The following is a 72,089-nucleotide window of genomic DNA, read 5'->3' on the forward strand; positions in this document are numbered from 1 at the left end:
ACCTAGATCCATGGTCAGGGAGCTTAAGTCCTACCGCACGTGGAAAATGGGCCACCAGAAGTGCTCCGTTGGACCGGAACAGTCCGTATTTAGATATAACCTAAGTATACCTTGGCCTTGGGGCCATTTCCATCAAACCTGGGCCTATATAAGGACCTTAAACCCTCTCTCTCTCTCACCTCATACGAATTTGAAAAAACCCTAGAAGAGAGAAGAGAAAAGAGAAAGGAAAAGACAGGAAGTGAGAGAGTGAGTTGGAAGTTCTTCCTGGGATTCGATCCCGTTACTCTACGCATTTAGCCACCCCCTCTGTATTACAAATCAGGCGATTCCGACAACGTACTTGGGTAAGAAAAATTAACCCTAATCTGTTTTAGGGTTTCAGATAGTGTAAGTTATGAAATAACTAACCTAATTTATGTTATAGGTTGCCAACCTGCCGTAGACAAAGACTTGACTTTAAAGCTGAGTTTGTTACGAGTCTACCGGCGAAAGGTGCGGACTATAAACGTATAGGTTATGGTTTTCAAGGCTTTCAATGTCGGTTAATGGTTTATTACTGATGTGGGTGTTATTTCACATGCCAAATGCGATGTTTGTTTCGCGTTTCAGATATGTATGAATTATGTGGAGTTTAGTGTATTCCATGTATTTCTAGAAAAGACCATATACGTATGGAATTTGAAACTACATTTACCATGATTAATTGTCGTGTGATTATGCTAGTTGCATGTGTAACAACTCCTTGATGAAAGGATTTGCCCTAATACGGCTATCACCAACATACGTCATGTATGTTGGAATATGTAGTCTAAGTGTTTGTAGAAATGTCTGAATGAACAAGTGCGTAATAAATTATACGTTATATAGGCGTTGAGAAGAGATTCTCAACTATCTTAACGATGTGTATGATTTCCTCCATGTAACTTACATTCTTTGTCTGTTTCACTTAAGAACTGCGTATGTGTGAATTCATGTTTTAGTTGAAATCCATCAAATGCTCACATGCTTGTATGATTGGAATTGTTGATCAATTACTGTTTTGATTAGCTTGTATAATTATCTGCTATAATTGAATGTGTCTGGGACTACGGAATAGTCCAGGCAATCGGTAACAGGCACTGAATAGGTGACTGAGGTTGTCTCGCCACATAGGGCATGTTCGATGAACTCGAGTCGTCCCTTGGTTGTCGGCAGTGGTTAGGCCACATGGAGTGCATACGCACTTCATGTCGGTCAATTCAACGTGCGCTCGTACTAGTAGAGCTCGTCAAGTAACCCGATTGACCCGATGTATGTTCACCATGTATGGACGCTACTGCTTGAATCTAGGGTACCAAATTCACCAGTGAAAATCCTCTAAAACCTTGGTACCTCGATCCGCTAAGACTCATGAGTCGGGCATAGTGGTATGGGACACCATGGTCGAGCTGTCGGCCTACGTTGGGGTGATGAGCCTCCCCGTAATGACCAGTGAGCAACCCAGACTCGTGAGCCGAATATGGTGGTATGGGACACTGTATTCGAGCTGTCGGCCTACACTGATAAGGTGACGAGCCCTTTGTAGTGACCTCGAGCGTACTCTGAGACCGCGTAGAGGTGACGAGCCCTTACGTAGCAACAAAGAGTACACTAGGCCTGCACTAATAAGGTGATGAGCCCTTTGTGGCGACCTAGAACCACAACATCGTATGAGAATTGCTAGGATTGACGACCCTAGAATGGATTATTGTTTAGGAATTGATATAAGAGAGGTACCTTAGCTTCCCAATCTTGCTGTATGAAAATGACTAATAAGAACTTAGTAATCACATTCATGCACCACATTGCATGTGTCGTTTGGCGATGTGTAGAGAGCACGAGGAAGTGATTGACATGCACGACCGTTAGATGAAGATCGCTGAGGGAGTGCAGGTGAGGGCATACATCATTTATTCATACCATCCTTCATTAATCAGAGTATCTAGAGATGTTCGATTGTATTGATTTATCATTACTGCTTGACTGAATTGATAACATGTTAACCTTTGCTTTATTGTTCCACTGAGTTGATCACTCACTCCCACGTTACAGGACGGTGTCTTGAACACCAACCAGACCCTGTTGTAGGTTCAGACGATGGCACAGCCTACGAGGTGAAACCGGACTTTAAGGATGATGAGGAGACATTCTCATATATGCACTATTCAGGCGGGTTTACATAGACCGCTCTGATCGGCGGGGGCTTCAGGGTTATACTTGTAGTGGAATGATACAATTTTGATATTTTACATTTTGAAACAATACATATAATTATTGACCTGGCAATGCACACATACTTTGAGGACTTATACTGATTTGTAATCTAATATATATTCGTTTCAGTCTTCCGCTTACGTATTACAACTGTCCCTGAATTATGTTTTGCTGATTTGGCTTAATCTTATTCATGTTTTATGCACTAATACAAACAACATTTAATCATCATTAAATATGTTGCATAAGTGATGCATTGGAACTTGGGAGTTGGACTTTTACTCGACCCCCGATTTTCAGGGCATTACAGTCGTGCGCAAATGTTGATTATAGGTCGCAGGCTGTCGGAATTCGATGGGAATGATCACGGGAATTGACGGAACAGTACGGACTAGAATACGGGCCTTACAATCCATGTTCTTAATGAACAATTGATAGTAAACACGGTCGAAGAGGTGTTACTTGCTGCGGTACAAGAAGATTTATATGCTCTTGACGACACAGATTGGTCGATGAACCTCAAAGAGGAGGATAAATGCGGTAATTTGTCAGATTACCTTAATGAGGAATACTTCCTAATGGATGAATAGTTAGTCAAAGAATTGCCATCGACCGCTGATGCATTGAAAATTACTTCGCATGTCGATATGTCGGCCGAGCTTGCGGCTGAAGAATATTATAGTCAAATCGAGAAAAGAGATTTTAAAACACTTGGGGCGTTGCCACCCATGACATTTCATTATGATATCATTTTTACATTACTGTCCATCTTTCAAGCCAGACCTACTCAGACAAACAGAATGGTCGATGACGTCAAAGAATATACTCCTCTGGTGATCATACAACACACCTATTTCCTATTTAAAAAAAGAGTGAGAAATGAGTCTAATGGTGACGAAGCACCACATGTCAACACGGTTACCGTAGCGGCCAAGAATATATCCAAAAGGGTGATTATCAACAAGCCCACCCATGACATGACACAACACCTCAAGTTGTTGTACATATCGGCTCATCTGGACAGATGCCCTGTTACTAAGATCCTGGTTGATAACGGGGCTGCAGCGAACTTGTTTCCATGGAGAATGATAGCCAAGCTAAGAAAAACCATGCCCAATTTGATTCCGTCAGAAGTGATTTTTAGTAATTTTGCTCGCCATGTCACAAACACACATGGTGTCTTGCCGGTCGACTTGACTATAGGCACCAAAACAGTCTTGGCACTATTTTTTTTTTTTTTTTTTGTGGACACTTCGTCAAGCTACAATGCACTATTAGGGAGAGATTGGATCCATTCATTTGCATGGATCTCATCCTCTCTACTCCAGTTTGTAATCTTTTGGAACTAGAACAAAGTCGAGCTAGTTCTAACCGACAATAAGCCCTTCATGGCCACCTTAAATGCCAATGAGGCTTACTACTATGGCAAGGAAGTGGGGCCTAGTAGATTCACTGGGAGAAATAAATATAGCCACCTACTGGAATTACAATAAAAAAGAACCCAGATAGTATTGTGCAGGCCATCCCGAAGATTACCCGAGCTAATGACACTTGGCCGAGGGACATTGTCCCATGTTGGCCAGTCCTGCATTGCACCAGAATGTCAAAGAAGAAAGTAAATCAGGCCAACCTCACGACTAGAATAAGAAGGCTTGAAGAAAGCCTGAGAGAAATGGACGATGGTTGTTTTGTGAATCTGGCTGAGATGGAGGAAATGGCTAAGGAAGACGGCGTTAGATTTGAAAAAGCATCAGAAAGGATGGAAGATTCTCGACCTAAATGCAGGATCCACTGGTTGAGGTTAATTTGGGAACAGATCTTGACCCAAAACCAACATACATCAACGAATTGTTAAAGCTGCCTGAGAGAGCGATTGGTGGAATTTTTATTTTTTATTTTTATTTTTTATGCGCACACACACACCCCCACACACTCACGTCGTAGTGGGATTTCACCACCTATGGATACTCGAACCCTTGACCGGGTGTTGAAACTCCTGAGAGTCTACCACCAGAGCAAAAGTAAGGATCCGCGATTGGTGGATTTACTTACTAAATTCACCTATTGTTTCACATGTTATCATGAAATGTCAGGGCCCGATCGGTCCCTAGTTGAGCACAGATTACCTACTAAAGAAGGTTATTGGCCGTACAAATAGCCACCCCAGCCGATGACAGCCGAAGTCACCCTCAAAATCAAAAAAGAAATAGAATGACTTTTGAAAGCCAGGTTTATTTGGCCGATTAAGTATACCGAATGGATCTCGAATGTGGTCCCGGTAATGAAAATGAATAGTAAGTTGAGGGTCTAGATCAATTTCAGAAATTTAAACTTCGCTACACCTAAGGATTAATATCCCATCATGGTGGTTGATCAAGTTATCAACCAGACTGCCGAACATGGAATTGTGTCCTTTATGGATAGGCATTCAGGGTACAATCTGATCTACATTGCATTGGACGATGTGCCCAAAACAGCATTCAAGTGCCCCAGGCCATTGAGTACTTACTGCTAGGTTGTGATGCCCTTTGGACTTAAAAACGCGGGAGCTACATACCAAAGAGCCATGAATGCCATCTTTCATGACATGATCAGTCATTTCATGAAAATTTATGTGGATGATGTGGTAGTTAAATCGATCGATGCGGATGAGCATATGACCCACCTGCGCAAGTCCTTTGAGCAGATGAGGGTCCACAAATTGAAAATAAACCCCTTGAAATGTGCTTTCGGGGTCTTAGCTAGTAATTTTTTTGGATTCCTCGTACACCAAAGAGAGATCAAAGTCAACCAGAATAAAGCTCGTGCCATAGTCAATGCTCGGCCGCTGAAAAACAAATCAAAATTGCAAAGGTTTTTAGGCCAAGTTAATTTTATGAGGAGATTTATCTGTAATTGTGTAAGTAAGACTAACAACTTTTCTCTATTGTAAAATTCCACCAAGAGCCACATGGGTGGAATTTTCATGAGATCCACCCCATCCATTAGGTGCGCCGCCTTTGTTCACCTTGACACCAAAAAATCATAACCATCCACGATTCAGATTAGTCACACCCTAAGAAAACGTTGGGACAGAACGCCCACCATTAGTTTTTTTTTTTCTAAGGCCCAACATGGTTTTTACATGCCATCCAATCAATTCGGCTTGCGTATTGGTATGAAAAAATTATATCTTAAAATCACAATTTTGCGAACTTTAGGTGGGCCATATGAAAGAATTATATCTGAAAATCACCATGTTCTGAAACTTAGGTGGGCCATATGAAAGAATTATATCTGAAAATCACAATGTTTCGAAACTTGGTGGGCCATACTACCTCAATTTAGAGACTTTCAGATATAAATTTATGGGGTGGCCTACCTGAGTGTTGGATCAGCCTAATTTCCGATCGAGGCTAAACAAGGGTGATATACCTGATGGACAGCGTGGCTTTCATGCACTTTAATTCATTCCTCTATGTTAGGGAAAGTGACCTCAGTGGGTACCAACGCAAGGCACGCAAGCATTTTCCTTAAAAATATTGTTATTTTTCTAACAAATTAACTGGAAAGCTAATCTAAAACTAACTTATCTGTTCGAATCTTAAGGTGTAATTATTTGAAAAAATGTAAAAGGTATATCCATTTCTCTTTGAAAATCTTCCCAAGGTCTCTTTTGTGGTTGCATAGAGTACATGTTCTCATTCGGGTCATGTCAAAGTAGTATTGTCATTTCTCTAAAACAAGGACCACTCCAATTTTAGTTTTTGCACCATTTAAAAATGGTAAAGACCCTGCAAATTTATACATGGGATAGTTGTATTACAATACAGACCATCCAAATCACTGAACCATGGATGAAACATAACTGAAAATTTGCACAGGTAAGTATTACCCATCTGATTTTCCCTTCAGATTTTTGGACCACTCACCATTTTATCTTTATTTGTGAACTTTATAACCATTAATTAGATGGTTACAATTGCTTGATCAGTGTGATTTAGAGATATGCTCCATCCACTGTGGAAACACAATTTGGATGATCTGGATAGCTGTTCATCAGTGCCACATGTGAGGATGATAAGTCATCACAATTTTAAATGACGTCAAACATACGTAGGAGTCTAGCACCCCCTCAAAAAGAAAAAAAAAAAAAAAAAAAAAAAGAAGAAGAAGAAGAAGAAAAAAGAAAGATTCGTCAATCTTCAGCTGAATACCTAATGAGAGAGTCTGAATTTTATTAAACAAAAGAAAAACAGCAACAACAACACAGAGATGCCAAGATGGCAACCCGATTACATCCCAAGAAACTCAAGATTACAACCCTTAAGCTTAGGAACACTAGAGGCCCATTCAACAAGAAGCAACCTAGCCCTTTGGGAAGTCCCCTCCACCAACTTGCTTTCATTCATGAAACATCTCGCATTTCTTTCTTCCTACAAAGCCCACCAGATTAATAACTTTAGATTATTTACTCAAAACTAAATCTAAACAAACAGACATTTAGCAAAACAATTTTCTACCAAGAAATTAACGACTCTTAAGTTAGGACAACTCACTGCCCGACCTAATCTGGAAACTGTCAATCATCAAATTGCATATGTACGGATAAACCCAAGTTTGTTGGGGTTTGGTGTGAATGAACGGTGTAGATCTGCTGCCGATCGTTGCAGGTTTGGTTTCGGAAAGTGAGGTTCTTGTTCATACTCACTACCGCCGTACCCATGGCCAACTAGAGAGTGGTACTATGTACGGATACGCATGTTAAGTTACATAGATATGTTGTACGGACAAGATTTCTCGATGAGTGGAGCCAGGACACGTAAGTTAATGCCGTGTACCACTTAAGTAACTGATGAAATAGCGATCATGCCTGAACAGTTGTAGGACGGGGCAAAAGGAGAAGCAAGCAAGACGTGGGAAGCAACCATAAGATAGTTATGGAAATGGTTATAACAACCGTCAAATTGCAGAAAGAATCCAGAATAGCTGGATCATAACTATAAATATGAGAAGAATTGAACAAAGAAATGATCTCACACCAACACAAACAAACCGAATCTATCCTTTGAATTATTTTATTGATTTATATTCTACAGTGTAATCATTTACTTTCTTTGTTAAGCGAATTACATTCATTAATATAATCTTTACTTTCCAAGCTTGTTGATTTACATTCCATAATGTAATTCGTAGCCATAATCAAGTAACTGATAATCTTTAGCTGTAATTCAAATCTACGCTCGCACGTTGGATTTAGTTCATCTATCATAAAAGCATTCTTCAGCTGTTTTTTGCAACCGATTGTAAGGATTTCTTTCCCATTTCATTTTATCTGAAAAGTCCTTTCGTATGGAAGGCAAATGTGTAACCTATTATCAGATGACAAACCCCACGCTCTGACTATTGCCTGATCCAACTTACACATTGAGCGAGTAGCTGAATAGGGGACCGATCTCTTAAGATCTTGGTCATACACTACGTGTCTGCCTATCTTGGCACTTGGGATCATTGTTGTTTGGTTCGAATTGGAGCCACAATCTCAATTCTGGCACGCCCGCACACCCAGTTTAGAAAACAATAACGAACAATTTTCTGACAAGCTCGGTGGGACACCGTCTCTAAATTACTGGTGTGATATTACCAATAATCCATAAAAGGAGCGCCCGTATTGCCGGGGTCGATCCCTCTACACCAACCACACCACCTCCAGTTGAGGACGTGCCAGTTCCTGAAGCCCCTGAGGCTGAGGCATTGAATCTGAATAATAATCCGACAACAACTACTGAAGATACAAGGGGTCATCCACGTCCCAAACTGTGCTTCCGAACGAGGTAGTTGTTGTGCTCTAGGATGTTCAGATGAGCATTCAGCTTGTGCAAGAATACAGAAGAGCCCAAAGGGAACAATTCCACATTTATGCTAAGAATATCAATCGGTACATGGTTAGCCAAACCGAGGGCATGCAACGATTGATAGCTATGATGACTGAACGAACACCATCGGTGACACAACACAATGCCAAGGGAAGTTTGATTGGCAATGTGGCTTCGTTGCCACCTATGCCGCCTCTGCAACGTAACCTACCTCTGGTTCCTGCCCTGGAGGTAAGAAATGCACCACCTCCTATGAAAGTTAGTCAACCGAAGCTAGAGGATAGAAATTTCATACCTGAAAATAGGAATCAAGGACTACTGGGAGGATTCAATCCACAACAATTCCTTATATTTCAAGATAATCTCAATTGGTTTGGTCCAGATCACCCGCCAACTTTAGAGCCTCAGCGGATGGATTGTAACCAGATAGTACAAATTGTCCAAGAAGTTGCTAGCCAAGTGCTCAACCGCAACACTATCCCCGTGTATCATAAGCCCTACCCCGAATGGATAGATCGGCAACATCCATTGTCGAGAAATTATCGACTGGATTTTTCTTTGTTCTCGGGTGAGCCTAGCCAGTTGACCATTGAGCATGTTGGCCGATTCACAATGTTGTGTGGGGAATTGGCCAATAACGATTATTAAAAGTTATGGTTATTTGATCACTCGTTGACTATAGAGGCCTTCACGTGGTACTCAAATTTGCTGCCAGACTCAATATATACTTCGCAGGCGATGGAAGAGAAATTCCACACTCAGTTTTTCTCCAAGAACAGAGAAATTGCTATGGCTGATCTCACGCAATTCGAACAATTGCCTGAGGAATCATGCAAGAATTATATTATGTGGTTCAAGCAAGCGAAGAGCTATTGTAAAGTTGTCATGACCGAGGCCGAATTTGTGCAACTCGCGCAAGATGGGCTTGAATATAAGCTTCATAAGAAATTCATAAGTATGGAGTTTGCTAATTTGTATGACATGATTAAAAAGGTTTCTCGTTACGAAGAACTCTTGCAAGGAGTCAGGCAAAAGAACTCGTCATTAGAGACTTATTATAACGACCCCGATTACGAAATTGTAATTGCTGAAGTAGTGGTGAAGAAGCCATTAGTATGTTCAGCATTGGTCAAAGCGGAATTGACCGCTTCAACCACATAAAAGGCTCAAAAGGTCTACACCTTTAATATCACCCGAGCCGATGAAATATTTGATATTTTATTGGCCGAAAAATTCATTAAAATTCCTATGAATCATAAGATACTTTTACCCGATAAACTATAGAAGACCGAGTACAATAAGTAGCGTGGAACTCGATCTCACTCAACTAACAAGTGTATCATGTTCAGGAACGTCATTTAGGACCACATCGACCGTGGACTATTGAAATTGTCGAAAAAAGGCGAGGCGGCAATGTTGATTGATACTGACCCGTTCCCGTCTGATATTAAAGTAAACATGGTCACTGCCAATTTGAGGAATCAACAGCCACAGAAGATCGCTCTCAGTCCAGGTGGTCAACAAGGAATGCCCGATCGATATACAGAAATGTCAATGGGCCCCCCATCCTAGAAATGATTGATCGAATACTGTCAGAAGAGCCCGTCAAGCCCCCTAACTCTACAACCGATGCGCTCAAGAGACTGTATCTCAGTCGGAAGATTCTCCTAAGCGAGGATGGCAGCGCCGTTATGCAACTATCCAGCTAAATAATGGCCCCGACCATCATCAGCTACCGCAGCTAGCCTTCAATTGCCTTCACAATGGAGTCCACCTTTAACAAGGATGGTCAAGTTCTCTACTGCATGTGAAGGGGTATGAAGATGAGTTACCGGAGGCATTGACGAGGACTCAGAAGCGTCAATGGCAGAGACAACGGGCTGCCACGAGGAGAGAAGAAGAGACGATACTTCCTTAACCAAAAACAGAGGTGCCCTAGCCTTTATGGATGATCCATGTTCCTGATGAACAATTGGCAATAAACACGGTCGAAGAGGTGTTACTTGCTGTGGTACCGGAAGATTTATATGCTCTTGACGACATGGATCGGTCAATGAACCTCAAAGAGGAAGAGAACTGCGGTAATTTGTCAGATTGCCTCAATGAGGAATGCTTCCTAATGGATGAATGGTTAGCCAAAGAATTGCCATCGACCACTGATGCATCGAAAATTACTTCGCATGTCGATATGTCGGCCGAGCTTGTAGCTAAAGAATATTATAGTCAAATCGAGAAAAGGGATTCTAAAACACTTTTTTTGTTGGGGGGGGGGGGGGGGGGCAACATTCGAGTCATGAAATTGTGCTCAGGATGTTGCCACTCGTGACATTTCACTATAATATGGTTTTTACATTACTGTCCATCTTTCAAGCCAGACATACTCAGCCAAACAGGATGGTTGATGACGTCGAAGAATATACTCCTCTGGTGATCATACAACACACCTATTTCCCGTTTGAAGAAAGAGTGAGAAATGAGTCTAACGGTGACAAAGCACCACATGTCAACACGATTACTGTAGTGTCCAGGAATGTATCCGAAAGGGTGATTATAGACAAGCCCACCCATGACATGACATGACACAACATCTCAAGCTGTTGTACATATCAGCTCATCTAGACAAATGCCCTATTACAAAGATCCCGGTTGATAACAGGGCTACAGTGAACTTGTTTCCATGGAGAATGATAGCCGAGCTAAGAAAAACCATGGCTGATTCGATTCCGTCAGAAGTGATTGTTAGCAATTTTGCTTGCCATGTCACAAACACACATGGTGTCTTGTCGGTCGACCTGACTATAGGCACCAAAACAGTCTTGGCACTTCTTTTTTTTTTTTGTGGACACTTCGTCAAGCTACAATGCACTATTAGGGAGAGATTGGATCCATTCATTTACATGCATCTCATCCTCTCTACACCAGTTTGTAATCTTTTGGAACTAGAACAAAGTCGAGCTAGTCCTGACCAACAAGAAACCCTTCATGGTCACCTTAAATGCCAATGAGGCTTACTACTATGGCAAGGAAGTGGGGCCTATTAGATTCACCGGGAGAAATAAATTTACCCGCCCTACTGGAATTACAATAAAAAAGAACTCAGTATTGTGCAGGCCATCTCGGAGATTACCCGAGCTAATGACACTCGACTGAGGGACATTGTCCCATGTTGGCCAGTTCTGCACTGCACCATTGAAGAGATCTCATGATCAAAATGTCAAAGAAGAAAGTAAATCGGGTCGACCTCACAGCCAGAATAAGAAGGCTTGAAGAAAGCCTGAGAGAAATGGACGATGGTTGTTTTGTGAATCTGGCTGAGATGGAGGAAGTGGCTGAGGAAGACGGCGTCAGATTTGAAAAAGCATCATAAAGGATGGAAGATTCTCAACCTAAATGTAGGATCCACTGGTTGAGGTTAATTTGGGAACAGATCTTGACCCAAAACCAACATACATCAGCGAATTGTTAAAGCTGCCTGAGAGAGCGATTGGAGGAATTTTTATTTTTTACACACACACACACCCCCACACACTCACGCCATACTGGGATTTCACCACCTATGGATACTCGAACCCTTGACCAGGTGTTGAAACTCCTGAGAGTCTACCACTGGAACAAGAGTAAGGATCCACGATTGGTGGAATTACTTACTGAATTCATCGATTGTTTCACGTGAGATTATCATGAAATGTCAGGGCTCGAGCGGTCCCTAGTTAAGCACAATTACCTACTAAAGAAGGTTATTGGTCGTACAAATAGCCGCCTCAGCGGATGACAGCCGAATTCACCCTCAAAATCAAAGAAGAAATAGAACGACTTCTGAAAGCTGGGTTTATTCGGCTGATTAAGTATACCGAAGGGATGTCGAATGTGATCCCAGTAATGAAAAAGAATGGTAAGCTGAGGGTCTACATCAATTTCAGAAATTTAAATTTCGCTACACTTAAGAATTAATATCCCATGACGGTGGTTGATCAAGTTATCAACCGGACTGTCGGACATGGAATTGTGCCCTATATGGAGGTACAATCAAATCTACATTGCATTGGACAATGTGCCCAAAACAGCATTCAAGCGCCCCAGGCCATTGAGAACTTACTGCTAGGTTGTGATGCCCTTTGGACTTAAAAACGTGAGACCTACATACCAAAGAGCCATGAATGCCATCTTTCATGACATGATCGGTCATTTCATGCAAATTTATGTGGATGATGTGGTAGTTAAATCGACCGATGCGGATGAGCATATGCCCACTTGCGTAAGTCCTTTGAGCAGATGAGAGTCCACAAATTGAAAATGAACCCCTTGAAATGTGCTTTCAGAGTCTCGACTGGTAATTTTTTTATATTCCCCATACACCAAAGAGGGATCGAAGTCGACCAGAATAAAGCTCGGGCCATAGTCAATGCTCGATCGCTGAAAAACAAATCGAAATTGCAAAGGTTTTTAGGCCAAGTTTTATGAGGAGATTTGTCTCTAATTGTGTAGGTAAGACTAACATCTTTTCTCTATTGTAAAATTCCACCAAGAGCCACGTGGGTGGAATTTTCATGAGATCCACCCCATCCATCAGGTGTGCTACCTTTGTTCACCTTGAAACCAAAAAATCATAACCATCCACAATTCAGGTAAGCCACACCCTAGGAAAATGTTGGGATGGAATGCCCACCATTAGTTTTTTTTTCTAGGGCCCAACATGGTTTTTACATGCCATCCAATCCATTCAGCTTGCATATTGGTATGAAAGAATTATATCTTAAAATCACAATGTTCCGAAACTTAGGTGGGCCATATGAAAGAAATATATCTGAAAATCACAATGTTCTGAAACTTAGGTGGGCCATATGAAAGAATTATATCTGAAAATCACAATGTTTCAAAACTTAGGCGCGCCATGCTACCTCAATTTAGAGACTTCCATATATAAATTTATGGGGTGGCCTACCTGAGTGTTGGATCAGCCTAATTTACAAGGAAGGCTAAACAAGGGTGACATACCTGATGGACAGCGTGGCTTTCATGCACTTTAATTCATTCCTCTATGTTAGGGAAAGTGACCTCAGTGGGTACCAACGCAAGGCACGCAAGCATTTTCCTTAAAAATATTGTTATTTTTCTAACAAATTAACTGGAAAGCTAATCTAAAACTAACTTATCTGTTCGAATCTTAAGGTGTAATTATTTGAAAAAATGTAAAAGGTATATCCATTTCTCTTTGAAAATCTTCCAAGGTCTCTCTTGTGGTTGCATAGAGTACATGTTCTCATTCGGGTCATGTCAAAGTAGAAGTACTCCTGTCATTTCTCTAAAACAAGGACCACTCCAATTTTAGTTTTAGCACCATTTAAAAATGGTAAAGACCCTGCAAATTTATACATGGGATAGTTGTATTACAATCCAGACCATCCAAATTGCTGAACCATGGATGAAACATAACTGAAAATTTGCACAGGTAAGTATTACCCATCTGATTTTCCCTTCAAATTTTTGGACCACCCACTATTTTATCTTTAAATGTGAAATTTATAACCATTAATTAGATGGTTACAATTGCTTGATCAGTGTGATTTAGAGATATGCTCCATCCACTGTGGAAACACAATTTGGATGATCTGGATAGCTGTTCATCAGTGCCACATGTGAGGATGATGAGTCACCACAATTTTAAATGACGTCAAACATTCGTAGGAGTGTAGCCCCCCTCAAGAGAGAGAGAGAGAGAGAGAGAGAGAGAGATTCGCCAATCTTCAGCTGAATACCTAATGAGAGAGTGAAAATTTTATTAAACAAAAGAAAAACAGCAACAACAACACAGAGGTGCCAAGATGGCAACCCGATTACATCCCAAGAAACTCAAGATTACAACCCTTAAGCTTAGGAACACTAGAGGCCCATTCAACAACAAGCAACCTAGCCCCTTGGGAAGTCCCCTCCACCAACTTGCTTTCATTAATGAAACATCTTGCATTTCTTTCTTCCTACAAAGCCCACCAGATTAATAACTTTAGATTATTTACTAACAACTAAATCTAAACAAATAGACATTTAGCAAAACAATTTTCTACCAAGAAATTAACGACTCTTAAGTTAGGACAACTCACTGCCCGACCTAATCTGGAAACTGTCAATCATCAAATTGCATATGTTCCCTCAAAGTTTCTTTTCATTTTACACACACACTAACACCCACATACACCACATGGGTATTCGAACTCATGACCTCAGCGTTGAAACACTGTCTACCACTGACCCTCCCTCAAAGTTTCTTGTTTGAAACGTATTGTGGCATTAATAATTTTCCTCGTTTACACATGGTTCATACATAAGATAAAGCCATTATCCAGATTGTCATCATAACGCTTTTTTCTCCATGAACCTCTTCTCCGATAATTTGAGATTTGGGCAGAGACAAACAATTTGAGATTTGGGACAGGACTCACATTCACAGAGTTCCTATATGGAAAATGGAAAGATTGGTACCCTGTTCGCGACATTTGAAAAAATTTGTTAGTGGGAAAATACTCTAATATTGGGTACACGGTGAGCGAACTGCCAAAAAAAACCATAAAAACCTTAGGCCGTAAGTCAGATGGCTCCAAAGGGAAGTTAAGGTAAGTAGGGTAACATAACGGTGCATTGTTCTCATTGGCAAATCAATAGAGTGAAGTTGTTATATGATGTGGTAAACATGCCAGCATGCAACATTCTACCAATAACATGTCAACAATTTTATTTGGAATCCAGACATATACCTGCGCGTGCCATTCCAAAGAAAATGAAAACCAAAAACCAAAAAAAAAAAAAAAACAAAAACAAAAAATTCCCTTCACATCCATAAGGCAAAATCATAGGAATTACTTTAGCCCCCTATGAGAAAGGAAAATAATATGACATCTGACATGTTGATCTCATTGCTAGTTCTAGTTTGACAAATTTAGTGCTATCAAATGAGTCTGAAAGAGCATGAGGAATTACAGTGGCTAGGAAATGAATTATTGAAGAAGGGATCAGTATGAGAAAGCATGAGTCCATGTTGTTCCAACATTTCCAAGCTGAAGAAAGGAGATAAGAGGATATGCAGTCTTATGTCTTCATGATGATGCTCCTCTGTCTATCTCAGTCTCTTCTACTGATCACCCCCTACCATTTCATCTACTTTTGCTGGTGGTTCGAGTATAAGCTCTCACTCTCAATCTCATGATGACCTTCCCATTGCCTTACCTAAACCTTCCCGCTCATGCACAAAGCATCCCATTAGTAATTTTGTTTTCTATCATCATCTTTTACCTTTCTTTCAATCTTTTACAGCTTCCATATCCTCCTCTGTTACCCCGCACAATTTAAAGGAAGCTATGATTAGACCTGATTGGACTAAGGGGTGGTGGAAGAAATGCAGGCACTGGAGAAAAACAATACATGGGAGATGATTTCCTTACCTGAGGGAAAACAGAATGTTGGATGTTGATGGGTTTACACCACCAAGTATCATTGAGATGGTTTCGTCGACCGTTATAAGGCACGGTTGGTCGCAAAGGTTTTTACTCACATATATGGGGTGGACTATTGTGAGACATTCTCTCTGGTGGTCAAAGTTAACTTTGTTCATGTGGTTCTCTTTTTGGTAGTAAATTTGTCTCGACCCCCTATTTCAACAAGATGTGAAAAATGCATTCTTACATTATGATCTAGTCGAGGTCTATATGGATCATCGCCCCAATTTTTTTCTATGCCTTACGGTCCTCACGGTTCGCCCCTTCTATGTCGCTTAACGAAATCAATTTATAGCCTCAAACAGTCTCTACGTGCCTGGTTGATAAGTTCAGTTGTACTCTTCTGAACTTTGGATTTATTCCCAACCAAGCCGAGCATTCTCTATTCATTTGTCATTGACCCACAGGGGTTATGGTACCGATTGTCTATGTGGATGACATTCTATTGTCTGGATATGATACCGAGGGAATGGTGGCAGTTAAATCTTCCCTTAAGACTTGATTTGAGGTCCAAAGACATTGGGACTCTTCAGTATTTCCTGGGGATTGCAAGTTGCTGGATCGAAGTCGAGGGTAGTGCTCTCTCAAAGGAAATATGTCCTTGATCTAGTCTCAGAGACATGGATGCTAAGATGCAAGGCTGCCACAACACGTATGAATACTACTCTAAAACTCAATCCTGATGATGGTGTTCTCATCTTTGATCCAAGGATGTATCCTTGGTTGGTCGGCCAACTTATTAATCGCACTATTACCCAGCCAAATCTTTCTCATGATGTGGGTGTTGTTAGTCAATTCATGCATACCCCTCGTACCACACATCTGACAGCAGTATAACATATTCTTCGGTATCTCAAGTTTGCCCCTGGTAAAGGTTTGCTTTTTCAGTAGCATGATTATCTTCACATTTCTCCGATGCTGACTATGCTAAAAGTTTACACGATCAACAGTCTACCTCCGAGTATTGTACATTTATAGGTGGCAATCTTGTCACCTGGAAGAGTAAGAAGTAGTCTGCTGTTGCGCGATCTTCTGTCAAAGCTGAGTATAGGGCGATGACCAATGTGAGATGTGAACTTGTTTGGCTTCAAACCCTCTAAACTTGGCTATAATCCTTCGAGTTCCATTCCTTTGCACTGCGAAAATCAAGATACCATTCACATTTTTAGAAATCCGGTGTTTCATGAGCGGACTAAGCACATTGAGATCGATTGTCACTTCATTCGGGAGAAAGTTGCTAACAAGAAAATTGCAACTCCCTCTGTTCACTCCGGGGAATAGTTGGTTGATGTCCTTGCCAAGTCTCTCAGTCGGGATGCTCTTCCTCATATCACTAGCAAGTTAGGCAAGATCAACATCTATGCTCCAACTTGAGGGGGAATATAAAAAATACCATGTACTTATATAGTGTTAGTGTGTATTTATTTGGCTATGTGTGTATGTACATAGGGTTATGGGCTCTTGAGGAGTATGTATGTGTGTTTCGAGTGATATAATAAAAGGTGTTAGGTCTTGTGGCCCCAACTCACAACAAAGTGCTTCTCTCTCTTCTCTCACACTTCTCTTTCCTTCTCTTCTCTTCCTTCCACTTCCTAAATCTACTCAACTTGGCTAAGGCCATTTGCTAGTATTGGGATCTCAGTACATATGGCGCAAGACGATTCCACATTTTACTGGTCTCGGTTATCACGGCCTCTTTGTTGCAGAGGTTGACCCCTCCCTTTGCTTTGTTTGTTGCTCTTTCCTTTCTCCATAAAATCTTTCCATTCATTATTTTTAAAAAAATAAAAATAAAAAAAAAATAAAAAAACTTGAAAGCCATGAAGTCTAGTTGTCTCAAAACTCAACTTGACTCAAAAGTAAAAATGTGATAATCAATAGAGATTTTTCCGACTGTATGCCCCACTTTTAACCCACCGTCTTTTCTATGCGTCCCAAACTTTGCTTTCCCAAACTATTACCCAACCGTACAGATGCTTTTTTACCGAACGAAAATGCCCCTTGTTTATAATTTGTATTCCTTTCACTCACTTACACCCAAAAAAACGTCAAAACTCATCTGTATCAAAATATCCCTTCTTTTCACTCCTTTTCTTCATAAAATCTCCATTGAATTTCCATATACTATCATTGTACATCTGCCATCTTCCATCTTACTCAAGGTTATGTTCATTCCCTCAAACTGGATGCATCGATAAACGTGAAATCTTGAAGGCTTTTCTCTGTAAATCGTGTTTCACTTCAACGCACTCTTCTTCTTCTTCTTCAACACGGATTTCACTAATACGGCGGTTGTGGGAGGTAAGGATGTTTAAAATCTGAAGAATTTACCTAGATCTCGGGCAATTCCACCTAATTCATGAAGCTAACCGAGAAATCGGCGAAATACTTGCTCAAATTCAATGGAACTCGAGCAACCTCATAAATTTCTCAGTCAAATTGCCCGAGTTCTCAGTCAATTTAATGAATTTCTCGTTCAATTTCATTGAGTTATCGGTCAATTTCACCGGCTTCTCGGCCAATTTCACTAAGGTATCAATCATTTTCATGAAGTTTTAGGTCAATTTCGTGAATTTCTCGCTCAATTTCGATAAGTTCCTGGTCAATTTCATGAAGTTCTCGGTCATATTCGTGAAGTTCTTGGTCAAATTCATAAAGTTCTCAGTCAATTTTATCCAGTTCTCAGTCAATTTCGTGAAGTTATAGGCCAATTTTACCAAGTTCTCGGTCAATTTCATGCAGTTATCGGTCAATTTCAAGAAGTTCGCGGTCAATTTCACGAAGTTTTGCGGTCAATTTCATGAAGTTCCGGTCAATTTAATGAATTTCTTAGTCAATTTTATGAAGTTCTCGGTTAATTTCGACAAGTTCTCGGTCATTTTCGTGAAGTTCTCAGTCAATTTTATCCAGTTCTCGGTCAATTTCACGCACTTCTCAGTCAATTTCACGCAGTTATCGATCAATTTCAAGAAGTTCGTGGTCAATTTCACGAAGTTTCGCGATCAATTTCACGAAGTTCCCGGTCAATTTAATGAATTTCCCAGTCAATTTTATGAAGTTCTCGGTCAATATCACTCAGATATCGGTCATTTTCATGAATTTCGCGGTCAATTTCCAAAAGTTCTTAGTGAATTTAGTGAATTTCCCAGTCAATTTCATCGAGTTCTCGGTCAAATTCAACAGCTTAAAACTCAATTTCACTCAGTACTCGATCATTTTCATTATGTTATCGGTCAATTTCACTCATTTATCGATCATTTTCATTATGTTCTCGGTCAATTTGGTGGTCACTGAAATGCACCGATAAGTTGGCCATATTGACTGAGAACTTCATGAACTCCCTGCAATTGATTGATTGAGAACTCGGAAAATTTGACTGATAAGTCGGTCATATTTCACCTAGTACACTGGTGAATTTCCTACTACTCAGTCAATTTCACCTTATACATGTGAATATTAAACGAGTTCTATCTTATGGTTTGCTCCTATTCTGCAATGATTCACTGCGAATGTGTCACTGCGTTTGTTTTCAGAAAATGACTTCGAGAATCATCGTATGCTCTTATGGTGGGGAGTTACTAAGTGAAAACAATCGATACACGTACAAGGGTGGAAAGTCGAAAAGTATTGTTGTCGGCGTCGAGACTACATACGAGGAGCTTCTAACTAAAATATATAGGATTGTGAGGAGTACGCCCTTGCTCAAACCAATCAATCCCTCCAAGTGAAATTGAAGACAACGAAGATGTGAGTGTTCTTGGCAGCACAGTCGGAGCATTCAGATAAATACATCCCGTTAATCACTGAGACAGTGCAGCGCGTTAATGAGATAATACACGAAGACCCCATGGCTTACAGTGGTGTTGAACATGACGCCCCAACAATTGGAAGTTTGGGTGAGCAACATAGCATGAAATATGAATATATGGCACCACCTTCACAAGTTCCTCTAAGCAACACTCCACTACTCGAGCCAATTCAAACATCAAACTTCATGACTAGTCAAGTGAGCTGGGCAGGTAACCTTAACCTCAGAAGTGCATATACAGCATCACCTTTATTTACAAGAGTAAATTTGTCTTCATCATCCAATGCCAGACATGTACAGGGAAGCGACATTCCACTACCCTAGCAGGCTCGAACATTAGACTTCATCACCGATCAAGTTAATGTGCCTTTTGAGTATGCTGCATTCACCAATGCAAACCTGTCACAGTATTCATGTTCATTAAATGAGCCGATTGATATAGCCGTTGGCCAAACGTTTAAGGACAAGAGCCGGTGTCATTATGTTTTGAGCTAATTTGCAATTCGCAACAACTTCCAATATAGGGCCTGTACTCGTCACCCAAGAAATTCACCGTCGCGTGTTTCGAAGATAAGTGTGAATGGAGGGTTCATGAATCTAGGTTGAATGATGCAGTGTTATTCAAGATGAGGACTTACACGTCCATACATACATGTGGCATGTCATGGATGAAGAGTGATCACCGGCAAGCAAGCAGTAAGTTAGCCAATGAACTGGTTGTTAGTCACATTGAGCAACGCCTAGGATTAAGGCCGAGGGACATTATCTTTGCCATGCAAGAGAAATATAATATTCTTATTAGTTATAAGAAAGCATGACGCGCTAAGGAAATCGCAATCAATCGCGTAATGGGGTCTTATGAAAACTCTTACAATGAACTCCCGATGTATTTGCATGAGTTGAGGAGGGCGAACCCGAAGACGGTGATTGTCGTGCTTGTCAATCCACAGACGAGCAGGTTCGAGAGATGTTTTGTTACGCTCGGACAGTGCGTTAGAAGTTTTCAAATATCTCTACAAAGGGTCTTGGCCATTGACGGCACGCATCTAAAAGGTAAATACAATGGTGTTCTGTTCGTCGCTACAGTACTGTATGGCGACAATCATATTTTCTCAATCGCTTTTGGTATCAGAGAATCAGAGAACAACGGCAATTGGAACTGGTTCCTTATCCACCTCAACTGTACGTTAGGGGATCTTCCTGGTCTTGTGATCATATCAGACCGACATAAAGGTCTACTGAAAGAAGTTCCCCAAGTCTTCCAAAATGCAATCCATGGCTACTGCGCCTACCATATATACTGAAACTTGGTTGACATGTTTAAACACAAGTCATTAGAAACCTACCATTGCCGAGCTGTAAAGACTTGTAGGAAGGCTGAGTTCGAAATGTTAATGCACGATATCGAACTTGCAAATCCCTCGGTACTGCATGGTTGAGAGAAATAGGGTACGAAAGGTGGGCATCTTCGCACTTTCTAGGAAAAATATTCAACTTGGTCACTACAAACATATCTGAGTGCCTTAACGCTCTATTCAAAAAAGCACGAGAATACCCCATGACTATATTGATAGAGATGGTCAGATTTAAAATTCAAGAAATGTTCTATAAGAGAAGAGAATCTGCATCATCATTTGTAGGACCATTGACATCGTGGGCCGAGAAACAATTAAAGGATCTCATACCGAAAGCGCGAGATGTTCGTTGTCATGCAATTTTTCGCAATGAGTACTATGTTATGGGAGATTATAATGATACAGTTGAGCTCAGTGAACTTTCCTATACATGTCGCGAGTTTGACGTAAAAGGGTTCCCATGTTTTCATGTTCTTTCAGCATGTATAAACTATAATGTTCCTCATTATTCATATTGCTCCTCGTTGTACACGACGAGAAATTACCATATCACGTATGACGATTCCGTGTACCCAGCATGTGATAAAAGCCAATGGGAAATATCACCCGAATTCAGGAAGAATTGTGCGAGAATTAAGCCCCCACGACAGAGGTCAGTTGGAAGACCGAAAAAGACGAGAATTCTTTCCTGTGGAGAGGAACGAAAAACAGTAAGTGCAGAAGATGCAAATAAACAAGGCATATTCGTCGGAGGTGCAAGTTTCCAATACATGTGGAAAACGTAATTTATAATGTGACAGTGAATGATATAAATCGAAGATGTTTGTTACATTTTTTGAAATTGCAGATTTACTACTACGATTCATACTTTGAAAGAATAGTAATGATCATGAAAAGGGATACTGACCCTGAATATGATCGAAATGAATATGGTCAGTTCACTCAGTTATCCGAGAATTTCACTCAGGTATCGATCAATTTTCCTAACCTCTTGTTCAATTTCACTCACTTTGCGGCCAATTTCACTCACTTCGCTACCATTTTCACTCACTTTGCGCCGATTTCACTCACTTCGCAGTCAATTTCACTGCGAAGTGAGCGAAGTGAGTCACTTTGCACCATACCTTAGTGAAATTGACCGAGAAGCCAGCGAAGTGAGTATTAGTGAAATTGATTGTGAAGTGAGTGAAATTGGTGCAAAGTGAGTGAAATTAGCAGCGAAGTGAGTGAAATTGGCCGCAAAGTGAGTGAAAATGAACGAGAAGTAAGGAAAATTGACCGATACCTGAGTGAAATTCTCGGATAACTGAGTGAACTGACCATATTCATTTGGATCATATTCAGGGTCAGTATCATTTTTCATAATTATTACTATTCTTTCAAAGTATGAATCGTAGTAATAAATTCGCAATTTCAAAAAAATGTAACAAACATCTTCGATTTATATCATTCATTGTCACAATACAAATTACATTTTTCCACACGTATTGGAAACTTGCACCTCCAGCGATTATGCCCCGTTTATTTGCATCTTCCGCACTTTACCGTTTTTCATTCCTCTCCAAAGGAAAGAATTCTTGTCTTTTTCGGTCTTCCAACTGACCTCCTCTGTCGTTGGGGCTTAATTCTCACACAATACTTCCTGAATTCGGGTGATATTTCCCATTGGCTCTTATCACGTGCTGGGTACACGGAATCGTCATATATGATTTGGTAATTTCTCGTTGTGTACAACGAGGAACAATATGAATAATGAGGAACATTATAATTTATACATGCTGAAAGAACATGAAAACATGGGAACCCTTTTACGTCAAACTCGCGACATGTACAGGAAAGCTCACTGAGCTTAATTGTATCATAATAATCTCCCACAACATAGTACTCATCGCGAGAAATTGCGTGAACATCTCGCGCCTTCGATATGAGATCCTTTAATTGTTTCTCGGCCTACGATGTCAACGGTCCTACAAATGATGATGCAGATTCTCTTCTCTTATAGATCATTTCTTGAATTTTAAATCTGACCATCTCTATCAATATAGTCATGGGGTATTCTTGTGCTTCTTTGAATAGAGCATTAAGGCACTCAGATATGTTTGTAGTGACGAAGTTGAATATTTTTCCTAGAAAGTGCGAAGATGCCCACTTTTCGTACCCTATTTCTCTCAACCATGCATGTACTGAGGGATTTGCAAGTTCGATATCGTGCATTAACATTTCGAACTCAGCCTTCCTACAAGTCTTTACAGCTCAGCAATAGTAGATTTCTAACAACTTGTTTTTAAACATGTCAACCAAGTTTCGGTATATATAGTAGGCGCAATAGCCATGGATTGCATTTTGGAAGACTTGGGGAACTTCTTTCATTAGACCTATATGTCGGTCTAATATGATCACAAGACCCGGAAGATCCCCTAACGTACAGTTGAGGTGGGTAAGGAACCAGTTCCAACTGCTGTTGTTCTCTGATTCTCTGATACCAAAAGCGACTGAGAAAATATGATTGTCGCCATCCAGTGCTATAGCGATGAACAGAACACCCTTGTATTTACCTTTTAGATGCGTGCCGTCAATGGCCAAAACCCTTCACAGAGATATTTGAAAATTTATAATGCACTGTTCAAGCGCAACAAAACATCTCTAGAACCTGCTCGTCTGTGGATTAACAAGCACGGCAGTCAACATCCCCGGGTTCCCCCTCCTCAACTCATGCAAATACATCGGGAGTTCATTGTAAGAGTCTTCATAAGACCCCATTACGCGATCGACTGCAATTTCCTTAGCGCGTCATGCCTTCTTATAACTAATAAGAATATTCTATTTCTCTTGCATGACGAGGATAATGTCCCTTGGCCTTAATCCTAGGCGTTGCTCAATGCGACTAACAACCAGTTCATTGGCTAACTTACTGCTTGCTTACCAGTGATCACTCTTCATCCATGACATGCCACATATATGTATGGACGTGTAAGTCCTCATCTTGAATATCACCGCATCATTCACCCTAGATGCCTGAACCCTCCATTCACACTTATCTTCGAAACACGCCACGGCGAATTTCTTGGGTGACGAGTACAAAACCCTATATTGGAAGTTGTTGCAAATTGCAAATTAGCTCAAAACATAATGACACCGGCTCTTGTCCTTAAACGTTTGGCCAACGGCTATATCAATCGGCTCATCTAATGAATATGAATACTATGACAGGTCTGCATTGGTGAATGCAGCATCCTCAAAAGGCACATTAACTTGACCGGCGATGAAGTCTGATGTTCAAGCCTGCTAGGGCAGTGGAATGTCGCTTCCTTGTACATATCTGGCGTTGGATGATAAAGGCAAATTTACTCTTGTAGATAAAGGTGATGTCGTATATTCACTTCTAAGGTTAAGTTCACCTGCCCTGCTCACTTGACTAGTCATGAAGTTTGATGTTTGAACCGGCTCGAGTAGTGGAGTGTTGCTTAGAGGAACTTGTGAAGGTGGTGCCATATATTCATATTTCACGCCATGTTCCTCACCCAAACTTCCAACTATTGGGGCGTCATGTTCGACACCACTATAAGACACGGGGTCTTCGTGTATTGTCTCATTAACATGCTGCACTATCTCAATGATTAAAGGGATGTATTTATCTGAATGCTCCGACCATGTTGCCAAGAACACTCACGTCTTTGTCAACTTCAATTTCACTTAGAGGGATTGAATGGTTTGAGCAAGGGTACAATACTTTCAACCTAATATCATAATCCTTTGGCGTACTCCTCACAATCTTGTACATTTTAAATAGAAGCTCCTCATATGTAGTCTCGACGCCCACAACAATACTTTTCGACTTTCCACCCTTGCACGTGCATCGATTGTTTTCACTTAGTAACTCCCCACCATAAGAGCATACAATGATTCTTGAAGCCATTTTCTGAAAACAAACGCAATGACACATTCGCAGTGAATCATTGCAGAATAGGAGCAAACCATAAGATAGAACTCGTTTAATATTCACATGTATAAGGTGAAATTGACCGAGTAGTAGAAAATTCACCAGTGTACTAGGTGAAATATGACCGACTTATCGGTCAAATTTTCCAAGTTCTCAATCAATCAATTGTAGGGAGTTCATGAAGTTCTCGATCAATATGGCTGACTTATCGGTGCATTTCAGTGACCACCAAATTGACCGAGAACATAATGAAAATGACCGATAAATTATTGAAATTGACCGATAACATAATGAAAATAATCAAGAAATGAGTGAAATTGAGTTCTAAGCAGTTGAATTTGACCAAAAACTCGATGAAATTGGCCGGGAAATTCACTAAATTGACCAAGAACTTATGGAAATTGACCGAGAACTTCATGAAAATGACCGATATCTGAGTGATATTGACCGAGAACTTCAGAAAATTGATTGAAAAAGTCATTAAATTGACCGGGAACTTCGTGAAATTGATCACAAAACTTCGTGAAATTGACCACGAACTTCTTGAAATTGATTGAGAAGTGCATGAAATTGACCGAGAACTAGATAAAAATGACCGATAACTTCACGAAATTGACCGAGAACTTGTGGAAATTGACCAAGAACTTCATGAAAATGACCGAGAACTAAGTAATATTGACTGAGAACTTCATAAAATTGACTGAGAAATTCATTAAATTGACCGGGAACTTCGTGAAATTGACCGCGAAACTTCATGAAATTGACAGCGAACTTCTTGACATTGACCGATAACTGCATGAAATTGACTGAGAAGTGCATGAAATTGATCGAGAACATGGTAAAATTGATCAATAACTTCACGAAATTGACCAAGAACTGGATAAAATTGACCGAGAACTTCATAAATTTGACCAAGAACTTCACGAATATGACCAAGAACTTCATGTAATTGACCAAGAACTTATCGAAATTGAGCGACAACTTATTGAAATTGAGCGAGAAATTCACGAAATTAACAGCGAATTGAGTGAAATTGACCAAGAACTTCATGAAATGATCGATACCTTAGTGAAATTGACCAAGAAGCCAGTGGAATTGACCGATAACTCGATGAAATTGAACGAGAAATTCATTAAATTGACCGAGAACTCGGGCAATTTGACTAAGAAATTCATGAGGTTGCTCAAGTTCCGGTGAATTTGAGCAAGCATTTCGCCAAATTCTCGGTCAACTTCAGGAATTTCTAGGTGGAATTGCCAGAGATCTAGGTAAATTCTTCAGATTTTAAACATCATTAGCTCCCACAGCCGTCATATCAGTGAAATCCATGTTGAAGAAGAAGAAGAAGAGTGTGTTGAAGTGAAACACGATTTACGAAGAAAAGCCTTCAAGATTCCACGTTTATCGATGCATCCAGTTTGAGAGAATGAACGTAACCCTAAGTAAGATGGAAGATGGCAGATGTACAATGGTAGTATATGGAGATTCAATGAAGACTTAATGAAGAAAAGGGGTGAAAAGAAGGGATATTTTGATACAAATGAGTTCTGAAGGTTTTTTGGGTGTGAGTGAAAGGAATACAAATTATAAACAAGGGGCACTTTCATCCGGTAAAAATGCATCCGTACGACAGGGTAATAGTTTGGGAAAGTAAAGTTTGAGACGCATAGAAAAGATAGTGGCTTAAAAGTGGGGCATACAGTCGGAAAAATCTCTAATCAATAACTATTTAAAATATAAAATGTACTATAAAATGCATAAAAATGACAAAAAAGGATAACGGAAAATCTACAAAGCTCAGGGAAAAAAAAAACTTCAATTTGGCTCGATACGCTTCGGCTGAATTGTTTATTCAACTTGACGAGACTCATAAAATAAAAATTCAATGAAACTTCTCACGAGTGGACTTGAAATCCAATCAAGTTGACTCGGTCAATTTTCGAGTCAACTAGATGAGTTACTAAACTATGGATGAGATGCAAGAGGTCCATGAAGACATAAAGCAAGAGCTCAAAAATTCTACTGTAATGTGCAAAGTGGATGCCAATCAACCTTATCAATTCGAAGTGTTCAACAAAGGCCACATAGTGATTGTGTATGCCCATAGAACAGTTTCCAGTAGACACGGAAAAGGAACATTGACCTGTGTAAGGTGAAAAAGAAGATTGAAGACAAGAGCACTGAATCGATAATACCTGGATCCTTCAAAATACCGGAGTACCCAAGTGGAATATTTGGGAAAGGGGGCTCTTCCTTTCCCAAAGCTTGAAATCTAGATCGAATTTGAACTCTTTGGAGCTGTAGATTATTTATAATCTGTAGCGAACCGTGCAAATTGGACAACTTATTCAACTTATTATATTGTTCGGGAAGTATTTTAACGTGATTATATTTACATGCAGTAATCAATCCTTGTCGTATCTGAGAACCCATTTGCTAAACAGGCCAGAAGTAAGGTCGGGCATCACCCATGACCTGTAATTACCAGGTCCAGTCTGAGAGGAGATTAACAAGTTCAAACCCAGAGGAGAGTTACTCAGTAACTCGGTATGCAAAGAAGAAGAAGAAGAAGAAGAAAAAATAGTAACTCGGTAACTCAGTACGCAAAGAGTTAGTTTGGGACATGTAAACTACAAAATTATAAAATAGAAAGGATCTGTGGTTAACCAGAGGCATTATTGGTAGACATGCTAATACACGTGCTGAACGCATTTTGAAAGTGCATTCATCTCACAAGTGGAAGCAAGTCACAAAGAGTTAGTTTGGGACATGTAAACTACGAAATTATAAAATAGAAAGTATTTGTGGTTAACCAGAGGCATTATTGGGTAGATATGCTAATACACATGCTGAGTGTATTTTGAAAGTGCATTCATCTCACAAGTGGAAGTAAGTCGCGAGTGGGTAGGATCAGCCAGCTAATCAGGAGATCCTGACTATACAGATTCCATGCATAAAAAAATCAAGCAAATATGATCATTAGGTAGGCCAGCATGTAAACAAAATTTGAACCATCGTCAATTACGTGACATGGCCACTTCAGTGAATTTTGAAAGTCACTATCACACAAAGAAACAAGTCACACGTCTGTAAGATTGGACCAGATCGTCAAGTGATCCTCACTGTTAGATTCCACACATCTAAAATCAGACAAATATGATCATCACATGGGCCACATGTGTCTACTTTCCATGTTTGAAGCAAGCACAAAGCGCATTTGAGTGAGTGCAATTAGCATTCGTCTCTCTATAAGCATGCTAAGCATGCAACAGCCATTAAGCCTTCTATTTGATAACATTCATCATGAAAAAACATGTGGTTCTAAGAATCTTGTGAAGCTTTATTCTTGGGAGATGAGTATCTCTCTCCTTCTACTTCACACAAGGGGATATGCCCCCATCTATTTGGACTGAGACATGCATGCCCCATGCACAGTGGCTTTGTCCAATTGTATGGATCATCATAATCTGGTATAGTTCAAGGGTTTTCTCGAGATATATTCATGAACCGTGGGGGAAAATTAGGAAAACTGGAACAATATTGAACATACATGAAGGCCAACTAAGACTTTAGCTAATTGCTTATGCACTGTATAAAACATAAAGGAAATGGAAAACCTCACCGTAAGATCTCATAAAAGAGGAATTATATGATTATTAAGGCAAGGACATGCATAAAATTATCAAGCTTTGAGTATGGACAAGTGGTTCCCACTAAGTGACCTGGACAATTCATCCAATCGGCCGCAACATGAATGGATGCCCCGAAATCCCATAGATTAGATTCTTGTAGCCATCCATTATTTGGTCTTTTTCCATCCAGTGTGGACAGCTATCATATAATCTTCTTAACCCTGTATTTATGGGCCACTTTTTTCTTTTTTCCTTTCAGATAGGTAAGTTGGCTTCAACCCAAGACCTCAATGTTGAAACACACACTATCGCTCAAACCCTTGCAGGCCACTGATTTAAAGGTTAGGATTATTCATTCTGGTGGATATTTGGATCTATGCCCCATCAATGTGGGCACCATTAGAACAAGAGTCCAGATCACGAATCGTTGGGCCCCACTTGCGTACCCTTGAGGCTCAAGGACATATTTGCATTTCTTTGGGTTGATTTTCATAAAATTCCCATGAAATACCTGATGAACAAAGGGATTTAAGGATTTGAGGAGATTAATCTTCCCGAATCTGATGCCGCTCGAGCTGACCAGCATTTTCAAATAAAGTACTTCCAGAGCCATTTCTTGTATAGTTACTGCCTCTGCATTGTAACAACTGTTCTCGAAGATTCTGCACAAGTTCGGTGAGCCTTTGAATGTTCTTTTCTTGAGATAGGATTATCTGCAACATTTAGACATGTCCAATAAGATCAAGAATGTCAAAATAATGTGAAGTCAAGTTATGTATATTGGCTTTGCCATTCACAATCCAAGATACAGGTCTACCCTCAAAAGTTTGATTGATTGCATATGGTTTAAGATTGATAAAAAAAAAAATTTAAAATTAAAAATTCATAACAGAGGGGTAGTTGCACTTAGCATGAAGCAACGAACACATGATGGTCATGCTTGAATAGTTGGCTCCAAAGGGAAAAGAAAAGAAAAAAAAAAAGCAGGGTACCGATCAACACATGACTATCAACACAACTCACATGCCAACACAGTCAAGCTCCTTATTGCACTATTGTCTTCCTCAGCCTCCACCTTGATCATCAACAACCTACCATTAGTTTCTATCAACTTCCAAATTACCGTTTCTTCTACAATAATATATTTCCTGCCTTAATCACTATCTTGAATCCTAAAAAAATCCTAACAGGTACCAAAGTTATCGGCATACACACTAAGCCCAAGAACCACCTTCACATCCTCCCTCAATATTTGACAACCATTGTCATTCATGTGATGGTAGGTAGAGCCCATCTATGTCCCTAGGGTGGCAGGTGTTATTGTTGCACCTACCCACCCTAACTCCTCCTGTGACCAGGGGGTCAGATTTCAAGCCTAAGAGGCCATGCCGTCTTGTCTAGCTGGCAACTCGAAAGTCCATGAAAAACCCATGTACAATCTCCATGTATGCACCAAAAAAGGAAAACAAATCCATCAACACCTTATCTGCCTGACATGTTCTTTTTGCCCCTTTCCAAAGCACTAAACAGTACAAAGTCCGTCTAATCAAACAGCCCCCACTCTGCCACCCTTCCCTGTGAGATTCTAACCATTGATACTATTGGATCAACACCCTCAATTATCAAACTAAAACCATTGCACCTCTACCCTTAAAAAATTCTTACTTCTCAATCTCCAACTCCATGGTAGACTAAACCAACTTCTTTCAATCAGCAATACCACTCTACCACTTGAATATTTAACAACAAGAAAACTGGAGTATGAATCAAGAAGAAAAGTGAAGAGAAAGAGAATATGAAAGGAAAGTAGTGGACAGAGAAAAGAAGATTAGGTAGAAAAAGGTTATTAATCCCAATTACTATAAATCTGTTACTATTAATAATTATAATAGGGGTCCAATAAGGTACTTTGAAAACGTACACAAACTATGCAACAAGAAATAACAAAATGATGATAGTATGGTACTTTGAACGACTACATATCTCTCTATACTTTCCCTCAAGCTGGAGCATCGATATCAATCATGCCCAATTTGTGCCAAGTTCGATGAAGTTCATCATCATCATCATCTAACGCTTATCCCAACTAATCGGGTTCAGCTACATGAATCATTTTCCGCCATTCCACTCTATCAAGGGCCATAACTTCATTTAGACCATAGGTCATCTCACGTTACTTCCAACCTGATGGGGACATCACGCGCATGCACGCCGCCCCTACGCACGTACGGAAGGAGAGAGAGGGCCCCACCATCGATCTGGCTCAATGATGATGTCCAGGGGAGGGCCCCCTAGTTAGAAGACAGAGTTTTGGTTAAAAAGAGTGGGCCCGATAGTCAAGTAAAGCCTATCATGGGATCTCATGATCGTGGCCCACTAGTCGGATTAAGTTCATATTTTAGGTTTTGATTATTTATATTATTTAGAATATCATGAACGCTTTAGATTTCTTTAGTTAGTTTTTATTTTGATTTACTTCATCGCCAAGTAATAGGCTACGCACATGGCGCGAGTTTTGGGGTATAGGGTTTTCCTATAAATAGGCACCCCTTGTAGTTCTTTTGATTCATTAAAGTTTAATAAAAAAAATTTCTACAAGTTTTTTATACTCTCTGAGTTTTTGAGTTGTGAAATTTTCAAGTGGGTGCAAAGCCCTCCCTTTTCGAAGGGCTAACTACCGTGGTGTGAAGCCACATCTATCCCCATTTGCCCCAGTCCTATTCCATTCATATCTATCACTTTCTACAATCATCCTTGCTTCGAGTCCACCAGTTTTTGCAGCCGTTCTTCTTCCTACAGCCAGTTTCTAGAATTTGGCCCTGCAGGAGGGCCGAAACTTCGACGGAGCACGGCACACAGACTGTACGTCGGATCGCCACGAGACTTGGAGGTTTTGAAGACCCCCCTGGCCGACCAAAGCCAAGGAGTCCGTTTCTGAAATCGGGCCCCGGTCGCATGTGCGGCCAAGCTCGTGCGCCTGGCCCTGCCGCTGTCCGCACGCGTGGACTTTCTTCAGTTCAGGTTTTTCTCCTTATTTTCCCTCTTTTCATACCTATTTTCATAAACCCTAACCCTAGATTGCATTATCCTTAATTTATTTGCCCATTTTCTCACCCTAGGGTTCCTTGAGTTGAAATTAGTGAATCCCTAGGATTAGGGACTAATTACTGTGCATGTGTGGATGAATATTACTTATCTTTGAGTATCATTTGGTTCATAATTTTTATTGATCCAACCCTAACATGTGTAGGCCTGGACCCACATAGATTCCCCTTAATTGAATGTTTAGACTTTCATGTGGGATATGGAATTTGTGTAATTGTTTTTGAACCAACGTGATCTTAAGCCTGAAATCTCGCACATCATATTTGAATTTCATGTCCTACATCATAACCACATCCTTTTGAGCCTCCCCCTTACCCTTTTAGAGCCTTCAACTTACACCCACTCACTCCTAACAAGCGCGGTTCTTGGTCTGCATTGCACATGGCCAAACCACCTAAGTCCACTTTCCCTCATCTTATTACTTATTGGTGTTAATCCTAAGTTCCTTCGAATGCATATATTTCTAATTCCATCCTTCCTCATCTCTGCACTCCTCTACAAGTCTAATGACATTGACGAGGGCATATTCCACTAGTTAAAAATATACAAGTTGGTCTTCAGACTTTTGATACAAAATATCAAACCCACTTATTCTTATTCCACAACCACGAAAGCAACTTTCATTCTTTCATATACTAGGAGATTTCACTCATAAAAGAAAATGCTTCAACCTAATGGATTTGGACCCATGACCATGGATTCCAATGCATGAGATCTTGTGGCACTTACCAATGAGACCCTATCAATTAGTATTACACAAAAGAAATCAATTACAGACACTAATACAATTAGTTCAGCTCTTCATAGACAACTTGGCATTTACGATCCTAGGTAAGATCAGTTCAGTATCATGGGATCCTTTTTTGATTAGATAGGAAGGGATGTTGCGCAAAAAGTACTTCTAAGTAATTGTCCTTTTGACAAAGAAAGTGACAATCTAAATTGATATATTTTGGTATGTTCACGACATTGTGAATTAGAGGAGATCTGAATAACATCTAATTTGTCACGGATTGGAGGAGATATGAATAACATCTAATTTGTCACAATGAAGAGTTATCGCAAGATTAACAATGATTCCCAACTCTATCAACAAAATCTTCAACCAAAGTTGCATGAAAACTTTATGAGTCATAACATGATACTTAGCTTCAACACTAGAACAACAGGTTGCTTCTTACTCTTCCATGTAACCAAACAAACAACTAGTGTACAATAGTGAGTGGTAGACAATGTTTTAAATACCTTTATCGTGTAATGTATCGCACCCTTGGGATACGGATATATATCAGTTATCACATGGGATATATCAATTGTCTCCAGTGTTCGCAATATCGATATTATTAGCCGATATTATCAGTATCGCAGCCCAACAATACGAAACCACCCAAAATTTTGAAAAATACTAAAATTTTGACCAGCTTTAGTGTATCATGCGATATATAGCAAGATGATATCGATGACATCTACTATATATCGGCCAAAAATCCCTAATATTGCGAAAATTCCCATCCACGAATTTGAAAAATATAGAATAAATTTCTCTTACCTTTGTGATCTTCCTGAATGAGTCACTTTCGATTGGATTTGGTGGGCCACGGTTGACATTGCCGGATCATGTAAGAAAATGAAAATCTCAAAAACCCATTTTTTTTCTTCGAAGGAAATTATTTTGGAAGGAAACCAATTTTCCGCTGAGAAGATGGGATTTGGATTGGGATTTGCCAAAAAAATGAATTTCGGGAGAATTTTAGGTTTTGATTTCGCCTTTGAAGGAGAATTTGGGAATATGTGGGGATTTGCGGCTTCTTTAACTGAGAAGAAGAGAGTTTTCTCTTGAACTCTCTTCTCTTAAGTAAGGAGCAGATTAGTTGTTCCGCAGACAACAGCTTAGTGGGTGTTAACCTTACCGTGTGGGGCCCATCTTGATGAATGTGTTTCATATCCACACCGTTCATTAGTTTTCTTGATCATTTAAGGATGTTGTCCAAAAACATAAGCAGATCCAAATCTCGGGTGGGCCTTGGGAAGTTTTTAATGATGATCATTCAATCATCATTGTTTCATATGGTGTGGTCCACATGAGATTTCGATGTGCTTAATGTTTGGGACCACATCCTTAAATGGGATGAAAAAACAAATGGGCAAATTGGATATACACAATATCATCAAGGTGGGCCCTCCTATAAGGTTAACACCCACTTAGCGATTACCCGGGTAACACCTAATCCACACAGAGTGGATTCGACGGCACGGCCCTTTCGGTGAGGCCCACATTGATGTATGTATTGTATATCCATGTTGTCCATCCATTTGGAGAGATCATTTTAAGTCATGAGACAGTATGAGGCAAATCCAAAGCTCAAGTGGACCCCACCATAGAAAACAATGGGGATTGAATACTTACCATTAAAAACTTATTTAAGGCCACAAAAGTTTTCGATCAAGCTAATATTTGTGATTTCTCTTTGTTCGTATCTGTATGAACTTATGAATAGGTTGGATCTCAAATAAACATCATGGTGGCCCTCCATAAATGGTTTTAGTTTCAATGGTGGGCATCACTGCCCCCACTGTTTTCTGTGGTGGGGTCCACTTAAGCTTTGGATCGGCCTCATTCTTTGGCTCATGCCCTAAAATAATCTCTCAAAATGGATGGACGGTGTGGATACAACACATAAATCATGGTGGGGCCCACAGTCAGGGTCTCACTCACATTGTTGCTCCATCTGCATAGTTTAGGTGGATGCCCGGATCAATAGTTCCGCGCAGATTGGGTGGATCCTCGGTAGTTCTTTGTGGGGCCCACTGTGATGTATGTGCCTTACATCCACACTGTCCATCCATTTTGAATGATCATTTTAGGACACGATCCTAAAAATGAAGCAGATCCAAATCTTATGTGGATCATAACACAAGAAACAGTAGTGATTGAATCCCCACCAATAAAACTTCATGGGGTCTACCGGAATGTTTATTTGCCATCCAACCTGTTGGTAAGGTCACAAAGAGCTGGATGAACGATGTGGATACAAGACATACATCGTGGTAAGGCCCACAATCAGGGTCCCACCCATAACGCTATTTCGTCGTGCGTGGATTGGGTAGTATCTAGACCAAGGCATACGTGGATTGGGACGCGTCCTCTTACGAAAGACTTAGGCAGGAAGTTCCAGCACTAGGATACTTAGTTGGGGCCCACCATGATGTTTGTGAGAAATCCACTCCGTTCATCCGTTTTGAGAGCTCATTTTAGGACATGCAACTAAAATCGAGGCAAATCCAAAACACAAGTGGGCCACACGAGGGAAAATTGGGGAAAGGATTTCTTACCGTTGAAACCTTCCTGGACTCCACTTTGATGTTTATATGCCATCTAAACCATTTATAAGGTCATTCCCACTAGGATGAAGTGAAGCACAAAGAAATTAGCAAGATACAAAACTTTTAGGGCCATATGAATGTTTCAAAGGTGGTCATTGAATCCCCATTGTTTCCTCTCGTGTGGCTCACTTGAGTTTTAGATCCACTTCATTTTTGGTCACGTCCTCAAATGAGCTCTCAAAACAGATGAATGGGGTGGATTTCTCACAAACATCACGGTGGGCTCCACAAATCATCCCAAGAACTTAAATCGGAGGGACCGTACTGACACTGCTGGTAGCGAAGTGGTTGGACAGTGTTTTGTAGGTCCCACCATGATGTATGTGTTGTATCCATGCCATTAATTTATTTTTTCAAATTATTTTAGTGCATGATCCGGAAAATGAGGCAAATCCAAATCTCAAGTGGACCACACAATGAAAACTATTGTGATTGAACGCCCACCATTAAAAACTTCTTAGGGCCCACTATAATGTGCATTTGCCATCCAACCTGTTGATTAGGTCACAAAGGCCTAGATGAAGTGAAAACACAAATATCAATTTCCTCTAAAAGTTGTGGCCCCTAAAAAGATTTTAATAATCACCAACTTTTCCTGTGGTGTGGTCCACCTAAGATTTAGATCTACCTCATTTTTAAGCTCATTCCCTAAAATGACCTGGCAAAATGGATGGATGGTGTGGATAAAACACATACATCATGGTGGAGCCTACAAAGCACCATTCAGTAGCAAGTCGCTACTCGTGTCCACATTCTGTTGCATGGGGAGACATGGGAAGTTTATCAATCCAGTCACATTATTGATGAATATGTATTACAATTTCTACTTCTTTTTTTGCATTTTAATGAATTAATTGTGTTTTCATACGTCTTGATACATTTATAAATAGTATGCATTCAATTTGAATATAATTGTATTAGTTCAGTCAGCCAACATATAGCTTAGGATCCTTTATAAAGGGAACCTATTATGTGCACTTCTTTTTTGAGATTTTATGATTTAAAAGTGTGTATTAAGGTTTTTTTTTTAATAATCCCTGAAGTTTCATTGAAAACTTCAACCATTTTCCCAATGTTTCCCCATGTTTCCCAAAAAGTGCAATAAATTATTCGATACAAACGAAAATCCTGTGCGATAACCGATGCGTATCTGTATCCCTAGGGTGCAATATATTGCGCGATACCAATATTTCGAACACTAGTTGTATCGCATAATGTATCGTTGTTGTTGGGAAACATGGGAACATTGGGAAATTGGTCGAATTTTTCAATGAAACTTCAAGGATTGTTGAAAAAGACATCAATACACACTTAGAAATCAAAGCATTGCAAAAAAAAAAAAGGTGCACATAATAGGGGTTTCCTTTGTATGGGGTCCTAATATATGTGCTTTCCAACTGAACTGATGCAAGTATATTCAAATTTCAAAGTCTATTCATATAATTTATAAATGTAAGAAGACATGTATGGAAACACAAGCAATACATTCAAAAGCAAAAGAAGAATCACCAGATCAAGTTACATTCATATTTAATTTTGTGTTTGGATACAAAGATTGCAACTAATTTGTGAGAAATTGAGAAATTTTGATTTTTCCCAATTTTTGCAACTTGAACAATCTCCCCAAAATCTCGAAATTGAAGTTCCAAATCAATAAATTTTCATGGAAAACATGAAGAATCATAGATTGGTAACAATTTAACTTTGGTTTAACGTGATTTACAACAAAAACATTGATCGAAGATTGAGAATGCTCATTAGATCAAATAGGTGGGATATATCGGCACTACTTGTGCATTTCATATCGCATAGGTGGGATACAAGCATGGTGTGCCGTAAAGGCCGTTATGGGGCCGTAGAGGCCGTTACGTAAAAGTAATGGTAGCAACCGTTATACGTTACGGGGTTGTAACGGCCATAACAGCCGTTATGGAAAAAAAAAAAAAAAGACTCGTAATTGCCGTTAACGGCATGTTACATCCCCTATAAAGGCCATAATAGCCCTGTAATGGTCTATTACAGGACATTTATAGGTTTTTCAAACTTCTTAATCAACATTTCAAGACAGATACAGGTTTTTCGGGAGTTTTTTCAATAAATACAAAAATAAAAAAGAGAGACTGTAACGGCCATTACGGCCACCGTTACCGTTACGGAACACCTTTGATACGAGATATATCATGGGATGTATCGATTGATATCGTCGATATTTAAAACACATCTTATCCATACATGACCAAGCCCGATTAACATTTGTATATGCCTAAACATCAAGATGACAATGATACAGGAGACCTTGACCGGGAGAGTAAAAATATAATAATAATAATAATAAAGATAAAAATTAAACCTAAATGGCATGTACAAGGTGGATGTATAAACTAAACAACCACATTATCGCATATGATGTCTTGAGTAATCATAAAAAAGCCAAGCTCACCAACTAGTCTTTGATAAATCCCACATCCAATAACAAATCCCATTACCCAACTAATATTGGAGTGTCAACTAGCCAAGCAACTTATCAACCATGGTCCCATAGCATATTAAAGACAGTTCTATTGAGAAACAACAATATACTCATTGTGACCTAGCCACCTCAATCCCAAGAAATATCCTAGAGTACCAAGATCTTTAGTGTCAAACTTTTAACTCAAAAACCCTTTTAAGAATTAAACCCCCACATAGTCCACTCTGTAACCATGATATCATCAATATAAATAATCGCAATTGTGATTCCAACATTCCACTTGAAAAGCATCAATGGATTCAATCCTTCAGAAACATTATTTTTTTAAAAATAAAAATATATAAAAATAAAAATAAAAATAAAAATAAAAAATAAATCCTAGATGACAAAGATCTTTGAGAAATAACTATATGCCCCATCGTGACCTAGCCACCTCAATCCCAACTTCCTAAGAAATATCCTAGAGCACCATCTTTGTTGTCAAACTTTAACTCAGAAACCCTTTTAAGAACTAAATCCACACAGTATCTTCTCTATAACCATCATATTGTCAATATAAAATAATCAGTTGTGATTCCAACATTCTGCTTGAAAAGCATCAATGGATTCAATTCTCCCAAAACATCATCAAAAACAAAGGAACGGGGTGGTTTGAAACGTCGGAGCTAAGGATCCATTTTGTCATTTCTACGAATATAATATGATAATTATGTTGGATGAATTTCCATTTTTTATTATGAAATGGATTAAACAAAGTCTTATCAAAGACTAAGAACTCAATAGGACCTTACCCTTAGCACTCTGCTACATGAGCAACTGGATTTTAACATGGCACTATTGAAGCATTCAAACATGCATAAGGAGATTGTTTTAGGCCATAACAACCTTTTCTAATCATGCATACTGTATCAGCACTAGTGCCCAGAAGAAAACCAGAGAGTGGAGCCATATACGCTTCTTCCTAGTTCCTGCCGAGTCCCATGAAGAACTACATTCTTGATATTTAAGTGATGGAGAGGCCAAGAGTTATCAGCAACAAGAGAATAATACATAGACATAATTCAATTTTGCAACAAGGCCAAATTCTCATGAAAGTCAACTCCATGTGTTTGAGTAAAAACAAAACCTTAAGCAACTAGACTTGCTTCCATCTCTCCATTTACTTTGGATTTCACTATGGAGACCCACTTACAACCTACAACATGTTGTTCGAGGGAACTGCACAAATTCTCATGTCTAATTTTTTAAGAGCTCACATTTTCTCCAGCATGGCCTCTCTCCACTTGAGATGAGATAATGCTTGACTAAACACAGCATATCTGCTATAAAGATCAAGGATCTCCTCAAACCCAATAAGATAAGTGTGCAACTCCTTCCTCCTTGTAACTGCCATCTTGTAATCAACCATGACCTTTATCTGCCTCAACACTGCCCCTTTGTCCCTCATCTCTTGATCTTCACCACTTGACTTCATAAGTCCTAAGAACTTCCCCTCAAAAACAAAGAGAACATCCACCATAAAAAATAATAACAAGAACAACAACAATAATAATAATAATAACAAGTAATAGGCACATCTGTTCAAGGTGCCCACTTTAATTCCATCGCATACAGAGCACATACGCACCAAGGTGAACACAAAGTGTCCTCCACATCCCAATTGTAACAGAATCCTAGAAAGAAAAGCCAATACATCAGAAAGTTGATCTTATAATCTTTCATGCTCCGCCCATCCAGTTCAACATAAGCCAACAGGCCCAACACCAAGTTGGGGCAGTTCAGATTGCCTCAAAAATATCTACTCTCCTCCGTTCTCCCCACCCATGCTCCTCAAAAATGAGAAAGTATTAGAATATGCATCACATCTGAGAATGAGCAACAGAGAGCTGTCCACTGTGACATCTAGACTTTCGAAAAAGTGTGACACCATTACCCAATAAGAAAGTTGCCCTCATAAACACCCAAAGAGCTAATTTACATACGAACCGGACCATTTATAAGAAAATTTCTGTTTTTATATGAACATAACAAAATCATTTCAGTATAAATTGGTGGATTGGTGTTATCAACCAACTGTAGTAAAACATGAACAGCATGTAGACAAACAAATGCCCCTAGATGTTTGCATGGTTGTGTGCACAAGTGAGCCCAAACAAAGTACACAATTAGCTTACGAGCCCAAACAAACAGTTCAAGACTCACATAAGATAACCAGCCATGGAAGCAACAATAAGACTTACTTTTTCCTTGACAATTTCTTCCCTGTCTAGAATCCGCTGCTGCTTCTGGGAAATGGCCGGACTCATTTCCATTTCATTTACAAGTTGTTGTTTCCATTCAAACTGGGACGTGATTATGAGTACCAGTAGCAGGAAGACAAGCAACATAGGTCTTGACATCATCGCAAGCAGTCTTCACAAAATCTGCAAACCAAAAAAAAAGAGATGACATAGATATAATCATCAAAACTTCCATTTTGTAATCATCAATCATGGCAGAATTGTCTCCCTAATCCGCATTTTGTAGGAAATGAAAGGGAAGAAATATGGGAAGTTACCAGATTGTTTTTCTAATTAGGAAAATATTGACCATTCAAAAAAAAAAAAAAAAAAACAAGCAAACATTGCCTAATAATATAAAGCTGGGTTATGGGGAAGTATTTTGATAATCCCTGAAAGCAACAACCATCAGCCACATATCATCATCATCATATTAACCTTATTACCAACATTGGTGTCAGCCTCTAAATAGTAGATTGGCAAAAGTTGTATGGTTGGCTGCCGATGGACATCGAGTTCCTCTTTTAGCCAGGATATGGAACTGCATGCAAAGGCTGCACCAACCAGTACTAACCCCGGCCAATCAATATTTGCACCCCAAAGGGCAAGCAAGAGGAGTGTCACGGAGGGGCAGTTGCCACTGCCAGAACTACCATTGAGAATGTTAGACACGAGTTCATGGAATTTCCTCATATTAGACAACTAACCCAGACACCCAAGTTGGCACCAAGGCACAAACATGTACGTCTGTCAGACTAAAAGTGGGAAGGACATTCTCAAGTGGTAGGTTTGTCGAACGACACCCAAATGCCAACCCAATCATGCCCAACACTGCACTTCAGCCTAACTATTGTGAACAATTAACATCTAGAGCATTTAATAGGAATAAATAATAATAATAATAATAATAATAATAATAATAATTGCTAAGCATGATAAGAAATTGCATTTGAACGATAAAAAGTCCCTTAAATGAAGGATAAGTTATATGAGGAAGAATGTGCCTCAAGTATCTTCAGGTCTTCAGTTTATCAGAATATGATTTGAACCTCAAGTCAGCAATAGCTGAAGAAATGGTATTTAATATCTTGAAGAAAGAAATAACCATCAGCTCCCTCCCTCTCTGGCATAAGAGTGCCCATAGCTCAGATCCTATTCTCTCCTTTTTTTATCCTTTCTGCCACACCGTCAAAAGGTCACAACCTCATAAGTGATTAATCTGATCCTACAAGCATTCCCATAGTAATGGGGGTTGTATGCTTGCTTGAAATATATACCGATATGACTAAATTTCATTGGAGTTGTTTTGTTTTTTGTTTTGGCTGTAGCCAAGATGACATGGAGGCCTAACTTGTCCTAAGTTAGTCTGAGTTGGGCCACTGCTGCCAGTCTGTCCAAGTGTGATGAATCCCAACTTGTCCGACAAGTATATAAAGACTCAGTCTGACTTGTCCGAGTTAGTGATCTGAAGAGTTGATCTAATGGGGCCCAATATGGACAGTGGACTCCTAGGAAATCTTGTAGATTGGAAGACTACAAGCCCTTGAAGCAATGGGCTGCAACTAGATAAATATGAAGAAAATAGAATTAACAATCCATGTTAGTTCAATGAGACTCCTAGGAAATCTTGTAGAAAGGTAACAGCCCTTGAATGGTGGGCTGCAAATTTATACAAAGAAAATATAACAGGTCCACGTTAATTCAATGACCAAGGGTTACGGATCTTCCAACCTATGGGATCCTCCATCAATTTTGTGCGTGTGTGTGCGTGTGTGTGTGTGTGTGTGAGAGAGAGAGAGAGAGAGAGTACAATAAGTACATTAATTGTTGTGACATATAAAATAACAGTCCACACGATCAAGGGAGAAAGAAACAGTTCTAGTCATATGTGGATGATATCACTCTTATTGGGATGACTCTATGGTATTACAGCGCTGAAAGCATTTCTCCGGCAAACGTTTGAAAATAACAATCTCGGAACTCTACAGCACTGAAGTCTCTCACTCTAAAGCAAGAGTGGTCCTTACCAATGTTCGAATTATCTCTGATATTATCGAAATATCTCCAATATTATCTTTATCTCCAGCTCAGCAATGGCAATAACACTGGTAGTATTATAAATTCCAGGTATTAGCAATGTATCGCTAAGTATCGCCAACGTATCAATATTGCTAATTTAATTGCCAATATTTTCAACTATGAAAATTCTCGGTGTTGCTTGTATTGCAAATCCATCAATATCGCCAATGTATAGCCAATATTTTCGACTATATAAATTCTAGGCATTGTTCAAATTATCTTCGATATTATCTCTATCTCTAGCTCAGCGATACCGATAACACTGGTAGAAATTCTTGGTATCGGTGATGTAATGCTAATGAATCGATATGGCCAACATTTTCACCTGTGTAAATTTCAAGTGTCGCTTGTATTGCCAATGTATCGATATCACCAATGTATAGCTAATGTTTTCGACTAGGCAAATTCCAAGTGTTGCTTGTATCACTAGTGTATCAGCGATATTTCGATATTATTGCAAAACATCTGTTTATTAAAAAAAAATTCATTTCAAAATTTTTATAAGCGCATGTTTGCATATAGACTTCAATTTGTAGATGATAATATTGATAATATCATGATATTATCGTTATCGCAACTTGGGCAATATCGAGACCACAACATTTCATTTTCTTTCTAGTTGTTGATGATTTCTCAGGGAAATATCGTGTGTTGTCACTATTCTGAAATATCGATAAATGTTTGGATGAAAGGTTGGATGGTTGGATGGATGAGATGGTTGAACTGATTTCTTACAACAACACACGCTTTTAGGCATTAAATGGAAACTTATTATGCATGCATTCTTTTTGTAATTTTTTTAATTCCTAAATCTGCAAATATGTGTATTTTAACATCTCCTGAAGTTTCACTGAAAAATTCTACCATTTTCCCATGTTTCCCTAATGTTTCTGCATTTTCGGTTATCGGCGATGTCGATATTGTTTCCATATCCCTGACCAACGAAACTTGCAACAATACCGATACTATGAACACTGATTCTAGGTAATGCTTGTATTATAAGTGTATCAACGATATTTCAATAATATCACCAATGTATTGATATCATCAAAATTTTGTTTATTAGGAAAAAAAATTTCATGGGCACATGGTTATATGTAGTGTTCAATTTGTCATTGATAATATTAATAAGATCTCAATATTATTGATATCGCAACATACGCGATATTGAGACTACAATCTTTCATTTCCTTTCCAATTGTTGATGATTTATTGGTGAAATATCATGTGTTGTTGATATTTTGCAATATCGATGGATGTTTGGATGGAAGGTTGGATGGTTAAATAGGCTGGATGGGATGGTTGGACTGATTTCTTACCATAACACATGCTTTTAAGGCCCCATTAAATAGGAACTGGTTATGTATGCATTCTTTTTGTAATTATTTTTTATTTCTAAATATGCAATAGGTATATTTTAACATCTCCTAAAGTTTCGCTAAAAATTCCACCGTTTTCCTCATGTTTTCTCACATTTCTGGTTATCAACGATATTATCGGCGATATCAATATTGTTTCCATATCCCTGACCAGTGAAACTTGTAGCAATACCGATACTTCGAACACTGGTCCTTGCTCATAACTAAAATACATCTTGGATATGTTAAAGGAAATTGGGTTGTTGGGTTGTAGGCCAATCAATTCACCCACAGATCCTAATCAGTTGCATGTAGATGATTGCATGTAGATTATTGTGCTCTTATAGAAGACCCATTTGTGGGATATTTTGGAGATTGATGCGTCCAGGTCTCCCAGGTTAATTCTTAAGTTGAATGTACTCTTATAATGTGTAAAACCAAGAAAAAATTTGTAGGGAGATTTATTGCAAAAGCAAAATATCAGGCTATGGCTCATTCGATGTCACAACTCAGGCATAAAATCAATTCTCTATCATTCAGTCATTGCAGCAATTCTGCAATAATTAATTGGCCACTTACATTGCCCCAATCCCTTCTTTCATGAACACACTAAATAAGTTGAAGTCGATAGTCGTTTTGTACATGAGAAGGTTGTGAATTAAGGAGATTGTTATTCCATGTGTCTGGCCTAGTGACCAACTTGTCTGTTTACCAAATCTCTTAGTCATGATCATTTGACTTCAATAATCTCCAATTGGGCATAGTTGATATCCCTGCTCCAACTTTATGAGCAGTCTTAATGTAAATAGAACTCTATTTCATTCATTAAACTATTCATAAACACGTCTTTGCATGTATATATACTATTTTCCAAAGCAAAAATAATAATAATAATAATAAGATAATCATAGCCATTCATCAATTCTAATCGTGAACATATATTTTAATAATATTAATGATGATTAAAATGTCTCTAAACCCCATCACAATCATATAAGCTTTCCATAGCATGGCCATAACCCATTTGTCAGTAAACATGTGATCAATCTAAGGAAGGCTAATACGATTTCACCCAATATGCTCTGTGTTGCTTCAAATGATAGCACTTCTTTCACTAGACCCCCATGTATGAGCATAAACATGACTACAAGATGAGTTTGCTACAAGGACAAGGGCATTAACAATATTCCCCACATGTGGCATACAATTACGTCAATCAAGGCAGTTTGAATCATCAGTCTTTCTTTTTTTTGAAAGGTGACAGGACTTTTATTGAAAGAAGCGCCGAGATGGCACAAAAGCTACAGCTGAAACAAAAAGGGAAAAAAATTACACCCAAGGGATTTTATACAAGAGGCCCATTCTACAACAAAAAGCTAAGCCTTACAAAAGACCACCATACCGAGCTAGATTCATTCCAAAAACATCTCTCGTTTCTCTCTCCAAACCACCCACTTAGTGGCCAAAAAACCAACCTCCAAGTAGCTCTCACTTGTTTCCCAAGCCCACGCTGTGCCAAGCCATAAATAACTCTCCAACCGAGCCTGGCATAACCCACATCATATCGAATAACTTAAGGAAACTACTCCACACCTTCCACACAACCGGGCAATGGATAAAAAGGTGATCAACTGATTCAGTGTCCACTATACACAACACACACACGTTAAGAAGCACCATTGCCATCCCTCCATGATTATCAATGGTCAACACTCTCTTCCTCCCGGCTAGCCAACCAAAGGCCGCAACTTTCAAGGGAGCCCCATAGTGCCACACATGAAGTATGCACAAGATGCAATCCCTAGCATTGATCAAAGCAGATCATAGAAAGACTAAACCAAAAAACAACCTAATTTATCCTTTATCCAAACCATCCAGTCCCAGTCTTCTCTCACTAGGCAGCAGCGTTGGAGATGATCCAGCAGCACCGGCTCCAAAAATTCCTCTACTTCCTTATCCAACAAGTTTCTTTGGCAAGAGGACCAAAGGACTATATTGCTGCTAAAAGAGAAGCATCTTGAGACCGGAACATTATCCTCCAGAGAAAGGTGAGCTAATCTTGGGAACATGCCAGAGAGGGGTTTCTCTAATTAAACTTAGCCTTCAAAGTAGAAACCCCCTTCCAGATTCCAAATGCTTTATAAAAAGAGGAGAGTATGACCCACCAACCTCCTCCTTGACTACCATACTCATCTGCAATGACCTCCCTCCACAAGGTCTCTTCTAATCCAAATCTCCATAGCCATTTCCTCCAAAAGAGCCTTATTCATCTTTTCCAGATTCCTAATACTAAGGTTTACAGACTTCTTCCCAGGCTAGGTGGTGGAACTTTTTCATATCTTCCGTCCCCTACCACAAGAAGCACGCCTCAACCTTTCCAATCTAGCAGAACAGATTTCAGACAACTAAAGAGGGGCATAAAGTATAAAAGAATATTCAATAGAGTTGCCTTGATAAGAGAAAGCCAACCACCAAAGGACAGGTACCAACTCTTCCATCTAGTTAATTTCCTTTCGAACTGCTCCACAACAACATCCCGCAGGTGCTTTGCCAATTTCCCTATGAAAAGAGGTAGGCCCAAGATAAGTCAAGGGAAAAGTTCCCGCACGACAACCAAAAAGCCCCACCATCCGCCCTTTAACCATAAAGCTTTAGAGCGTTGATGCCATCAAATTTCCACCTCTTTAGAAAAAAGAGGTGTACTGAGCTTTTAAGGCTATTCTTTCAACCCCGTCTTCCTCCGCCAACTATCCTGCTTCTTCCTTAGATATCAAACTCATTGATCTTGACCAAAATAGAATCAATTTCTGCTTTTCTAGTGCCCAAGACTTCTTTCTTCTAGACTTTAATTTTTTTTCTTTAAACGTTTTGAGCTTGTGGCTTAAAATAAATCTAGCATACCCATCCACTTCAAAGGAACAACACCATTCCCTTACCAAGTTCTTGCATCCTTCTATTTCCAACCAAGCCAATTCAAATGTAAACGGTTTTGGATGCCAATTAACATCAGCCACTTCCAACCTAATAGGTCTATGATATATATAAAAAATTACTCTCGGAAGGCCCCGTTGATTAACCAATGGGAATTTTTTTAACCAATCTTGTGACACCATAAATCTGTCCAGACGCAATAAAATGGCTTTTAACTTCTTGCAAATCTTTCTTGGGTCCTCTTCAACTTGCAACCCAATCCTCTGACATTCCAAGGGAACTAACATTGTTCACCAGGTCTGCCCATTCTAACCCTCTTATTGCCGTTGAACTTGCTAGAAGAATCCTAATTAATCAAACACTCTAAGCTCAGAAGCTCTCTCCAACCCCTAGGAGACTTCCTGACCTTCGACAATTGTTCTTCATGAAGCCCTTAAGCTCCTTTGCTTCTCTGACAAATTGGAGGAAATTATATACATCCTCTTCCCTAACACCAAAGGATATGCCAACCATTCCTCCTCTGTTGAGCACATCCTGAGACCATTGAATTTGAGCCTGTAAGAGATTGATATTTCCAAAAGAACCACCTTCTTAAGCATTAATTTTTGTAGCCTGGGGAGCTGTGTTGGTATCAGTCAGACCTTTCAAAGTACACAGTGAAGTAACAATCAATGCATCCTACAGAAGACCGTCGTCAAGAATAGCAGCTTCCACTAGTAAGGCTTCGTGGTCGGGAATCACAGCTTCCGCTATTAAGGCTTCATTGTCAATCTCCTTTAGTATATCGTCAAGAATCAATTCACCGTCTGAAACCGATTGATCATCCCACTAGTCTACCCCGCCGTCTAACTCCACGATCTAGCTTGCATGAACTTCAACGAGAGGGAGGTTGGCTTCATCCAAGAGGTTGTTAAGCTCTAGCCAAGAATCAGCCCAAAGAGCACTCCTCTCCAGAAACTAACTTGAGGATCGACTGAGTCTAGAATAAAAGGGAGAAAATAGTCCCAAATGAGACCAAGCAACTCCTGCACCTGAAAAGAGACTTCGATCACATGTGGGGAAGAGCACACGAGTGCGAGCAAAAGTTGGGGCTCATCGCCACATGGCACCATCAAATCATCTTCTCTACCATTATTACGGTCAAGATTAAAACCTAAAATAGAAGGTGCAGGGTCCCCTTATGCTGAATTTGAAAAGGTAGGCTAGGCACAACTCCGAGATTGAAAATCAATCTCCTCTTGTTGCGTTGTCTGAAGCTCGTCCCAAATCCGTTTGAGGCTACCAACAAAGTTCTGAGATAGGTAGATACATCGAAAATCGACCGTATGGGACCGAGTTCTGATAAGATCGGTTGCCTATTCAACCACTTGCATAGCGTTGCTTAAGATGATCAGGCGATAGTCAAAGGATGGGGTTCGTTCTCTGAAAATGGGTCACACCTCTTCCTTCCATACGAAAGGACTTTTCCTCTTCAGTACAGATAAAATGAAAAGGAAATTCTTACAGTCGGCCGCAGAGAACAACTATAAAATGCCTCTCTAGATGGAGAACTTTGCTTGATACTCAAACTAAATTCAACGTATGAGCATAGCCTTGAATTACAGCTAAAGTTAACAACTACTTGATTACTGTTACGGATTACATTAAGGAATATAAACAACAAGTAAATGTAAGGATTACATTAAGGAATGTAAATGGCTGATAATTCAAAGGATAATTGAAAGATAGATTTGGTTTGGTTTGGTTTGGTTTGGTTGGTATGAGACGATTTGCTTTATTGAAATCCATTATTATTTACAGCATTAAACTGATCATCTGGATACTTGTTGAGGGTCGAATATTGCATATTGGACCCCAATTATTGCCTAGATTTACGAACATGGTATTGTTTAACGGCTTAATTTAATCGTGTTTGTGATGCAAGGTGAATTGACAAGCATGGACTGGAAAAGGGTACTAAAAGCATGGAATTAACGCTCCGAAGTTATCAAGGCAAGGGACGGACTCTATGGGACCAAGATCGAGGATTTACACGCCGGAGATCAGAGAAATTCCAGCCATTCACCTTAAACAGGCCTAAAAGACGTCCAGAATGCAAGATTACAGGGTTCCCCCCATCTGCTCGGCTCAAAACTTCATACATGGTCTGAGGACCGCAAATTAACCGTACACGTCGAATTTCAGCTCCTGGATCCTTGTGGAAGTGTCCTAACAGACAGATCAGTCTACAAATTGTCAATCTGGGGCCCATCTGATCTTTGGATATGCTTCAAAATTTGGCTCGACCCCTTAAATTAGCTGGAAGAACGAATAGATGGATTGAGTTTCTCATAAAAATCACAGCGGACCCCACCTTGAATAGTGTGTGCATCGTGTACAAGTGCACTGGAGGTGCATTGCAACTAAAGTCGGGTCAAACCGACTTTGGCCCGACTCCCATTCAAAATGGAAAGTTCCGTTTCGGTCCCTGCTGCAGAAGGAAGCTGCGGACGGGAGTTGATGGGCCCACCAGGACCAACCAAGCATCAGATCCACACCGTCCATCTTGAAGCCAGCTCAAAACCGACCGGACACCGGATCTTTCACCTACAGTGTTGACAGGGAATCAAACCCAATCTGCACCAGCTGGGTTTCCTAAACAAAGACAGAAGCCCTCTGTTTTCTTCTGCACACAGTCTATCCGTTGCTCCATCAGCGGCCCACTTTCATCATCAGACGGCTGATCCCAACCGTCCAGAGTGTCCAGAGGAGGATACCGACCAAAACCTCCTATTCCCTTGCAGCCATTTATACAGATAAGATCGCCAGGTTTGGATCTTTCCCCAGACGTTGATCCATGAGGTGGCCCATCAAAAGCTCAGATCTATTCCAAATTTCGAATATTGGCCTAAATGGACCCTACTAAGACAATGATCGATGCAGATTCGCTGAAAGATCACTGCAAGTGGGTCCCACAGATACCACCGACTCCAATATTCAACGCACGTCCGATTTCTGTTTCGAGGAGTGCGTAAACTCCAGCTATCTTCGCACGTCTCTTTGTGCGAAAATTCTCCACTGCCCTGGCAGCTATAAAAGAAAGAGAAGAAAGGGAGAGATAAGAAAAAGTAAGCCGACGTGAGAGAGAGAGAGAGAGAGAGAGAGAATTGTTTAAGAGTTTTTATTTCTTATTTGTTTGTTTTTATGATTTTTTAGAGATTTATCCCACTCATGTCGGGCTAAGAGGTGAAGCTTGTGGCGTGATGGGACTGATTCTATGACTTTGATTCATGCCATGAACTATGTTGATTCTAGTTTTGAATAATAGGAATATTTCTAGTTTTTAATGGTTTGTTGTGACTGAAATTACAATAGATCTGCGATGGCTTTAAGTATTCCTGTTCTATTGTTGTGATTACGCAGTTAGGAAGTCCTGTTGTTCACCATCGTCTCCTGAGCATGGTTAGATGACGGCACCCTTCCTACTGTTATACATCACTCAGATTGACTGTAAATTGGTTTAATTCTGTTGTTTGCTTTGTCTCATGGGCATGGTTTTGTGATGGAATCCATTCTAATTTACTTCAATTTTATCTCTCTAAAACTAAATCAAAAGACGTTCAGATTTGATTTACAGGTTATATCTTCCAACTGGATGAAGATGGGACTCGAAGTCCAGTTGAGTTCATGAATCGGCCGTAGATCTCCCTGATCTCTACAAGTGGATCCTCTACAAGTGGATCCTCTGAATCCCTAGTTTCCTTCCTCTGAATTCCTTAAGTTTTAGATTAGTATTTCACTATTATTCCTTAAAATCATTCGATTTAGATTTCATCTTAATTTAGTTCTAGTTCCACTTAGTTTCAGATAACGTACAGGTGTCAGTCCCTTGGGATTCGACCTCGGTCTCACCGAGTTTATTACTACATCACAACCCTATACTTGGGGAGTGAACAATACTTCCCACATTCTGACGGTTATTATAACCGTTTCAATACTACATGACCTTCTGGAGACTTCCTTCTAAACTTGTCACCTGTCCTAGTGACCGCTCTAGGCTTCCTTACCTACTCGACTGCATTCCACTCAGCCGCTCGGTCGACATCCTGGATGACCCTCGGCCGCTCGGTTTCCTTTTGAATTCATTTCAACTAATCCCTGTCGTGTCATCCTGTCAGATTTAATTTCGTAAAAAGTACTCTAAGCATCCTTGAATATCTTTAGCATGCTACATCTTTTCCTTACTATAACATGTGTCCTTTCCAACTGTCCTTTCCAACTGGATTTTCCAAGATACAACAGTGTTCATATCACGACATTTGAAATCTCATCTCGGCATTTTTTATTTTCCATGATTTTACCACAATATTAACGTGAAATTTATTTAAAATCTTAAACAATCATTGCATATATATACACTCGAAATTTAAAATGATTTATTAACTTACAATAAATAGCAAGAATTTCCCAATAAAATCCTGAGAAAAACCTCAAAATCTGATTACCTCCTAAGAAATTCATGACCAGAGGAATTGCCAAGAATGAGATATTTCACAGATTGCAATAGCCTGAGTAGCAAATTCAGAAGGAGTAGCATGACTAACAGATTCAGCACCACCCCGTTCATCAGGGGTGCCACTACATTTTCACCATGGATCCCAAAATTCAGTCCAATCCAAGACTTAGGTATGCCACAGCATTCGGAATGCTGTTAATCATGTGGGAAAACTCTAAATTCACCTGGCGTGGCGCACATGAGTATTGAAATGTACTTATTTTTGGTGAATCCATTCATCCTGGTGTGGGGCATCAGATATGTGGATTGGATTTCACATACACTCCACAGTCAACCCCACACAATTTGGATGACTTTAAATCGTAGGATTTCCAATCTCAACAGTTCCAAGTGAGCTCACCTGTGTCAAATCAGCCTGATTTTCAGGCCCTGGCCCAAACACAGGGTGGCGCACCCGATGGACGGGTCGATCTCATCCACATGAAGTCCTCCATCCACTTCAGCGGATCGTCAAGCCCCAACATGACTATGCGCAGTCACGGAAGAGTTTTCGATTCTTCACTATGACGAGTAGCAAACGTCGTAATCGATATTACCATTTTTCCATTTACTCTGAATTAAACTGAATGCTCGCAATTCGATTCACTCGTGCATCCAAACGCGGCCCAATCACAATACAAACCCTAAAAATAAAAATCTACCTCGATAGATCTCTGTTTCTTCTCATTTGATTCTGCAAGTACTAAAAAAGCTTATGCAAGGGCATCGATGAATGAAAGACGAAACGGAAGGATGGAAAACTAACAGATTAAAGGTCGGTGTGAGTAGCAATAGCATCGCGGAGAAATGGCTGTTCCTCTTCCAAGCTGGACAGTCGATCTAGGGCAAAGCGGACGGTGCGTCTTTGTTGGGGTGAGGAAGGGGATTGACTACGGGAGGATGGTACTGCAGAGCTGGAAGAACCGGAATATGGTAGAGCTCGCTATCCACGAGAAGCGCTAGTGGCGACTCGCGTTGATGGATTACAAGGGTTACTCTCGCAAACCGATAACTTTCGGGGACGCGGTTTAGCTGGTAACCCAACAGCAGCCTGTTAGCTGGAAAGTGGATTCATTGCCTGTGACCCCTGGCACAGATAGATTCCTGTGCGTGGGGATGTGTGGATCTCACAGAGATGGCCGTGACAAATCCACTCCGTACATCTGTTTTGAAAGACTGCAGTACGACAGTATTCAAAAGATGAGGCAGATCCAAAACTCGTGTGGGCCATACAACTCAGAACTGTAGGGATTGAATGCCCAGGGTGACAGAAGTTTTCTCTCAGAATGTTATTTGTTGTTAAAGTTTATCTGAGTGATGATAACCCCGTGAACATTCACAGTTTATGGCGCATAAACATCATGGTCGCTTTAAGAAGGTTTGGATTGGTGTGGAGCACCTGAGTTTTCAATCCGCCTGATTTTTAAAATCCTGCGGAGGCCCGTCGGCTTTTCTAAACCGCCTAAACTTTACTTTCCCAACTAATTATTTGTAGAGAAAAATACCCTTACTTTATCGGTCCTACTCCTTTCCTACGTTACTTAAACCTTTGTAAGTATAAACAAAATAAGCTAACGATATCTACTACATAATACATAATAGTGACATCCATACAATATTAAAACACCGTATCATACGTTACAAGAATATCAAATAAATTATCTAAAATTTTATATATATATATATATATATATATATATATATATATATATATATATATATATATAAGTTGATTACTCCATACATCACAATTTCAAATATAAATATGTACACAAAATATAAGGTTTAAAAGAACAACCTAAATCCTTAAACCATAAATTTAAACCATTAAATTCAAAACCTACACACTTAAATTGTCTATACTGGACCCTAAAATCTGAACCTTATTGTAACGCCCCGAATTTTCATGGTGCGAGTTTACACTCGTCCTTAAGAATTCCTAGTGTTAATAACGTAATCATTGAATACTTCAAAATCGCACCTCATTTTTTTCATTTAAATCATATTCATGAATGTAACCATTCACGAGAATAAAATCAATTATTTCTTATTCCATCAAAGCATAAAATTCAATTTACTGTCTGATGCTCTCTCAAATGAGAGCTCATTACATTATCCAAAGTGTACAGTGGAAAATAAATAAAACTAAACATAATGTTATCCTTCTCCTTCATTCAGAACAATCTTCCGTGGGGAGATCATCATCTGTACCATCGATCTTTCCATCATCCATATGGTTGGAGATGGTCAATACCCTACTCATAATGCTGGTTATCCTTTAATATTAACAATAATTTAAGATAAACATAAGAACAATATAAGAATTTTGATACCTCTCATATTTCACCACTACGAGTGGTATCGGTATACGCGACCAATACATATGAATGCATGCCTAACAAAGTGTGTGCGGTCTATCACACATAGCGATCATCACAATGTAGAAATATAATTCATAAAAAACCTGGCTCGCCCCACATCCCATATTACGGAGATTCGTTGGCGTGTCCAACGTTATCATTAATTTATATAAACATCTCGAGGTGGCACAACACATGTATCAAGTGATTTACGTGACACAATTTGTTCATGTAGTGACTATTTATGACATCCAATCCCAAAAGTGATGTAACATGCATGGCGGTTTATTTACATTGATTTGTGCACCATTACCCAAAATCCATGGAATTACACATCGACCCAGAGGGTCACTACTCGGAGCGCATTATATTCACGATAAAATATATGAATCACTAGATATGATGCCTCCAACACATCACTTGCATCAATAGGGAAGTAATCGAACCATGGGAGTTTTGGAATTCTAAGACACGTGTCCAAGCCATAAAGGGAGGTATCACAAGGTTAACCTAATAAGGAGGAGAGTAGCAGTAAGCTAACTCAATAAAAGAAAAGAGTAACATTAGGACGACTCAACAAAAATATGAGAGATGAGCAAAAGTTAACTTAATATAGAGTGGAAACACGCGTCGCTCTTAAAATCGACAAAGGGTAAGACTTGTATTTATCACTCCACATGAATTCATAAAAATCACGCATAATTAAAATCATACGTTAACCATAATTCTTACGTGGATAAATAATTCGTAACGGTCCATCACTTGATTACATGGAAATCATAGTAAAATTAAAGTATGCAAAAATAAGATAAACACTATAGAAGTCAAATCACATTTGTGTAAACTTAAAAGAATCCCCCACCTTAGCCTTACATGTAAACTGTAAATAGATCTAAATGTAGAAAATCTTCTACATGAACCATGATGCCGCTTGAGCAAGAGGGAGACACCACACGTTTAGAGAAAGAAGAGAATGGATGAACATGTAGGCCTCTCTCTCTCTCTCTCTCTCTCTCTCTCTCTCTCTCTCTCTCTCTCTCTTCTGTGGACGTTGGGAATTTAGGCTTTTTTAGTGGAGATGGGATGCACACCCCCTTTTATAAAGGAGTGGGCGTGAAAGAGGGGTGTGTCACATCCCACTTAAATTTGGTTCCTCAAATTCGTCTTTTTTTGCAATCTTTATTTCAATCTAATTGGTTTATGGTGTCGAGATCGTCGAATAGGGGTAGGGTACATAATTGTTCTGATAATCCAAATTTTAAAGGTGTATCTTGAAATTTCTTCAACCGGGTGTCAAAACAAACTTGATATCAATTAACGGTCCACACTTAATGATCATGACCCAATTTTGGAAAAAAAAAATGTGTATTCATGATACACAAATAATCAGACAAAATTTGGTGGTTGATCGATACCAGAAAAGACCTAAATATGAAATTTCATCTGATGCACCAAGAGGAATGAATTGGAGTCAACGCAGTTATAATTCAACGGTGCAAGATCATAAATCAGAGTCTAAATTTTGTATGATATTGTAGTTATATGAGGCCAAAGTGTGGTCCAAATTTGAATTGTGATTGACAGTGTAAAGTGGGTCAATTGGAAGCTCCAAATTTAGAAAGAGTTGGTAAGATTAAATGGCTAACTTTTCGCCTAACGAAAAGCATACCAAGGTGGGGTTCTCATATTTCACACTTGTCTATATGATGGGCAATCCAAGTCATTTATATGAAGAAAAATATCCTACTACGACGACTCCCGAGCTTTCTTCACTTGATGGAACCAAAATTAATGACTGAGGGGCTGATTTGTCAATTGAACCACTTTTACAATTATCTAAGGGCTGAAATTCGACATTTATAGTTAATTTATGATACATAGGGATGTTATAAAATTGCACATTAAACGAATCATGAGAACCATGTGATTTAGAATTCAAGGGTTTACATTAATGGCATTTTTGTAATTATTGTTGATTTGAAAGTTTTGGGAAATCTAATGATTGTACATGGTGGTAGGAATGTTTATAAGAAATTCTTATAAAAGAACTCATATTTAAATCATTATAAATAAATATTTATTCACAAAATAAATTAAATTTATCCATAATTAAGGCGAGATACATATGTCAAACAATACAATGGATGGTCAGATGACATGTCAAAAATAGTAAAACTTGATAATTAATACTCTGACCACGCATGTAGGGGGATATACGGTTGGTTTCATAAACGGATGAACACAAAGTGGGTTTTTAGAATGATCAAGAAGTAGAACATGTATACCGCTATATTCAAGTCGCTTGTTCACATATGTAAGTTCCTCATATGGTAGCTTTGATAGTGAGTTAAGTATATTTATAGGTGGTGAACAAGATGAACAGATCAACATCTCAATTTGATACGTGTATAAGCGGATATAGAGATCAAGTAGTTAGTTTACCATGATCAGGTGGTCCAAACTCAAAGTGGACAGTCATATATCTTTACCTAGTGGTAAATACTTGACTGAATGGTTGGTTATAATGAACAAGTGAGAATAATAGGTATATGATGATCATGTCTTAAGAATTAACGGTCGGATGACTTGATATATGGATGAAGATTATTTCTCACTGTCAGATTCAGGTTAGAGAATAAATGTAAGGTTAGGATAGGCTAAATTGGTGACATACACATGTATATACTAAATTAAATTCCATGGTAACACTCGAGAACTTTCAATACTCGAGTATTGAAAACTTCGGGGTGTTACACCTATGCCTTACCATAATCCTTAAACTCTAAATTTGAACAAAGTCATTTTTAATTAATTGTCACAAGTATAAAACAAATAACTGATATCTACTCCATACTAGTGACATACAAGCAATGTTGGGGTACCAAACCATAGGTTACAAGAATATTATGTCCCCCTATTAAATGAATACTTCGGGATAAAGTATATAAATATATATTATTAGTTGATTACTCCATACATCACAATTTTAAATATAAACATGCAAGTAAAAAAATAATGCGTAAACCTTAAACCATCAACACTAGATCTTAAACCCATAAACCCTATGCCTTACCATAATCCTTGAACATTTAACCATAGACCCTAATTCATAAAACATAATCCTTAAATTCTAAAATTGAACAAACTCATTTCCAATTTGTCACAAGTATAAAACAAATAACCTACTGATATCTACTACATACTCGTAACATACAAGAAATATTAAAGTACTAGGCTATAAGAATATCATGTCCCCTTATAAAATGAATTCTTCAGGATAACATATACATACATACATACAAACATACATACATATATATATATATATATATATATATATATATATATATATATATATATATATATATATATATATGTATATATATATATATATATTGATTACTCTGTATATCGTCATTTCAAATATAAATATGCAAGTAAATTATAATGTTTAAAACCTAAACTTTATACCCTAAAACTAACCCTAATCCTAAACTCTAAGCCTTACCCTAAACCCTCCTTAAATCTTAAACCAGAAACCGTAAACACTAAACTCTAAGCCCTAAACCCAAAACCATATACACTAAACCCTAAACCCCAAACACTATACATAAACCATATATCCCTTAACCCTAAATTGTAACCCTATATCCTTTAACCCTAAACCTCAAACACTGTACTACTAAAATAAGTTACTTTTTTACTTATAGTAGTAGATAAGTAACTTATTTGAGATAAGTAAGTTTTGATTTATGATTAATTATTAGTAGTTTTTTATTTAAAATTACTTAATCACTTGAGTTTAATAAGTAGAAATCAAATTAAGCTACTTAAGACATAAGTAGCTTATCTTATAAATGAGCCATCTAATAGCCCATTTTTAGGAGATTAAAAAATTAAATCCATCCGTTCATCATATGCTTGAAGATTTTATATGTGTGTGTGTGTGTGTGTGTGTGTGTGTGTGTGTGTGTAAAGGCCTAAAATTAGACTGCTTCATGAGCTCTAAAGGTGGGTTGTTGTTGTTAGTGCATTGAGTTGTGTACCTAGTTTGTCAATCACGTGAGTCCATGTGTTATGTAGTCGGTTGAGCCCTTAGAAGCTGAAGACCGAAGACACAAGAAGACATGAGCATCAAAGAGCAAAGAACATATAAATGAGGTGCTTTGATGACCCTAACCTTGACCCATAACAACCCTTTGAACCTTTAGATGATCTTAACCCTAATAGGTAAACCTTTTATTGATCATCCCTTAGTCATAGGAGCCTTAGCTGAACATCCTTAGATTGGCTTTAGAGGTCCCGAGTTGTTAGAAAAAACTATAGAAATTCAACAACTTTTGGTCCCATCGAACCCCCCCTTCAGTACCACCAAAAGTGGTCAAAATAGGACAACAACAAAGCCCTAAAATTCGTGTAATTCGACTAGTCATTATATATCTGTTAAAGCCTTTTTTTTAATATAAATTTAGCAATTGAATCTTTGTGTAAATGATGGATTTTGGTATTTTAGAGACCTTCGTGCATCTCAAACTCTACCAAATCTCCTAGGCACTATCCTAACGAGATTGATACTCTCTTGTTAGTGATTTTTCACTTTCATGAGCATTTCAAGCTCTTATATAAGAAGATTATAATCCTAAGCCCTTCTAGGGTTTAAACTTCAATTCTATTAGCACATCCTATTATCTATCAACCTCTAGAGTATCCATAAAGGTGAATTCCCAAGGAGTTCAACTTTCCATTAGTCGTAGGAGATTTATCTAAACTCCTATCACCTCGGTCACCTCAATGAAATATTGTATGTAAGGTATTTGATCTTGGAGCTGAAGCATTGGCAAAGCATTACTGTCAACGATTGAAGGAGTAAAAGAAGAGTTGATTGAAGCACGAGAAAGTATCGATCAAGCAACTCAAGACGATGCTTCAAAGGGGTTCAATTCGACAAGTAAGTGTCAATTAGTGAGTGCATACTGTCTTTCCTTGTGTATGATTGAGGGTAAGAGTTTGTGACCCAAACTTGAATAGGTTCTTGTGGAGGACATAAGCTGTTATGTAAAGATAAATTTACCAAACACTGATGTGTACGTGTTAGTCTCCGTGGGATCCTCTGATAGGAGTAAACGTAGGTCCTTGGAGTAGTGCAAAGGTTGTTGGTTAGCCGATAGAAAACTAACTAAAGTCTCTTGTGGGAGCCTCCGGCAGGAGTATATGTTAGATATGTTCTTGTGTAGGACCGCGGTCCTTGTATATGATTGTAAAGGTTGGAGGTGAACTTAATTTAAAACATCTGATAGTAAAATCTAGTACACTCATGGGTTTAGTGTGTCCACCGGGGGTGAAGTAAGAAAAACGAAGTACTATATATGCTTGTGTTTAAGACTGTCTTTGAGCACCTATTTAATTATGCTTATATGATAAATTGATGAATTATATATGTAACATCTTGAATTTTCACGGCTAGAGTTTATCCTCGTGTTTGAGAAAACCGGATGCTAATAATTAAATGAATTAGATGCTTTAAAAATCGCACCATATTTTTTTCATTTAGATCACATCGAGTCATATTCATAAAGGTTCACGAGAATAAAACCAACTATGATTAAAAGAATTTAATAAAATATCAAATGCCTTCTTAATGGGAGCTTATTACATTATCGAGTTCGCAGCGGAAATATAAATCTAAATCATGAAGCTATCTTTTTATTCATCTAGTATAATCTTCCATAGGGAGATGGTCATCTAGGTCTTTAATCTGTACATCACCTGCATCATCTGTATAGTTGGAGATGGTCAATGCCCTACTCATAGTGATGATTATCCTTTAATATTAACAATAATTCAAGGGACTTAGAAAGGAAGTGTAAGGGTTCTAATATGTCTCGTACTCCACTACTACGAGGGGTATCAGCATGCACAAATAACCTACATGAGATACGTGCCTAGCAAAGTGTGTGTGGCTCATCATAGATAGTGATCATCATAATGTGCAATATATAATTTATAGAAAATCTAGATCGCCCCGCATTCTCACACTATGGAGATTCACTAGCACATCCAACGCTACCGTGGATTTACATGATCACCTCGAGGCAGCACAACACATGAGTCGGATGAATTATGTGACACGATTTGTTCATGAAGTGACTACTTGCGGCATCCAATTCCGAAAGTGATATAGCACGCATTGCGAATTGCTTATATTGATTTGTGCACCAGTACCCAAAACCCATGGAATTACTTGTCGACCAAGAGGATCTCTACCTAGAGTACATTATGTCTATGATAGAATATTTGAATCACTAGTTGTGATATCTCTTAACACATCACTTGCACTAATAAAAGGATAAATTAAATCATGGGAGTTTTGAAAATCCAAGGCACATGCCTAGGCCATAAAGGTAGATAGCATAAGGTTAAATAAATAAGGAGGAGAGTAGGAATGACTAACTCAACAAAAAGGAGAGTGACAATAGCCAACCTATCAAAGAGGAGAGTAGCAATGGCTAACTCAACAAATAAGAGAGTGGTAATGGCCAACTCAATAATAAGGAGAGTGGCAATGGCAAACTCAATAAAGAGAAGAGTAGCAATGGCTAACTCACAAAATTAATAAGGCAAAGGCAAGGATTGTATCCATCGCCCCATATAAATTCATAAAGATTACATGTAATTAAGGTCATACTATAATTTTTCAAAGGATAGACAATTGATGGAGGTAAAATTATACGATCGCAGAGAGAGAATCATAATAACATATAAACATGTAAAAAGACAATTATATCATACCAACTTAAATTAAGGTAAGTATAAAGGAAAAACCCTCACATCTCAACCTTGATCCCTCCTTAACGTTGTTGGGTCTGTGTCCTCACGCTTCAAATCTAGTAAAATCAATATGATTCATCTAATTGGTTATTGTACGGTTTAGAATAATAAGGTTAGGTTGTGATTTTGGCTAGGATCGGAGTGAATATCGGAATAGGCGTGGATATATTTTAATTCGCCACTATTCACAATCCGATCGAGTTCTGTTTTCAATCAATCTTTTGTTGAGTCAATTTGAATAGTTTTAGATTTTTAAAAACTATAAAATTGTAAATTAATAACTTGGATCTTAGCTAGGGATTAGGATGATCTTACTCAGTATCTGTTGGACTTGAATCCATGTGTGATCCTTCGCAAGGCAGTCAACTTCTCTCCTTCTTTCTCGGAATGGCCTCTCTTTCTCTCTCTCTTTCTCTTCCTTCTTTTATTTCTTCCTTTCTTTCTCCTCTCCCACAGTCGGACAAATGGTTGTTTTATAGGCATGAGAGCTTCTAGGCTCTTTACAAGTTTTCTTGCGCAAATAAGCCTACGTAGTAGGAAAAACCAAAGACGTCCTTTACGTAGCCTCTGCTTATGCAGACAGCGAATCAGTGCCTTGCTGCTGGGGTTCCTGTCTTCTTTCTTCTTCAGATTGTTCCAGGTTGGGTTGGTTTATTACTCAGACGTCCTGGATCTTGAAGAGGCAGACATTAACGGTCTGATCTTGATCTTGAGTGGACACTAAACTCTATAGGTTTGCGGTGGCCTCGTTTGGAAAACTGAGGGATATCAATCTCATTGGAACCTTCCTTTCTTTTCTGCCAACATGGGCATGGTTGGAAGTCCTTCTTCTCGACTTTAGACGGTCCAGATTAGGGCCGAAGGGTTTTCCTTGGGTTTGCTACGGAAGTATTTGAATTGGTTTCGGTTTTAGCATCGTGTGCAGAGAGGAATGTGGACGAGTGCGGAATGCCATTCCTTGTTCAACCCGATTCCCTCTTTGTCGGCAAGGATTGGAACTCTCCTTGTTAGAGGGTGAACAACTCAGATCTGGTGGATCTGGTGTGGTCGGATTTCTCGGACAAAGAAAATCCCCGTGTGCGAGTTCCTTTCAGATGTTGTAAGAACATCTGATTCCGCTCATTTTGATCATACCTAATCCTCTCCGAGTAATGTTTTTGATTGGTTTGTTCGGAGGTGGGGTCCGCACATGATGGACGGTTTTGATCATCCCAAGGGATGATCGTGGTGGGCCATGATATGTCCCAAATGGATGTTGTTTGTCCGTCTATTTTGGCAGCGGGGTTGTATTTGAAAGGAAGGAGTTTTCCTTCTTTGGTTACTGCGGGTCAAACCTGGTTTGACCGTGTGACAATTTCAATGCACTTCGGCTATGCACAGTATGTACACATGCATCGCCTCAAGTGGGGTCCACCGTGATGAGTCTGATAAATCCACTCCATTCAGCCAATTTGTCAGCTTGAATTAACACTTAAAAGGTGAGGCAGATCTAAAACTCAGGTGGGCCCCACAACTTGTTTTGCATGTGAAATAGTATTTTCTAATGAACTAACGAATGAATTTCCTTTAATGTTAGCCCATTTCACTCCAACAAGTCTTAGGGACTTGCTTGTGTGGGAATCAACAATAATCTCGATGGTTAAATGATCCATTGATGATGATTAAGTGATGAATTGATAGATTAGGGGTTGTGGGGCATATGTTTGGACCTTGGTATTTAATTATGGATTCTGTCGATCCGATGACCAGATTATATTCAAATCTGACCATTGACGGATATCAAGGCTTCCATCCTAGTCTATGTGATAATTTGAAGGTTATCTATGTGATCAGATGACTGAATTGTATGATCACGTGAAGAATGGACCACTAGGTGTTGCAGGCTAAATGAACGGTGGATCTTGTGATTCCATATACTAAATTTAAGATGGTCAGTTCGATTTATCTATTAATGGAATTGATATGTTCAAAGTAGGTCTTTCTAACGATGTGATGGTCTTGTCTTAAAATCAACAGTCAGATGAATTAATCTATGGATGAAGATCATTCTCAACGGTCAGATTTGAGTTGGAGGATAGATCTAAGGTTAGGATAGCTAGATTGGTATCATACAAATGTACATGTTAAGTTAAATTTCAAGGTAACACTCGAGAACTTTCATTACTCGGGTATTGAAAAGTTTGGGGTGTCACGCCCCAAACCCGAAGATCGGACTCACAGGAATCCCGATCACCGAATCCGGTACCGACAGCCTCCGTAGTACCTCATTCTTGACTCCCAGCACTCATACGCCAGATTCCGATCCTGGGATCCTACAAGGAGGATTTTTCAACGTACATTTATCTCGTAAGAAGCATAACCACAAGTTTACCCAAATCACAAAGGCAACATCATTATCACATATCCACTAATATAAACATTTGAATACAATGCTGAAAAGAAAATACTTATATCAAAACCAAAGCTCCAGAAGACCGCTACATACTCCATGCTCAACGCTGTTGCAACCTAACGCTACCTGCATGCATCTATCGTGCATAAGCTTATAGAAAGCTTAGTGGGTGGTGAAAGTGTGTGCATAAGGTAAGTGCTAAGTAAGCAATATCAGAGAAATCAAAGTAAGTGAAAATACTGACAAGCTCATAAATCATACAATATCAGAAATACTGGCAAGTTCATAAATCATACAATATCAGAGTAATGCGAAAACATACTGATAGACCCATAAATACCATCGGTCTTATCTAGGCTATGCGATGCAGAAATATAATAATAAAAAAAATGATATCATATACTGATGAAGCAATGTAGATTAGCTATGCAATGTGGAAATAACAAGCCAAATATCAGATGTCGATGATGCAATGCAATACGCAAATCCTGATGAGTCCACGAATACCGTCAGTCGTATCTAGGCCATATAAATGCAGAAACATAGTAACCCAAAATGTCATATGTTGCGGATGTAATGTGATATGCGGTGCGAATGGAATGACCATGCTGGAGTGTGAAGTTGAGATAATAGTACGTAGTATCGCAGGCTATGAGGTCTATCACAAGGGACTTCTATCCAAACCAGTCTCATACCTAAATTTGGATAGTCAGACTCAATGTGGTAAACTCCTGATCTCAGGTTAGTCGCACGCCCCAACCGAAATCCTGGCCATTGTGAAGGTACACGTAACAAATAGTTGCGCACCACTAGCCCAAGTGGATAGTGAATGAATGAATGAATAAGTATGCAACTCCTGCTCAATAAGTCCACATATCAGTACGGTTCCTTTCTGGAAAATCACCGGGGTTTATTACACTCCAAATCAGATTACCGCCCCATCACAAGCAACAATGTGAGTGGAAGAGACCTCACTATCCGCCTGCCAATATCGGGCCCGACTCGTCGATAGCAGACTCATTCCTCGAGCTGGTCAAACTCAGCCTAGCTTTGCCCCCTCCTCTCAAGCAAGTAAGGCCGCACCCCATTCCAACTGACCACGACACAGTGGAAGACGCGGCCTAACAGTATACGGCTCTTATGCGCTCATGCATCCACTCGGTCTAGACGTTGGAGCAACCTCTGGAATCAAGAGGGTTTATGAACTTTCACACAGGGATATTTATAGCACCTCATGTATAACAGATTTTCGGTGTCCCATCTGGCCTTCCACGACATGCCTGTGGAGGCTACGACCCTGATGTCACTAGGGCGTACAGTAATCATAACACACAATGCAATATGCATGAGTCACACAGTCCAATCATGCATCAATCACGTGCATACTGTGCACTCATTCGGGGCAACTCCGCCTATCAGGGAGTCCCATGAACAACCAAGCATATGCGATGGCCAACCATATCTCATAATCAAATATGCAGATAATGCGTATGGGCATGTATCATGATGCTATGTTGTCACATACTCAGAATCGGCCTCGATAATCGAAATCGGTCTCGATAATGACAATCGGCCTCGATCCTCGGAATAGGCCTTGACAATCGAAATCTGCCACAACAATCGGAATCGGCCTCAACAATCGGAATCGGTTTTGAAAATCAGAATCGGCCTCGATACTCCGAATTGGCCTCGACAATTAGAATCGGCCTCGATACTCGGAATCGACAATCGGAATCGACCTCGACATACGGAATCAGCCTCATCAATTGAAATCGGCCTCAACAATCGGAATTGATGAACGGATGCGACAATTGAAATTGGCCTCGACAATCAGCCTCGACTAATGGAATCGGCTTCGTCAATTGGACTCGGCCTCGACAATCAGAATTGACATATGGAATCAACCTCGTTAATCGGACTCGGCCTCGACAATCGGAATCTACAATCAAAATCGGCCTCAACAATCAGCCTTGACGAACGGAATCGGCCTTGTCAATCGGACTCGACCTCGACAATCGGAATCGGCCTGAACTAATGGAATCAGCCTCGTCAATCGGACTCGGTCTCGACAATCGGAATCGACCTCGACAATCGGCCTCTACATACGGAATCGGCCTCAATAATCAAAATCGACAATCGGAATCGGCCTTGATAATTAGCTTCGACTAACAGAATCGACCTCTTCAATCGGACTCGACCTCGACAATTGAAATCGGCCTCAACAATCGGCCTCAACTAATGGAATCGGTCTCGTCAATTGAACTCGGTCTCGACAATCGAAATCGTCAATCGGACTTGACCTCGACAATCGAAATCGTCAATCAGAATCGGCCTTGACATATGGAATCGGCCTCATCAATCGAACTTGGCCTCAACAATCGGAATCAGCCTCGACTAACGGAATCGGCTTCATCAATCAGACTTGGCCTCGACAATCGGAATTGGCCTTGACAATCAGTCTCGACTAATGGAATCGGCCTTAACAATCAGAATCAGCCTAACAGGGACTAAGGAAAGGTCACAATGTGGACATATAACCATCATTGCCCATTAATGTGGACATTCAACTAACATTGCTCCCAAGGAGTGGCCCACATAGGGTTAAACATATAGTGGGCCCATGACCTCTCACAAAGGCCTATTACACATCGCAATAAGCCTCATACAAGGGCTACATACCCATCACTATGGGCCGCATCACATGGACTTCAAATACATCACAATGGGCCTCATTCATGGGCCTCGAATACATCACATTGGGCCTCGCCCATGGGCCTCAAATACATCACTCATGGGCCTCACTCATGGGCCTCGAATATATCACATTGGGCCTCACCCATGGGCCTCGAATACATCACATTGGGCCTCGCCATGGGCCTCGAATACATCATAATGGGCCCTAACACATGGGCCGGGTGTACATCAAGTGGGCCGCATCAATGGGCCGCGCCAATGGGCCTCCTATATATCAAGTGGGCCGCATCAATAGGCCGCACCAGTGGGCCATAAATGCGCAACAGGTAGGCCCTGCACATGGGCCTTATACATAATAACGGGCCCCATCACTTGGGCCTGATATACACCACATCGGGCCTCACATATGGGCCTCAAATATACATCACAGGTGGGCCTCAAATATATATTGCAGGTGGGCCTCAAGTATACATCATAGGTGGGCCCTATCACATGGCCAGGCGGTGTGGATGAATCACATCCATCAAGGTGGGACCGGCAGAAGGACGACGTGGACATAAAATACAAACATCATGGTGGAGTCCTCATCACCGTCCAAACACGTCCAACACCATCTAGATCATCTGAACGGTGTGGATAAACAAATGCATCGCGGTGGGGCAGCACGACACCATCCAAACTGCCCAACACAAATGGAAGGAGTAAGTATAATACATACATCAAGTCAGGGCCCTACCATCCTTGTGGATGGTGGTGAATGGAGCACATACATCGTGCGTCCAGCACAATTGGATGGTGTGAATACAATACATGCATTAAGGTGGGGTCCTACAGTGGGACGGCTTGGATAAAACCCATACCTCATGGTGGGGTCCACACACGTGGACAGTGTAGATCAGCAACACATACATCATACATGGGACCAACAAAACTTGCTGACATCGCAGTAGCTGCCAGCTGCGTGGGTTCCATTGTCTTGTGGTGTGGACAGCAAGGATGAAACTCAACCAGCAGCATCCCACCTGATTGGATGACTGGATGTAAAACAGATGGACGGCATGAGTGCAGAATAGGTGGACGACGTGGATCCATACGTCCGGGTGGTCCCTACTGTCCAGATCATTGGACGGTGTAGATGTAAGACACATACAACATGTGTGGGTCCCACACGGAATGGCGGTGTGGATACCATGCAAGCTCCATGGTCAGACCCACATTACTGGCTGACGCTTACAGTGGTGGTCCCCACCATCCATCTGGGTCATCAATGTGGGGCCCACGTCCAGCTGGTCTGAACCGTGTGGATATACAGCACACACAGCACATGTGGGCTCCACAGATAGATGATGCAGATAAGGCGCATGCATCTCGGTGCACCTGGACAGTAGAAAAAAAACACATACATCATGGTATGGCCACACATCACACCATCCAGATGGACGGTGTGAATACATAATATATACATCAAGGTGGGTCCCACCCCACACGTGTGGGTGGGTCCCACACCTGGACAGATGGATGACATAAAATAAAATAAAAATAATATCACGATGGGCTGCACCTACCACCGTCCAAACACGGATGACGTGGATACAAAATAAGAATATCAAGGTGGGTCCCACCATTAATGGGCGGTGTGAATAAAACCCATACATCATGGTGATCCCTATATAACACCGTCCAGATGGATGGTGTAAATGTAATAAATACATCCAGGTGTGCTCCACTTGCCACTGTCCAGATGGACGGTGAATAAAACACATACATCAACGTGAGGAGGTGGGGCCCACAAATCTGCTGACGTAATCCAGTAGCTAGATATTGCTGGGGTCCCCACCGTCCCTCTGAAATACGGAAATCATGAGGGGTCACACCAACATCCAGAATGCTGACGTGAATGCAGCAGTAGTTGCACGCCGCGTGGGACCCACAACGGATGGACGGTTTGGGTTTCATGCAGGTGGCGTGTGGGCCCCACTGCCGTTGACTAGCAAGGAACATACACAGGCAGGTCCCATTGTGGGCAGCAAGGTGGCTGCCACAATGGACGGTGTGGATCTATTCCATCATTCAAGGTGGGCCACACGCATTATCAACATAAAAAAAGGAAAAGGAGAGAGAGAGAGAGAGAGAGAGAGAGAGAGAGAGAGAGAGAGAGAAATCGTATGACATACAATGCATACATTAAGTGGGTCCCATTACAAGTGGGCCCTAAATGACAAAAAAAATCATATGATAAAAACACTCACCTTTGATTTCTTCCTCCTTCTTCTTCCATCAACGCGTTCTATAACTCCGAAGAATGTGATCCAACGGTTGAGATGAAGCTTGGAGGGTAGGATTGGGAGGTAGGAAGGTGGGCCACATTAGGCTCTCATCTCCTTGGAAGTCATGGACGTCCACTCTCCCTTGGTTGCTTGAGAGATGGAGTTTGAAATGAGAGAGAGAGAGAGGGATAGGTGTGAGTGATGGAGTGATGGGGAGTGAGTGATGGGTGACGGGTATGTACTTGACATGTATGGGTGTGTAAGAGAGAGAGTTGACTTTGGGGTTGCTCTTGTACTTGACATGAGGTAATTGATGTGTACTTGATTGATAAGACATGTTGTAGAGATTCTCTTAGGTTTTACAACGCGCAGTATTTTTTCTTAAACTGAACGCGGGCCCACATCTCCTGGCCTGGGTATCGCCTCGGTGCGCGAGATGCGGCATTGAAACCGCAGCGACGGCATGGTCGCAAGAGTACAAGTCTAGGATAGCTAGATTGGTATCATACACATGTACATGTTAAGTTAAATTTCATGGTAACACTCGACAACTTTCAATACTCGAGTATTGAAAAGTTTGGGGTGTTACAATATATATGCATGATTAGATGAATGTTAGGATTTGGTATCATATTCCGCACACATGTACATTGTCGTATTTATAGATTTGATTGCCACATCTCTTGTAGTCTATGTGGTTGGACCCATTAATATCTTAGAAGCCTTAGTGTTAAATTACTTTATCTAGTTTACTTTGTAGATTAATTTAAGTTAAGAAATTGTATTTAAATAGGCATAAATTTTATTTGGTCCTAATCACCCCTCCTTTAGGACATATCCATCATTCCTTAGCTTCGCCAAAGCTTCCACTTGTAGTCTTGTTATCTTATTCCACACAATTCCAATTGGTATTAGAGCCAGTTCCTCTTAAAAGGCTTAACTGGCTGGAGTGAAATCCGAAGGAGCCTTGTAATGATGTCTTCTTATGAGGGGAATGTTAAGGTTACCTAAGAACATGAACTTATTTATAAATCTAGAATAGGTAAGCCTTTGGGGGACAATAGAGGATTTGATCTTGATAGGTATATCTTTGCCTCTACACCTTCGATAATCCAAAAGGAAATATCTACTTCTAGAAGTAGACGAAGAACTTCTCCTGTGTGTCATGCTTGTGAATATGTTAGGCACCTTAAATTTGAATGTATAATCTTAAAAATGGCCCAATCCACCCCAATCTCAAACCATAGTAGTGGATTCTTCATTACTAAGAAATTGACACACTAATTAGGAAGCATCCCTAAAGGATTACCAGAACATAAGAGAGAGTTTACAATCTTTCCTAAAAAGACCGATCAGATAAAGGTGCTGCTGAAACTAATTACCTAGCTAAATGGAAAAAATGAGAAAAATGCTAATAAAGGGAAATAATAATTAGGGTAGGACTAACATAAATAAATCACCTACTGAACATAAATCTTCAATTAGGAAATCACCTAATAAAGATGAATCTAAGAAAATCATTCCCCCCTCCCAAACATAGTTCGAGTCCTGAGAGATTCATACATAAGTGCGCTGTGAAGAGGGATAGGTGACTTTAGAAGGTCTATGTAGGATAATTGTTAAATAAAATGATTAACCCTCATTCGTTGCGCTCAATAGTTAAATCTAAGGATTTTAACCTCATTTATGAGCTTAATTAGAAAATATGAGGATTTAGCCTCATGAATGAGCACCATAGAAAAATAGAGGATACTAGCCTCAATTTGTACTTAATAGGTATATTCGGGGATTTTTAGCCTCATTTGTTTTTTAATACTTTGCGTTTTAAAGTTTCTTAAATTTAACATTATATATTTTAGCTTAGACTATTATTGGTCATTCTTGTTTTCAATTGGTATATCTCTTAAATGATCATAATAAGCATTCTCCATAAAATTAATGTCTATATGCACCATATTCTCCCATTAGTATGTGCTTATAGTAACATGTATGACTTATAGAGGTTTTTCACATTGTGTATTTTATTAGTATATTTATGGAATTAACTCTCTATTAAATACTGACAAAAATGAGGAGAATGATCAAGTCCCACCAAAACAAGTTGAATTATGTTTTGCAGGATTTATTTGTTGTTGTAGGAATTGATGAATATATAGGGAGCAATTTATGGGGAGCTTGCAAACGGTTGCATATCTTGAGTTTTGTATTTAAATTTGTAAATCATTATAATATTGGATATGTAATATTTGAGTTGTTTTGGTTTATCATTGGTATGGATCACGACAAGGTCTAGGTTAGGTTTTTCTCACATAATTGATAAGGGGGGAGATAGTTAGTGCACTGATTTGTACACCTAGTTTGTCAATCATGTGAGTCCAAGTGTCATATAGTCAGTTGAGCCTTTAGAAGCTAAAGACCGAAGACACAATTAGACAGAGCATCAAGGAGCAAAGAATAGGTAAATGAAGTGTCTTGGTGACCCTAACATTGACCCATAACAACCTTTTGAACCTCTAAATGATCTTAACCATAATAGGTAAGCCTTTTATTGATCATCCCTTAGCAATAAGAGCCTTAATTGAACATCCTTAGATTGGCTTTAGAGGTCTCGAGTTGTTGAAAAACTTGCACAAATTCAGTAACCTTCGGTCCCACTGAACCCCTCTCAGTCATACCGAAGTGGTCAAAACATGACAGCAGAACCCTAAAATTCGTGTAATTTGGCTCTAACCGAAGCATCCTTCGGATGGCTTCGGTGTGACCAAAGCGAATTTCAATCCGACTTAAGCTCGAACCTACAATTTTCATAAATGATTTTGTCCTAACAATTTCGGTCTAACTGACCATGTCCTGCTAGTTTAGGTCGAGAACTAGTTGTTATAGATATGTTTGAGTCCTTTTTCTATAAATCTAGCAATCAGATCTTTGTGGAAATAATGGATTTTGGCATTTTAGAGACCTTATTACATCTCAAGCTCTACCAAACCTCCTAGTCTCTATCTCAATGAGATCCATGCTCTCTTTTTTGTGGTTCTCCACTCTAATGAGCATTCCAAGCTCCTTTACAAGAAGATCATGATCTCAAGCCCTTTCTAGATTTTAAATGCTGATTCTATTGGCAAATTCTATTGTTTAACAAACTCTATAGTGTCCATCAAGGTGAATCCCCTAGGAGTTCAACTTTTAATTAGTTGTAGGAGATTTTAGCCAAACTCCCATCACCTTGGTCACCTCAATGAAACATCGCATCCAAGATGTTTGATCTTGGAGCTAAAGCATTGGCAAAACATCAACATCAATGATCGGGGAAGCAAAATGGGAGATAATTAAAGCACAAGAGAGCATTAATCAAGTAACTCAAGATGGTGCATCAAAGGGGCTCAATTTGATGATTGTCAATTAGCGAGTGCATGCTCTCTTTTCTTATATCGGATTAAAGGTAAGAGTTTGTGAACCAAACCTGAATAAGTTCTTGTGTAGTACCTTTGCTCTTATGTAGGGTCAAATTTACCAGACATGGGTATGTATGTGTTAATCTCCATGGGAGTCTCGGGTGGGAGTAAATGTAGGTCCTTTGAGTAGGACTGAGGTTGTTGGTTAGCTAATAGAAAACCAATTGAAGTCCCTTGTGGGAGCCTCCAACAGGAGTGTACATTAGATAGGTTCTTGTGTAGGACCGTGGTCCTTATGTATGGCTGTAAAGGTTAGAAGTAAACCTGATTTAAAACCTCCAATGGTGAAATCTGAATGCACTCATAGACTTAGTGCGTCCGTCGAGAGTGGAGTAAAAAACTGAACCACTATATATGCTTGTGTTTGGGATTGTCTTTAAGCACTTGTTTAATTATGCTTATGTAATGAATTGATGAATTATATATATGTATAATTTGATAAATGTTAGGATTTGATAGGTAGCGTATCTCACACAAACATATACATTGTCATGTTTATAGACTAGTTATTTGATTGCCACATCTCTTGTAATCTATGTGATTGGGCCCACTAATGACTTGGAAGCCTTAGTGTTAAATTACTTAGTTTAATTTACACATTAATTTAAGCTAAGCAATTATGTTTAAATAGGCATAAATTTTATTTGGTCTTAATTAAATCTCCATTTAGGATATAGTCATCATTCCTAGCTCCGTCAAGCTTCCACACGTAGTCGTGGTATCCTATTTCATGCAATTTCGGTTGCCAGTCCATCCTGGGGTCCAAGAAGGATCCTAATTAATCAACTAGGCCCCAACATTAATGAGCCATGTTAAACAAATCCCATTGATAAAAAAATTTATCATTGTCCAAACGATGGTGTTGCAATGTGGACCATTGTTTCTTAAACAACTTTTGTATGGATGATACATATCTTTGATTGGTGGGATTCTTGCCATGTAGCACATTTATTGTGTTAAAGATTTAGATGAACTACCTGAATGCGAGAAAACTTAATTAAGTGATTAAAATTTGCAACTAAAGTGTGGACTAAAGACTATGTTTACATCATAGACTTGCATGAAATATGCATATTAAATCAATGGCTATGATTTCTCTAGATTCCTTAAGAGAGGAATTAAATGCACTATTTGTTCACATCTAAAATTTCATGTACATGTGGACATGGTTCAAACCACTAATTATGATCCTATGATCCAGACTATAGGTCTGATGGGCCCCACTATTTATAAATGATACACCAAAATCTCCTAGACTAGAATAAGCATACTTTCGATTAGTAGCCTACAAATAAACAGTTAAGGAAAAGAAATACATGAATCTAGCTAAAAAGGCAGGAGTGAGGCCCATCCATAATGTGGCTTAGCAAATCAACGGTCATGATCTTTGAATAATGGGTCCCATATGTATAGATGGGTCCACTTACTAGTCATTTTTAAACTACTAATCCATAATACAAAAGAGATAACGAGCTAGGATTAGGGCTTACTGAGAGAGAAAGAGAGAGTGTTAAGAGATCATAGGGAAATCACTGACAAATATAACCGATCGAGAGAGACGGGGTAGTGCCGGAGTGGAGGGAAGGAGGAAGAGAGAGAAATAAGGAGAGAGAGAGAGAGAGAGAGAGAGAGAGAGAGAGAGAG

General features: G+C 39.5%; 1 protein-coding gene across 3 annotated transcripts; it reads right to left on the reverse strand.

Moving 5' to 3' along the window:
* Positions 1-6,418: 6,418 nt before the first annotated feature.
* LOC131252294 (uncharacterized) lies at positions 6,419-51,457 on the reverse strand. 3 transcript variants are annotated; one of them, XM_058253065.1, is made up of 4 exons: positions 51,219-51,457; positions 39,512-39,694; positions 28,824-29,025; positions 6,419-6,650 (listed from the first exon to the last, which is right to left on the reverse strand). In XM_058253065.1, exons 2-3 carry the CDS (start codon positions 39,671-39,673, stop codon positions 28,858-28,860), a joined length of 330 nt encoding a protein of 109 aa, XP_058109048.1. In that variant the 5' UTR covers positions 39,674-39,694; positions 51,219-51,457; the 3' UTR covers positions 6,419-6,650; positions 28,824-28,857. The 3 variants fall into 3 exon arrangements, with proteins under 3 accessions (XP_058109048.1, XP_058109050.1, XP_058109049.1); XM_058253067.1 differs by lacking the exon at positions 51,219-51,457 and adding an exon at positions 40,555-40,573; XM_058253066.1 differs by lacking the exon at positions 6,419-6,650 and adding an exon at positions 13,836-14,065.
* Positions 51,458-72,089: the final 20,632 nt, after the last annotated feature.

Source organism: Magnolia sinica, chromosome 1, assembly GCF_029962835.1.
Source record: "Magnolia sinica isolate HGM2019 chromosome 1, MsV1, whole genome shotgun sequence".
Lineage (NCBI taxonomy): Eukaryota > Viridiplantae > Streptophyta > Magnoliopsida > Magnoliales > Magnoliaceae > Magnolia > Magnolia sinica.

Coding starts and splice junctions, on each gene's coding strand:
- LOC131252294 (XM_058253065.1), bottom strand. CDS start 39,673: ATGATGTCAAGACCTATGTTGCTTGTCTTCCTGCTACTGGTACTCATA. Junction 29,026..39,511: donor AAGAAATTGTCAAGGAAAAA/GTAAGTCTTATT, acceptor TAAATGTTGCAG/ATAATCCTATCTCAAGAAAA.